Source organism: Empidonax traillii, unplaced genomic scaffold, assembly GCF_003031625.1.
Source record: "Empidonax traillii isolate 1590-97213 ecotype Southwest subspecies unplaced genomic scaffold, ASM303162v1 scaffold44:size1908036, whole genome shotgun sequence".
Classification (NCBI taxonomy): Eukaryota; Metazoa; Chordata; class Aves; order Passeriformes; family Tyrannidae; genus Empidonax; species Empidonax traillii.
The window spans coordinates 678,767-750,855 of record NW_020955237.1 but is presented as its reverse complement, the minus strand read 5'-3'; the positions used below and the strand labels follow the sequence as shown (position 1 = coordinate 750,855).

Genomic DNA, 72,089 nt, shown 5'->3' with positions numbered 1-72,089 from the left:
CACCGAGCATTTGCAAAACTGATCCAGTGACATGAAAATTCTCCAGTCCCACTGTTAAAACTGTCCCTGATTACGTGTGTAATTTCTCTAAGAAAACTGTATTTTCTCTAAGACAAAATCATGTCAGTTAACCTTAAAAATGTACATATGCTTCAAGTATGTAGGAAGACAAACTATACCAGTGATTATTTATAACTCATATGGTACATTTAGCTTTACAACAGTAACACGGCACTCTTAATATTAACACACATAGTTGTTTAAAAAATAGTTGCATCAAAGAATAATGATAGTGATAGATGGGAACCACAACAAATGTAACTGCCAGCAACTACTTCCAGAAAAATCAAGTGATCAATTGTTCATAGGAAACGAGCATTAAAGTCCTGGGAAGGTAGACTGATCTAAGCAAAATCATTACAATCTGGGATATCTGGACTTTTTATCAGTTATTCTTCAAGCCTTACTGCCAGTTCACCAGAGGTAGATCTTTTGATAGTATGATGCATGATTTGTAATGTGTGCCATGACTCATGGGGTAAATATTGATTTATTAATTCTATCTTCAATGTTGTTAGCCTTTCACATAGGAAGATGTCTGACTATCACCAGTGGGACAATGTCTTTCAGTTAGGAATGCCCTGAAAAAAGGATTGTACATCCAGAGCATCAAATGCACTGATCTGTGTTTCTGGTGGCTTTCAATTCCTGCCATATGTGTACTTACTGAGTAGGACCTGTTCAAACACAAACTGATCCCTGTATGTGCCCACACACATTGAACATCCTCTCTCCTAGGTATCAAGTTATACAATCATATAATCCCAGAATGGTTTTGGTTGGAAGGAATCTTAAAGATCATGTAGTTTCAATCCCCCTATCATGGGCAGGGACATTTTCCACTAGACCAGGTTACTCAGCCCTATCCAGACTAGCCTTGAACACTTCCAGTTCACAACTCCCCTGGACAACCTGTTCCAATGCCTCAAAAGAATTTCTTCCTAACATCTAATCTAAATGTGCCCTGTTTCATCTTAAGGCCATTCCACCTTGCCCTATCACTATATTCCCATGTGAAAAGTCCCTCTGCAACTTTCTTGTAGGCTCCCTTCAGATACTGGAAGGTGCTATCAGGTCTCCCCAGAGCCTTCTCATCAACAACCGCAGCTCTCTCAGCCTGTCTTCAAGGAGAGATGCTTCATCCCTCTGATCATCTTCATGGCCTCCTTTTGACTGACTGCAACAGATCCACACCCTTCCTTTGCTGAGGATCTCAGAGCTGGATGCAGTGCTCCAGGTGGGGTCTCACAGGAGCAGAAATGAGGGGCAGAAATGCCTCCCCTGACCTGCTAGCCATGCTGCTCTGGATGCAACCCAGTTGGATTTCTGGGCTGCAAGCACATGTTACCAGCTCATGTCAAGCTTCTTATCACCCAAGTCCTTCTTGACAGACCTGCCCTCAGTCCATTCCCCCTGCAACCTCTATTTGTTCCTGGGATTGTCCTGATGCAGGTGCAGAACCTGGCACTTGGTCTTGTTGAACTTCATGTGGTTTGCACCAGGCCCTGTCTCATGCCTGTCAAGATCTAAGCCTTGAACTGAAGCCAGCTACAAGGCACAAAATAACTAATCAGAAATAAAATTTGTGGTGCTTATATAAAAGCATTAACATCCCTGTCCCAGACCTCACTCAGCCTCTCCATGCTGCACAATCTATCCTTTCCCTGTGATGATCCACAGCCTCCCTGCTGCCTTGTCCATTAGCTAGGCTAATGTGATGTTTCCTGTCACACAGGCACTGGTCACAGGGGTCTTTCTGGAGAAGAAACATTTGCACCTGCTCTACACTTGACCTGGATTTCAGAAATGCTTATGGGACAGTGCTAAATCCTCTTAGTCCTGTGGCCATTGACTCGGCAGCTTGAGGCTCATTTAGAGGTACACCCCGGAAATCCTAATCTGGCACAAGCTGTAAAAGAGGGTCCCAGCCTCCCAACCTCCAGGGAACCGTGGAACTGGACCGGGCCAGCTCATTCACTTCTCCAGAAGGTACACTGGGACTGTGTGTAGATGTTCACAGAATAAATCCACATCTGAACATATTCCCTAAACACAAGGAAAACAAAATTCGTTTCCTTTACTTTTAGGCTGCTGTGGTACCTTGTGCACTCTACCACCAGTGTATACTGAACAGCCCTACCTGCTCTGTTGCTTGGTTTACGTAAAAAAAATTGGGCAAATGCCTGCATCATTACCTCAGACTCCTTCTATAACTTGATTTTAAAGTTTCCTCCCTTTTGCCAGACTTGCTGAAAAATGGAGGTCATGTTCGTGCAAGTTAGATTTTGAAAACCTGCCTCAGACATCTCTTTCATGCAGACAGCTGTACACTCTAATGTAAATGTCAATGGAAAGCTCAACCTTGTGTATAGTTCTCTTGTTTTGTGTACTTTTCACTTGATTTATCTATACAAAGTTCATATTTTCCTTTATATTTTTAAGAAACAGACATATCCTTGTTTCTCTGCCTTTATATAATTTATACATACACTTGTATAAATTATTTCTTTTGTAACAGCAATTCTTTCCCCATCAAATTCAATTATTTCCACTTTAAAAATGAGAAAAAAATTGAAAACAAGCCTTATAATATTTAAAAATAAATGGTCCTTTCATTATGTAACAGCATTACGGTGTCTCCAAGGTACTACAAATAAAATAATTTATAGTAAATGAGATTATTATTTCTGGGAAAAGAACCACTTAATGTCAGTTTTCTCTGGGAAAAACCAAAGTAGACAATTCCAATAGGGGTGCTCAGAAACACACAGCAACTATTTAAAAGCTTCAAAGATCCAAAACAACAAGTGAAAAACACATGCTGAGGAAGCAATTTCGAACAGGATATGTCTGTTCATCCTTATCACAGGGAGGTAGTCTTACTGTCCTGAGAATGAGAATAGGAAGCCTATTTTATCACTATCCTTTATCATTGCCCTTCCAGTTTTACACCAACCCATGTTCTACCAGCATAACTGAGGAGTGATGCAGTGTTGACCCAAGCATGGATATAGGGACCAAAAATAGAAATTGTTCAGCACTGAGAAGATGTGAATTGCTGCCTGAAAACCCCATAAACAGACATGTGTGGCTACCCTGAGCAAAGCAGTCATGTCAGAGTAAATGTGGCTCAACATACCACTATAGCAATCAGCTAGTAATGGCTCACCTTCCAAAGATAGCACTACTACAAAATTAGTAACTCAGCTATACAGCCACACAGTTAAGCTGTTAAATATCCAAAATGAACACTGAAATGACAAATATGTGCATAATATTCACTAGATATAGACATCAAGGAATGCATTAAAGGTTGATCTGTATTCCTTGCCCTTTTTACTTTCCGAGTACAACTGTCTCCTCCTCTCTCAGATGCCCACCATGCCCTGCCAAATGTCTCAGCTGCAATTCTCAAGTCACAAGGGATAATGGCATTCGGAACGGCAAGATCAATAATGCAAAACATTCTGTCACATGGATGCACTCCCTATCTATTGCAAAGTACATTCAATCTGAACTCAGTCTCAGCTCATTCTTGTGCTCTCATGTGCTCTGCTCTGGTGTCCTGAAGTTGTTCATGAGGCACTGTGAGGGCTCAGGCTATTTATCCCAAAAAACTACAGATCTGTCATCAAGTGTCACTCCTCTGTTTCACCTACTCAAACACTTTAAGGAAAATTTTCTGGTTTTGACTTTCCACATGCTTGCTAATGCAGAACAAACTGATTAAAGTACAAATACACGGAGGTGGAGAAATTCTACTGGATCTCTTCTATCAGTTTATATGACATGAAGATCAACTCTAATGTTGTGATTAGCATGTAAAATAACTCCTAGCGTTAACTGTTGGCAGTTTGAAGAAATTTTTGCTCTTTGCATGCAATACCACCATGAGCTCATTAATCCTCATGAAAACACCATCCTAAAGACAACAAAGCTAAGAGACAGAGGGATTAAAGCCAAAACACAGTGCAAACATTTGTCGACCAGCTAAATGGACTCACTGACTTCAGGAATATAGTTGAAAGCTTCTTAGGAGCCTAACAGCTAAATGTCATTTGCACTTGCATCAAGGTTTCTAAAGACATTTAGACAGCTCATTAGATTCTAATTTTGAAGTAGGTAGGAATTAGATGAAACAGACGAAGACCCTGGCTCTAAGAAATTCATTGAAGACCCCACTGTCAGGACTGTGAGTATACCAGTAGGTCTTACCTGCTCCGACAAGCCTCATCTGGGACCTCCAGATGAAGTTTTGCCCAAGGACCAGGAGATCCCTGTAGATTCAGACCTGGCCCTTTCATTCCCTGGCTCAGCTATGTTGTTAGCACACCTGCCATCAGCCCTACCTCCTAACTGGCTCTTGGGCTTATGCCATAGCCTGCTTTAGTCTTTTCACTCATCCCATCTCCTGCTGCTCATGAATAGACTCCCTGGATGGTCCCTGGACCGCTTCACCTCCTCCCCATGTATGGAGCTCTTGATGGAACATTCTGCCCAGCCTGTTGTGGTTGGTTTGGCTTGGTTTGTCTTATGCTGTAGAGTGGCTTTCTCTTGCTACTCCTTGATACACAAGACAGAGACAGGTTTTATGAGTCGTTCCCCTACTAGAATGAGTGCATTTAAGATCAAAGCCAAAACTAGTGGTCTTTTTAATAACTGCTTGCACATTTCTCTTCAATACATTTGGCCAAAATGCATCTCAGCATCTGCATTGTAAAAACACAAAAATATCCTGAAGTTCTCCTGTACACCATGAAACTTATGTGCAGCCAGAACTTGTCCAGAATGACGTATAATCTTATGTAAATGGTTAAATAAACAGGGTATATGTCATTGATAAAAAGTAAGAGGTCTATTTTGAAGGCCTGTGATTTATCTTCCCCACGTGTTTGGTTTTGGTTGATTTTTTTTCAACTAAAAAGATATGATAAAAGCTTTGGCAACATGCAGGACATTAATATATAATGAGAAAATGCTTTGTTGATTACACAGCTGAAAAGAAAATCAAGATAGTAGGCAGAAAGGAGAGAAAAGAAAAGCACTTAGAGAAAAACAAGATGCAAAACAGAAAAAAGTGAAGGCAGTAAGTAAATTAATAGAACCATCTACAAATGAACAAAGTCAAGATCCAATTTGGCAGGTGATGATGTTAGTGGAAGTCAATGCAGTATGTCAACATTTTCTTCCCTCTCCATCACAGCACGCAGAGTAATTCTGTTGAAATTCAGTTAAGGAATAAAACCACATGATTAGGAAACATGGGCATATTGACTTTAAAACACAAAAATTGTGCTGCAATTCTTAATGACATAAAAGGTAAAAAACTTATAGAGAAAAACTCACAGAGGGAAATGAGTTCAAACACCATTAGAAATACATTTTCAGCTGAGGGCATGAGGGAATTCAGCTGCATAACTTTTATTAAGTTTAATTGGTTTCATGGTATAAAGTCCCTGTGCATCAAGTTGCTAATGCACTCTATGAAGAATGGCTTTCTGCTTTTGTAGATGCATTGAGGAAGAAAGTGAAAACGGTGCTATGACCATATTATAGGTTCTGAACTTCTAAAATTTTTTTCTTGGAGCATATATTATTGCTACCAGTCAGCTTTGACCTGCATGTTAGCAAAGGCCACTTGCAGTAGAGAAAAATAATTTGTATGTTGTTAACCATTCTGAACCAGGAAATGAGCCAATTCCTCTCATTTTTTTTACTCAAGGAATTGGTTTTGCCTCTTCTCATCATGCATATGAATTTTATTAGTGTTCTCTCTACTAAGTTCCCCATGTGGAATATGAGCTCAGCTGAATGCTTCAAATTAGGCTGCAGTTTGTCTAACTAAGTTCAGTATGTTGACTTCTCTGCTGTGACAACCTAGGGGGCAAATGATTTACTGGCACCAGAGGATGCCAATGGAAAAAAGGAACCATCCCAAGTTAGCATTCCATTTCATTCTCCACAACAAATTGATTAAGTGTTAGAAAGCACTGACAGGGTTGTGGATTCACAGAAAGAGGCATCTGAAGTGATTTATGGGGTGACTATATTTAGCATCATCGAGATTTCTTATTTTTCTCAGATTACATGTCTATCTTTATCCTAGCTGTCTTCTATCCTTTGTAGGATTGAAATGGCCATTGAGAAGATGAATGAAAAAGTGTGAATCTTTGTTATACATATGCCTGATACCCAATGTTTTCAGCATCTTCTCCTTTTAATTGCTTTTATGTTTCTTTTTTTTTTTTCTTTCTGACTGAATATTTCTTGTTAAAGAGCTGAGAAATAAACTTTTATGATATCTGTTATTGTGCAAAATCTGTGCATTCAGTGACAGACTATGTGGTTATTGGGAGCCCCCGGTGGTCCAGGGGAAAATACACTGCACTGTCACTGCAGAGACCCGGGTTCGATTCCTGGTTGGGGCCCCTCCCCGGGCAGATGGAGCTCGTTAGCGCTGTAAGGCAATCCATCTACGTCCTGAGGACCTCGCTGCCACCGTCCAAGCGTGCTTGGCCCCGGCAGATGAACCTCAGGATTAAAGGGTGGGCTCAGTTCCGCCCACACTGTGTCTCACCTAAAAAAATCCAATGCGCAGGCTAGAAGGTGGAAAGACCTTCCCCGGTTCTTCGTTCGCGAAGAGACTGGCCACACCACACCAATGTGGTTATTGGAATTTATGTCAGCCAAGAGAAAACTTTCCTATTTCCAGAAAAACCATATTCGGATTTCTGAAAACAAGGAACTGAAAGAACCAGCATGTATTTAACCATATGTAGCCAATATGAAGAGTCTGGAAGAGATGGAGTTAAATTCAGGGTGTCAAACTAAGATGTCTGACCATGGTGCTTAGCACAGCTTGGCACAACTTGGTTGAATCAGGATTATGAGGAGAGACAATTTGGAAGACCTGTGTCCTTTTGAAGAGAAATTTATGGTCACTATAACTGTTATTAGAGCTACATCTCTTGTCTATCAGCCTTTGAAGACTGCATTACCACTGTTGTGTGACACAGGCCCTACTCCTGAGAACCATGCTACAAAAGTATGATGATGATTAAGAGGAAGTAGTAGAGATGAAAATTCACTTAGAGAGGAGTGTCTAAAATTTTTCTGTTAGTATTTTCTGTGGAACAAGGTACATGTCTAAGGCATGGGTTCCATCATCCCGTGCTTCATCAGTGTGGCTAGTGTGGGTCTCATGGACACCTCAGGGTGACTCGGTGAAGGCTTCATTAATTTGAGTTTGGCTAAGCTTTAACAATTGTGAGGTGGAAGGAAAAAAACAGAAAACCAGGAGAATAGCCTTGTTTTAAAGCAGAGAAGGTCATATCGAGATAGAATAGATATCAAGAAAGTTTACAAACATACCAATTATCTTGGTGTTGGATACAGGCTTACTCTTACTCCATCAGTGTAAAGGGTTTCTGACATACAACCAGTTCCACACAACTACTCAGGTTCATAAAGAAAGCACTCTCCCTACCACCTCTGAGCTCTGGCTGGGGTGTGCTTGCTGCTTTTCTCATCAGCTTCCCAGCCTCTCTGTGTCCATTCATTCTGTTAAGTGACACAAGGGCAGGAACTGTTCCCATACCCTGGGCCAAATGGCAGTGTCCACACTACACAGAGCTGGCTCTGGGTCTCCTTTGTATTCCATGTGGTGATTATGTGACTCTAAAATCTTTTTGCATGTGTTTTCTTTCAATTTAAGTTATCTAAGAATAGAAAAAAGGGCTGTGTTCAAGGGTAGGGCTTCAACATATGAATGCCTATTGGGAATTGCCTGAGAATAGCCTGGCATGTGCTATTGCCTGCACCACAGTCAGGCAGCATTTTAGACAGTGCTAGCTGACACAGGCCAAAACTGTACCAGAGTGTGCTAGCAGCTAAGCAGCAGCTCAGTGTTTGAGCTCCACTCCTAAATCTGTCTCATTTATAAACAGAAATACAGCCTTAGTGCTTCTCTTCCCCCTGTGGGAAGTGCTGTTTGCCCATCTTTCTGTCCTGCTTCTGGCAAGCACATTCAGGTGCCCTGCTAGGAGAGGCCATCAAAAGCAGACATCCTCTCTGTTACCTGACTTACTTCTCCCAGAGCAATGTACAGAAAGCTACAGCAAACTATACATAACAAACTGCAACCCTTGAAGACTACTACACTACTGAATCTGTCAGTGGCTGTCAGGCACTGTCCAGGTGCAACTATAGATTCAGGAGGGCATTAAGCTGCCACAGACCAATAAGTAGGACAGTGTACCAGGCAGCAGGTCACATTGTTCTAGCACTTGCTAAGCATTTGCTACCGGTCCTGGTCAGAGACAGGATACTGGGAAAAGGTTTTGTCTGCTTAACAGGTTTGTCAGCATGACAGCTTTTATTAAGAAATCAGAGTAGCAATTTGACCTTCAAGGGAGGAGAACGAAGGGGAAAATGTATTCTTTATCTTGTCTACCACGTTGGGTACGGGTAGTAGAATGCCAAAGAGGTGTTCTGGTAATTTCACCTAACCAATACCAAACTGAAGTGTGGTTTTATTGTCAGGTACATTTTCAGGATTTTCATGGGTTTATAAACACTGGCCTCTTAAGAAGAAAAAGGATTTTAAATATATGAAAGCTATAAGCCTAAAGTCTCTGTCATAATATTATTTCTGTTTTGCCTGCAAAGGATGACTCAGATTTAGAAAATCACAACCTTTTTACAGACAGCCCCTGCCCAAAGGCAAAACACATCAAAGAAATTGCCTGTCATATTTTTCACTTGTGTGCAGTCATGCAATGATTCTATAATATTTATTTGGTACTGGGGCACAAAAAGTGTACATAAAACTATCTTACAGCATTCTATAATGCATGCATTTACTTTCATGCAGAGATAATACATCTTTTTTCTACCTGAGATATTTTAAAAAATTGTCCTCTGGAAAAAAAAGATATGAGATCCACCCAAAGTGACGTTATTATCAATTTATTGTAGTTTTGTCAATATAGGCATGGGAAAATCTATATCAGAACAAGCTGGAATTTTTTTTGTTCTTCATAGGTAGTTGTGCTTTTTAGCTACATAACACTAGGCTGCAGGTATCACAAGTAAAACCTGTGGCTGACATGGCCCAGGAGACTCATATTTAATATGGGAGCTTAGCCCAATATGCAGTTTACTTCACAAAGTCAGAGGCTATTCTTATTGTAAATTCTCTGAGAGAAGAAAGGAAGGACTCAATGTTTTAAGAAAAACAGCTGTTCCCCATAAGACATCTGTAGACCTTGCAGATGACTTTCTCTTTGACATGGACAGATGGAGGCATGCTAGGACATGTGATGGCAAGTATTTCCTTGAAAAGGTTTCCATAAGTGGTGCAGTGGAGCAGAGTTTGGCTGCAGCTCTGCAATGTGCCTCTAGAAAGGCTCTTTTATTTCAAGGGCTGCGCTATGAGGTACAGGCAAATTCTCCCTTCTTGCCTGGGCTACAGAATTGTAGAATGATCACTACCATGCCCAGGGCCACATGTGCTGAGAATATTGATTAAGGGAGTAAAAATGAGATCAACCAGCCGCATCTGGTGTGTGGAGAGGCCATTGTGCTAAGCTCAGTTCTGTAAGAATCTATTGTATAAAACACACACGTATTTCTGTAGCTGGGGGACAGACAGCAGAATGTGTCCTTGATGGAATTGGAGAGCAGAGTACAGCAGAGTACATCTTGCAGAGTACACCAAAAATGGAAGAAACTGCTGCTAGCTTTTTAAAAACATTTTGGTGACTCACTCTCATTTCTGTATCCTTTAGAAGGCGGCGATGCACTGAGGGTATTTACCATGCTTTTGTGCATTCTAAGAATATAGCAGCAAACATCAGTGACCCTTTGGATTACTTTTTCTCCTTCTGTCCCCTGAATCACACTGTCATAGAATTTTTTATGTTTTAGAATTACCAGCTGCAAAAAAAGGCAAAGGAATTGCCCTTAACCTTTTACATTAACTTTTCATTTAAAATTCCTGGCAAGGCTACTGATTAGCAAGGAGTAAAAAAATCAAAGGTTATAACCACAAATAATGTAGGCAGGTATTTGCTAGATTTCATGCCTATTTATCTCCAACACCTCCAGTTCCCTTGCTCTTGTCCCCAGATTATCTTAACCAGAATTCTCCAAGTGTGCCAGCTATTTACTTCCCTAAGAAGGTATGCAGGAGAGAGCCAACTGATAACACAGAACATGCCACTTGTCTACCCAGAACTAGAACAACATTTCTAAATACTTTGCATTTCTAATAACAGCCAGGTAACCTGATGTTACTAATAAGAAAGGTCATATCATGTTCAAACCTTACTTTTCATCAGAGCAAGATATAAAATTCAAGTTAAAAGTTATCAGTGTTTCTAAGAACCAGAAGTCAATTGATTTATCATCGTCTTTTTGTTATAAAATAAAGATCTTAAATGATATTGACTATAGGCAAGAGAGCTGGCAATATAAAGTTGTTCTTTCAATTATACTATTACATACCTTCTTCTTCTTTTGCCAAATGTTTACCATTTAAGGAGTGTTGCTACAACATTCTGGTTTGTTCCTAGTTTTGGCAAAACACCACCTTTATTCCTGTGAATCAAATAAGGAGAGAACAGATTATATTAGATTTAAAAAATCATTTCAAAAACTTCGAAATTTAGACTAAATCTTGCAATATGATAATGGGACAATTTGAGAAGATTAGACCTTTTGTTGCTTGTATGTAAATCTGTCCAGATTTGGCCAACTCATAAACTAATAGGAGTGCCATTTATAGGAAAGTGTAGGAACACCTGAGCTAGGTCTGAACACAATTTTAACACTGCTATTTGGGTCCCAATCCAATGTCTCTGAGAGGCACTGCATTGTATTTGCACCCTTTGACTACTGCTGCCTAAATTTTTGCACACTCTCAGTAAAGCAAGCAAGCACCATCTGGTTGTTCACGTTCAAGCATTTCCCCTAATCGGAGCTGGCAGAGAGCCTTATTCTTAAGCAGAAAGTCACACCACTTATTTAAAAAGTTTCATAAACATGAATCATGGGGTCAGGAGGGAAATAGATGGTGCAGAAAAAGACTGCAGTGAACAGCTAAGACACCTACTTTCTACGAAAACATTAACAAATAGTGATAAGTAAGCTGTCAGTTCTGTATTCTTGGTAAGTTATTATCGACAGTGTTAGACAGCTCCTTGCCTCCCTGATCACTCTGCTCTCTGTGAACCTCTACACACTTGGAGTGGCTTGAGTCTAATCTTGACTATAGTAATTGTTTGTTTGTTTATCATATACAGTCCTGAGTATCAGGAAAAAACCTTACAAACTGCAGTCAGTGATATGGGATGATGAACAGTTGCCAGTGTTTTACGAGGTTTCTTCTGACTAATTTCTCTGCTTTGAATCTGTTGGCAATGAATGCTGGCAAAACAAACTCAAGAGACTGAAAACACAAGGAAGGAAACAAAACAATAAGCTGCTTTTATTATATGAGTGCTAAAATTTCAAAGCGCTACCATATTCCCCTCAAATATGGGATGCTGAAAGGGAAAAAAATGCCCTGTTACTTTGTGCAAAATGTTCAGTGCAGATCTCCAAAATCAAGTAGCCTTAAAGATCAGGAGAGGCTCTTCATAAATAGCTACTAAAATACACAGCCTTCTGTGTATTTTCAGTACTCAGAGATACCACAGAAATTACTGAAACTACTGCCAGATAAAGCATGAGGTCATCTCCCCATCTACTGTATCCATGTCACTCAGTGGTACTTGTCTAATTCATTTTTAGTTTAATTGTTGAGGATTCAAAACTATCTTAGGCAACTTAAGCAAGAGACAGAGTACCTAATACTTCTACCACATTATCTCCATTGTTGCAACTCATACCCACTACTTCCTGTCTCCTCTGCAACATTTTATTCCTCTCCTCTTTTCTGCAAATTCGAAGCTGTACTATGCCTTCCCACAACCTTTCTTTCCCCAGACTAAACAACTGCCTTTTTTTCCATCTTTCCAAACAGGTCATGTTTCAGACCTTTTGACCTGTAACTTCATTGCAGTACTAATCACTCAAGGACAATATTCCCTGAAATGATGCAACTCAGATATACCAAGGTTAGGCTGGCTGCCCAGTGGAAGCAACAAATCATTAGGTTAAAACCATGCTCCTCTGTTGCTGATTCCTCATCTCCAGCCTGCCAGTTTGTTGATTTTAATCATCTGTTGCATCTCATCATAAACTTCTTAATCCTCTTCCCAATACATCTGAGCAGCACATAGCACAGCCAAGCCACACATATCTCCTACTGGGAATTCCCATGGTCATCTGTAACGGACATCTAATAGCATTCAGAGTTCCAGCTGAAGCCCTTTGCAGGTTTGACAGGAGCCAAGTACATCCTGACCTACAATAGACCTGCATTTACATGCTGTTTGTGGAAAAGTGTTCACTAGAAGTCAGGTGGAAAGCCTGATCAAAGGACCTGGATTTTTAATAATTTTTCTCTGGCATCTTTCAAGCTCTCCAAGAGAAGACTGAACCTCCTTGGTGTGGTTTGTCAATTTCAACAGATTGTCCTGCAATCCTTGTCCTTTTCCATGTTAGCACACTGACATTTCTCATTATGGATGAAGATCAGAATTATCACTGCTATCAGTGTTAGGTAGTTCTAGCTATGAATGAAATGAGTTCTAAGGGGTTGAAGAGGGGAAAAAGAAACAGAGTTATGAGGATGAAGCACAGGTAGTGCTGCTTGATAATCCGAGTAATGGATTTGGTGGGTATGCTGAAATTTAACCCTTTGGCTGCTCTAAGGAACAAACTGGTAGGAAATATGTGTCCAAAGTAGAACCAGGATGCAGATATGTGGGGACTTTATGTTGTTTCGAACACCACCTTCTAATTCACATGTTTTAGGTAGTCTGTACATCCAGAAAATGCAAAAGCTTCCCCTGACTGCAGTGGTGGATGACTGAGATCACTGGAAGAGCAGGGGGATAGAAGGTACTTTCTTCTCTTGTGTATAGGTGAGATCTTACTTGTACACTTCCATGGCCCAGTACATAACTGCAATACAAAGACAAATAAAACTGCTCCAAGATAGTCAGCTTCTTTTCCTTACCACTCAATTGCACTGTAACATTTTCTAGAGGGAAGCCAGACCAAAGGAAAGAAAACATGTTATTAAACATTAAAACAGTGTTTGCTTTCAGTGGCTGGAACAATTCTTTCCCAGGAGACATTCCCACAAGATCTGTTCTCTCTTAGAACACTCACTTACTCATGACTTTCACTTGCTTTGTCTTGAATTCTCTAAGCAAATTATTACTTTCAGGTTTTCAGAAGAGATTTTTCTTTTCCTAAAGGTGATGTTACTTGAACCCTCTGACTCAGTTCTCTGCTAGTCCAGATGCAGATCAAACTTGCATAAAATTCTAATTATCCTGAATGCAAATGATGATTTTGAAGAACTGCTTCATTCTCTGAAACTACTGAAGTTTTCTGAAGCTATCTGAAGGACAAGACAGGATTTTCTTGAAATTTCTGGTCTTCTAAGCATGCTTTGATTCTATGGTTATGGTCAGAGGTGCTAAATTTAATGTTCAAGTGGGCACAAGGCAGCAAAAGACATTCCATTTGTGAAATAAAGCAGGAGTCAGAAATAAATCAGGAATCAAGTAGAGTTGAGAATTAGTACTGGAAATTGTTGGAATTCAATGCACATATTTACTTCTGAAATAATAACTGATAATGGATCAGTAGTAATAATAGTAATAAACAGAAATATTTCAGAGTTAACTTTTATTTTCACCATGTAGCTTGCTATTCTCTTACTCCTCAGATTCTAAAAGAAAAGGACATGTGAGTGTCTGAGAATCAACTCTTGTCTTTACCTGCTGTGTAGAAAAAAAGGGAAGAAATATGGTTTATGGAGAACATCAGGATAAGGAAGGAAAAGCTGTCTTAGCAGCTGATGGAAGGCTCTGAGGAAGGCAGGCCTTGGAGGAACCATGAAATACAACCTTTCTGCAGGAGTTGTCAGAAATACTCAACTGCTCCCAGGCACTTTTTGGCATGCAGAGAAGCATGTATGGATATTTATGCAGGGATAAAAACTATGCAGGTGCCTACATGCAATGGGAGGACATGGTCCTAATTATGCCTCTTCCCTGAATTTGTATGCAGGCTGGAATCACTCATATTAGCTGCTATGCGCTTTCCCTCCTGTCCTGCACAAGGATGTAAAGTGAAATCCAAGAGAAGACAAAGAAGTCTCTGTTCTGTGTGCTTCCCTGGAGTGAGGCATCATGAGCACCAAACTTTTCTAAAAGGAAAAATGTCCTGTAAATAAAGCCACCTCACATCTGACGACGAGGAGCTTTGATTCCTTGTTGTGACAAATTTCATGGGATGAGCCAGTTACTGTTAGTGCCAGAGCAGTGAGAAAAAAAGGAGGGGGTACCTGCACTTATCATCTGTAGTTCAGTGTGCTGCAACAATACTTGGAGAGCTTCTAGTTATCTACAGCCAAAAAGTGCTCCAATAGATAAGTATCATTATTTGATGTTTCTGCCAACCTCTTCCACTTTTCAACGGCATATGTAGAGGCTTGCATTAGTTGTGCTCTAACATGGGATCAGGGCTGTCATCCTGGAACAGAGCGCTCAGAAGTACTTAAGATTTGTCTAATTATACTTCAGATGTTTGAAAGATGGAAGTGGTATTTATCTCTAAACTTTGCATTATGAAACTACCGTTTGGCAAATTAAAAGCCCTCCTTTTCACATCAAACATTTAGAGAAAAATTCAGGCAGTGTTATTTCACTATGTCAGTGGCAGCATTACCATTAGCCATTACAGTGAAAAATGGACTCTTGAAAAGTCTGAAAAATAGAGACCCAGAATTGGTGTTTAGCCCAGCAACTAAGAAGCCGTAAGCTGAGTTCTTAGGAGTTTTGAAAGGTGAGCTGCATGGCAAGATATTGGTTTAGTCAACACAAATCACAGAATCACAGAATCATAGAATCACAGCATGGCCTCAGTTGGAAGGGACTTCAAAGATGACCTATTCCAAACCCTCTATCCACGGAAATTTTTTCCTAATATCTGAAGTAAACCTACCCTCCTTCAGTTTAAAAACATTTCTCTTTGTTCTGTCACTACATTCCCTTGCAAACCATCCCTCTCCAGCTTTCTTGTGGGTCCCCTTTAGGTACTGGAATGTGCAATAAGGTCTCCCCACAGACTTCTCATTTTCAGGCTGAACAGCCACAACAACAGGTTCTCAACCTGTTATCACTTAAGAAGTGCTCCAGCCCCCTGATCATCTTTGTGGCCTCCTCTGGACTCACTCCAGCAGGTCCATATCCTTCCTTATGCTGGGGACCCCAGAGCTGATGTAGCACTCCTGGTGGTGTCTCACCAGAGAAGAGCAGAGGGGCAGAGTCCCCTCCCTTGGCCTGCTGCCCACACTGCTCTAGATACAGCCCAGAATACACCTGGCTTTCTGAGCTGCAGGTGCATATGCCGAGTCATACTGAGGATTTCATCCACAAACACACCCTAATCTTTCTCCCAGGGCTAGTCTCAATCCATTCTCTGCCCAGCCCGTAATTCTGCTTGGGATTGCCCTGACCCAGGTGCAGGACCTTTCACTTGGCGTTGTTGAACTTCATGAGGTTTGCACAGACTTACCTCTCACATCTGTCCGGGTGTCTGGATGGCATCCTTTCTCCAGTGTGTTGACCACACCACACAGCTCAGTGTCACCAGCAAACCTGCAGAGGGTGCCCTTGATCCCACTGTTTATATTACTAATAAAGATATTAAACAGTGCTGGCCTCAGTACTGACCCTGCAGGGCAACACTTGTTGCTGGTCTCCACTTGGACATAGAGCCATTGACTGAAACTCTTGGAGTGTGGTCATCCTGCCATTTCCTCATCCACTAAGTGGCCCATCCTTCAAATCCAATGTCTCTCCAGTTTAAAGGCAGGGATGCTGTGCAGGACAATGTCAAATGCTTTGCAGAAGTCCAGGTAGATGACATCTGTTGCCCTTCCCTCATCCACCCCTGCTGTTTACCTCATCGTAGAAGGCATCCAAGTTTGTCAGACATAGTTTGCCCTTAGTGAAGTCATGTTAGTTGTCAGCAATCACCTCTTTGTCTTCCATGAGCTTTAGCACAGTTTCCAGGAGAATCTGTTCCATGATCTCAGCAAGCATTGAGGTGAGACTGACTGGCCTGGAGTTCTCTGGGTCTTTCTTATTTTCCTTTTAAAAAATGAGGGTTATGTTTCCATTTTTCCAGTCAGTGAGAACTTGACAGGACTGCCATGACTTCTCAAATGTGATGGTTAATGGCTTAGTCACTTCATCTGCCAGTTCCCTCAGGACCTGTGGATGTATCTCATAGGGTCCCATGGACCTATGCGCCTTCAGGTTCCTTAGATGTTCATGAGCTCGGTCATGTCCTATAGCAGGCAGTTATTAATTCTTATAATCCTTGCCTGGGAATGGCAGTCATTAACTTGAATATGTGGTTTTCTTTCTGGCAGAATATCACAAGTACAGAGTCCATCCCTAGAAACGTTATGCGGAAAGACAGAAAACATTTCTAAGTCACCATCCCAAAAGAAAAGACCAAGTTCAATCCCGAAACAACATTAAATTCAGATATTCAAGGTTTATTTTAGCTTCAGTGATTGATATAGTCAGGTTGGTACAGCACTTTCTGCAGTTCTGTTCAGGCAAAGTCAGATTTCAGAAGTAACTTACATCAATATCTCTTCAATGTGCTTGACAGAACTGTGAAGTTGTTGAAACTCCATAAAAATCCCATGTGTGTATCATGTGGCAGCTGAATCCATAAAATGTCCTACTAAAGCCAAGAGAATAAAATTACATCTGTGGTGCTGTAGCATCCTCACTGATAGCACTAATGGCCCCTATTTATACGGGAGGGCTTCTGAATTTTAGATGTGCATCAGTGGATATGGATAGTATAAACATGGAGGTAAGAGAAGCACAAGTGTCTTCCAAGCTCCTTAAATCTCAAAATGAGACCCAGGGATTTCAAGAAAACATTCGATCCTATGTTAAAAGCCTGAACTCCACCTTCTCTAATCAGCTCGAGAAATAAATTATATTCCTGCACTGAATCACTCCCTTCAAAGGCAGTCAAGATTAGCCCAAAAACAACTAAGGGATTTCAGTGGGTCCCACAGCCATAAACCTCTCTTTACTTACCTCTCTGGTCTTCTTGGGAAAATCTAGTTAAGTTTCCCCACATTTATCAGATTGGGTTTGGGGAGCTTTTTTTTTGCAGGCTACTGTATAATTCTTATCCTCAAATGCTTAATAAATCTTGAAATAGAACAATAGTGTAATTTTACAGTGAAAGCTTAAATTGAAATATTATCCCCTTGTGAAAGCCCAGACTGAAGCATAAACCACTGGTTGACTGTGCCCAAAAGGCTATATCACATCTGCTCTCATTCACAGCCCTGAGGCTGATGACACTGCTTCAGTCCCCAAGAAGGGCAGCCACAGCTTTCAACAAAAGACCAAGAAAAAATAATTTTCTTCAACTCAAAGAAATTTCACGTGATTAAGGAGAATTCTTGTCTTTGCAGACAAGAAATCTTTTGCTTCTGGATGCCAAAGCCAAAAGATGAAGCATCTCACTATCTGCAAAAGTAAAAGGCTACTATCACTTGCAGCCTAGCACTGGTATCAGAACTAAGCTGCTGTATCCTCTAGATCATATTCCCTTGTTCCCTTTTGCATATTGTGTCCCTTTCAACACCCTTCATTCCAAAATATAGCATCTTCAGAGAATATCACTAGGACCGGCTATTTTAAGTAGCATTGCTTCACTGCACACAGGCTGAGCCTCTGAAGATCTGAAGGGTGGCTGGTTTACTGGCATTCAGCTAAGACCCTGTGAAAGTGATGTATGTCCTACTTACTGCCTGAATAATAACTCAGAGCCACCAGATCCCACCACCCTCAGGGATCTCACCAACCTCAAGCACAAAAGCACTTAGAAATCCCCCCTGTTCTACCCCAAGTGTGTATGCGCTGTGCAAGCCCACTGCTCCCACATCCTAGAGAAGCTACACACCCCAAATACAACACTTTCTCAGAGAATACTCTTTTCTCCTTTCTCAGGGAAAACACCAGAAATTTTACCAACTTTCCCCAGGTCATCACTTTCTAACTACCTATAGAAAGATCTGTCCCCAGTATGAGACAGTATTTTTAGCTCTGTCTAAATCCAGCCAGGATTCTGGTCATCCTATCCCATCCTATCCCATCCTGTCCCATCCTGTGCCACCCTGTTTCATGAGTTTTTCACGCCAGCTCCCTTCTTTTCTCTTTTGTGATAGTAAACTGTGCAATGACTGCAGTCCACCAGTATGGGAAAGCTTTTCAAGGCATAAGAAATCACCTATTGCTATGCTCCTAGCTTATTTTACTGCTGAAAATGATGTTTAATTATCAGCAGTGCATAACTAATGCAGCTATAAAAAACAACACTGAACTCTGCTTTTCCTCATATATCATTGATAAAGCTGTCAGCTAAGGCTTTTCTTTTTTACTTTTCCCCCTAGAGATCATGACTGACCTAGAAGGAACTCAGTTCTTTTTAGAAATACTGGTATGTTCGAAGTCATGAAGAAGGGCAGATGGAATTAAAAGAAAATCCCACAGATCTCTTTTTATAAAGAGTCTTCTAATGACAGCTGGGTTTTAGCCAAGCCATTGTCTCTGTTTCTGAATGCTGACAACAGCAACACTTAGCAAGTACCTATAACTGGTCACATGACAATCTGAAGAATAAATGCTAATAAATTCAGTTTCCAAAAAGAAAACAATAAATTCAGCATTCGAAAAGAAAAAAAAATAGAAAAAGGAACAAAAAAAAAAAATGAAAAAAGGAAAGACTGTTAGATAGTTATTCCTCCTTTTCAAAAGTAGTGTTTGTGCTTCGCTGCAGCAGCAAACAAAAAATATATTAGAAAAAATAAAGCTGTATTAGAAAGAAATTATGCACGGAAAAGGGTATGTGCTTAGGAGGTAAACACTAATCTATTCTATAAAGAAAACTTTGTTGTAAAGAAATGCTATAATGAAACATGAGATTATGTTTAAAATATCCTTTTTCAACACTTATTTATAGATATTTGACTACTGGCACACAGGCACCTTTCCTGTTACCTTCAGATGCAAGCAACAGGGATTGGCTTTTGGGTCAGAAAACATCCAGATTTTCATTTTTATTTTTAGAATCACAAGCATTCTTAACCTCTTCAAATTTGAATGGTGTCTTCTTTGGAGTTATTTTTTCTCCTCTTACCTACATGGAAGCCTTTCTGCTTCCATGCATTTTTCATGCCTCCTCTCCTCTCTGTCCTTTCTCATTAGAATGCAATGCATAAGTCTCACTTACTGTCAACTCCAATTTCATTTAAGCCACAATTTGGCTTTATTCTTTGATCAATTTTCTCATATTTCTTTTCCTTCAATCCAGATTTTTCCCAAAGACTGTCATAACAGAAAAAAGCAGAAGATAGGATTAGGAAGTATTAGGATCTATGCTGCTACTCCTGAGTTTGATCCTTTGTCCTCTGCTTGAGCCTGTGTGTTACTCTTGATGAGAGAGTTCGTTCCTCAAAATCAAACCAAACTGAGAGATACAAGAACACTATCAGAGTGAATCTGAAAACCTCTTTTGTCAGGATCTTTTTACAAACTTTATTTTTGTGAAATTATTTAGATGCTCTGAGTGCCACAATGGCTTTTTCAAAAACATTAGAAACTCAAAACCCAATTTATTTGAATCAGGTTTCTCCTGATTGTCTCTTTGGAAGATCAGACTGATTTTGCTGTTCCATAGAAAGTTTATAAGCCATTTAAAGGTGTGCTCACATTTCTTTCGTGTAATTACACTGATGAGCAAGGAAGGCCATCTTCTTCACCTAACCATCTGAGAAAACCAGAACTACACCACCGTCTGAGCAGCTCCAGTTAACAGTGCCCATTACACCAAGAGTGAATTGGTAAGGCTACAGCAAAGTAGCTCTATCAACGAGTTTATCCTTGTGATACAGTTAAGCTGCTGGAATGTGCATTTGTGCTATTTTGTCACCAAAATAAATTAAACTCTGGTATAAAAGTCACTATTGTTTTTTCTGGTACTGCGAAAGACTTAAACACTTCAGAGCATAGTGAGTCCTTTCCAAATAAACCTGTCAGGAGAGAGAGAACTTGACTGTCGGTCAGAGAAAAGGCACAGAAAAAAGTAAAATGTGAAGACTTCACCCCAGATCAACATTCTTTGCAACTTGTACTAAGAAATATGATCTCTTTTTCAGTGAATTTAACTGTAAAAAAAACAGATGGCTAAAGCTTGACACTTAGAACATTTCTAAATCCTTGCTTTTAAAGTTTAGCAAAGGTTGTCAGGTATGAATAGAAAATTAATTTGTAAAATCCTAAAAATAAGAACCTGGAGGCTACTTACCAAAACAAAATAAATATTTCTCATGCTGAAAAGAACATGGCTGAGTCTTCATGTTCATACCACCAGACAACCAGTGAAGGAATGCTGAAAAAAACAGAGCTTACAGAGACATTCGTCAGCTGGAAGCTAAATGTCAAGTCTTGCCATAAAATTCACAATAACTGCTTTTCAGATCTGGCATCAATGTTATTTTCCATGAAACATGTTCCACACACTAAATACTTTATAGAGATTTTGTGGGTAAGGAATATGTTACAAAAAATGTCTTACCTACAAAGATTAAAGTAGAGGGGGAAAGCAACTTGACTGGGATCATGAAAGGAAGACAACTCCTAGCTCCTAGTAAAAGCTGGAGGAGCTCCAAAAATAATTAGTCCTTAGATTTCCAAATTTCTCCTTCTGTCCATAAGAAAACTAAGGTATTGAGAAGGAAATCAAATTACCAGCAAAAAGATAACTGAAGTTAGAACATATCTGCTTATTGAAATATCAGAAAGGTATTGTGTATAGTAGTCAGCATTCCAAATGTGTTAATAGATACATTAAAGACATAATTATTTGATTAATAAAGACCATAATTCCACTGCAGATATATGTATGTTGCATACTAAGTTTAATATATTTTTACTATATTTATATATATTTATTAATATATATATTTTAATATGTTTATTTATTAAGTACTGGACAAATGCAAGGGTTTAGTAATGATGACTACCAAAGAAAGCTTATATCTGTATGGCCAGAAAAAAAACGTGAAAGAAGTGCTTTCATAATGAAGACACAAAAGAAAGGAAAAAAGTGGAAAATAGACAGGAGAGCCATAGGTGTATTTTTATAACAGGATGAGGAAGTTACATGGCTCAACATAATTTGCAGGTGTCACTGCATGGGAATAGTGTCTGCTTAATACTGTAAAACTGGAAATAAATTACAGATCCCTCTCTTACAGGAAACATTTTATAAAACAAATGTGGGCAATACAATTTAAAAATTAGCCTACCTTTTGCTTTCTGCTATAAACAAAAAATTGCCTATATGCTTTTTCAATTTTTTTCATTAAAAAAAAAAAAAGACTCTTGTAGCCAGTATGTTTCCAGTTCACTCATTCAAGTCCCATATACTAGTCTGCCCATGTACGACTAGCTTATGAGTACCAGTGTAAAAATAGGAAATTCACTCCTGCTAGTAGTGTCTAAGGCCCAAAAGACTTTCCTTCTTTCATAAAAATCTCAGACCTACATTTCTAACAGGTTTTAAGGAGTTCATAACATCAAAAATCTCTTCTACTGTATGGCAAGTGGAGTAGAAGGATTTTGTGACTAATTAAGCAAAAGCAGATCATAAGCATGTCAGCTAAAGTTTATATCTTGTGATCTGCTGATTTAAAGGCAGTCTGTGGTCACAAACAGGGACACTTCAAAAGGCAGACTGCATTTCTCAAATAATGGCATTGGCAGATGCTGAAAAGACCCTCCATTCTTAGCTCAGCCTCAGAAGGGATGGCAATGGTGCGATCTCATAGCTGTTTATGGCAAGAAATCCCGCATCTTTTGTGCCTGCACTGCGTGCTTAGAAAGAAAAGCAATCTCGGTAACTATGAAGCTGCCATCAGAACTGGGCTGTGAGAAGAGTTTATCACACTGTAACCTCAGATCTGGCACACAAATTCCAGCCATTACACCCACTCATCCTCCAAGTGCTCCTAAAAGGGGGCTTCAAGTACTACAGTGAAGAGAAACAGCCTTCACAAAAATCATCATTTTCAAACCCATTTTCCAAGCATAAATACGGGACCAATTAAGCCCAATTTAAGGACAAGACTGGGTCTAGGCCACATGCAACTTTGAGAACTTCAGCAGCTTCTCCCTGTTCCATCCTAACCGTTCCCTGAACTGCTGAGATCTGAGTATGTAGAGAGAGGCTGTAACCATTTCTTGTGCTGAAGATAAATGGCAGAAGATACAGCTTTCACTTCTGCATGTTTGAATGACCCTGTGATGGTGTAATAGCTCCCTCAGTATCAGGTATTTCCACCATCAGTCCAAGATTCTTTGAGGTACCTTTCCTTAGCTTGTCTATGGAAAGTCTTCTACCTCTGGCTTTTCTGTCTGCCTGTGACTGAAGCTTCTACTGAAAAACTGTGAAAGCTTCTCCCTACTGCTGCAGAGTTCTGTGCTGCTGTATATATGAAACTGTGATTTCATGTATACCAATGCATTTTCTCATAAAGCTAGAATTCTGAATTTTTGCGGATGCTTAACTAGTAGTCAAAAAACCACTCTGAGTTACTGAGGAAATCTTATTGCAGGGATTTATTCATGTCTGCTCTTGATTCATGTGTGACTGCACTGAGTTGCATTTTTCTTATCTAAAGAGATAAAAAGGCTGCACTGTCCCTAGTGGAATGAGATAAAGACCTGGAAGACCTGGACACAATTGTCAGAAGTGTTCAGAAGCTAAGTCAAACGCACAGGAATCCTGCTGAGACTGAACAACTTGTGATGAGTCTGCAGTGTACCCAAATGTCATGCAAGATCCATGACTTTTGGCAGCACTGATCTCTCTTAATGTTTTCAGTTTTTCAGGTCATATCCTGTAGCATCTTCTGCTCGCACATGCAGTCACTGATAAAGATGAGACATGACATTTGTGCTGGGCAATTTAACTGCAGATGAAAAATTCAATAATTTCTGGCAAGCCTTACCATTTCTAATTTCTCAGAAGACTTGCAGGTGACCCGTTACACTTCCTACAACTCTACTCTAGAAAATAAACTGATCCAACACTTCCCGCCTTAGCCTATGATTCCTAAACGCTTGCAGTGCTGATTTGTGGAGACAGAGCTGTGGTTATATAAGTTCATATTAATATTGTATTTGAGAAGCACAGTCAATATGCCTTCTGTATACAGCTATGTTTCCAACCTTTAAAGAAAGCTCATCAGCTCTATAATTTCACCTTCATTCACTATTACCAAGCTGCCTACGTGTCAAAGAGCAATATGACCATTGGAAAACTCTGCTTGCCTCGTCATTGCAACTCTGTACTAGAGAGAAGAAAACACAGTGTTTCTTTCAGTGCAGCATCTCTGATCTCATTCATTACAATCAGGCTATTGCAGGTAAGGTTCGACTGTGGGCATTTTTTGTTTGTGCTTGAGTTTGTAATTGCAGGCAGAACCTGACTTCCCTGTGCTTTAAAACGGTCCAATTGTCTTCAGTGAAATCCTGACACAGTTGCCTTGTACCAGTGTGCTTCTTGAAAGTCCTTCTGATCCAGACTGGTAGCACCTGATACATTCAGTAAGTATTGATAAGGGCAGAGATATGGAGAATGGGAAAAGGGAACCAAGTGCTGTACAAGCTAAAAATCTGTATTTAATAGAGAAACTGAATCTGTGTGGCTAATAATACAAAGAAAGTTCTTTATTGCTCACATGCTAAAGCAGGAACTCCAGGTCACTGAAATGTAAAAAACCCTATAAATGGTAGGGTCCATGGAAAAGGCCTGTGTGGGAGAGATCAATGGCTCTGGAATTACCAAAACCTCACACGCCAAAGAATACACATATGAATGTCCACTAATATAACCACCTAGAAGGTGGTGAAAGTCCATAAGGAGTGCTCATCTAGAAAATTATACAGAAACACTTTTTAAACATTCTACTTAGTAAGAAACTGTTTTAATGGTTAGGCATACATGCTGTGTTGGAAGATGTATTCTGGATGCCTTCTGCAAATGCAGAGAAAACATTTTGAAAATTTAAAAAAAGCTTGCACCAAACTGCTTTTGTCAGTTTTCCCTGACTGGATGCTATCTCGCATTTTCAGAAACAATTTTAATTTGAAAATAAACATAAAATCATTTTTGTGGGTGACATAAAATTAGGGGTGTGGCAAGTAAAAATAGGTTGGCAGAGAACAAACTCAAAATGCTTGGGTGAGCTGGATTCCTTCATGATAGAAATTTAAGTGAGTTTAGATGAATGAAAGGAGGGTAAGTTTCCTAGATCAACAAGTTTGAAAGGGACATGGGGCCAAGCAGACAAGGAACTCATTAGAAACATCAGTGATACAATGACAGAACAGTAAAGAAGGAGGAAGAATACAAAGAAGGAAAATTATTAGTAGCACTGCTTCTATATGTAAATTGCTGAGATCAATGTCAAAATAATACAGTTCTACAGTCTGCATTTTCGGAATTGACAAGCTACAGAAAGGTACCTCAAAAAAGTCTTTGATTGGTAGTGGAAATACCCAATACTGAAGGAGCCATTACACCATCATAGGGTCATTCAAAGAAGCGCAGAACCAGGATCCACTCCCCTCTTACTCCCAAAAGATTTGAAAGACCCAAGTACTCACAGAAGTAATAACAGCCTAATGGTTTACTCATACTATACTAACCTGAAGGGGATTCAAATGACACCAAAAAAGCAACACGAACAAGATCTTTTGATATCCTTCCATTGTGACTGGTGATGGTGACAGATGAAGAACATTCTAGCCAAAATACAAATCACGCATCTGCAAAACCCAGATCACACAGAGTTATGAAATTAAATTTTTAACACATTAGGTCATACAGATTCTGAGATCTGAATTTAATCAAAAACTTTCCAGATATAACAAATCTCCTTTCAACAGTTAGTTCTAATACCCCAGATCTTGTTCTCACTGTTTGCTGGTCTTATAACATCTTTATTTTCTCCTTTCTCTCGTCCATGATGCCCTCCTTGCCCAGTATTCACACAACTACATTCTGTTTTCACTACAGCAAGGTGAGACATCCACCATTAAGTACATTGTTGGGCAAATTTCAAGGTATCCCTTCAGGCATTTTATTACTGCATGTTACCACAAAGAAAACGTGCAGTTGTGGGCAACCACAACAGAGTTACTGTGATCCTTTGATCCCTCCCCATGAGTCAAAATTAACCAAACCCAGTGCAACCACAGACTCTTCAAAGTACATCTAAACATTCACTAGATGCTCAAAGAATTAACAACACCAACTACGCAAGAAAGAAGTAACTTGTCTCTCACTACTCCTCTTCCCACATAGGATGTTTGGGATTGCTATAAGATGACATTCACTGAGCTCAAAACCAAAAATCTGGTATCATCAAGTTGTCATTCACGCATTCTCATGCAGGATTTATGCTTCCTTCAGAAAACTTTTTGGGTGAACAGAATTAGTGAGAAAGCAGATGAGGTGGCATTACGGTCAGAAAGAGTAGATAACACAGGTTTGCTGAAGGAGTACTTTCCCAATATGATCAAATGAAAAAATGCTTATTTTTTCTTTTTGGATAATTACTCAGAAGCATGAGTAAGCAAAAAAAAAAAAATTTTTTTTAATAAGAAAGCTCACTTTCAATGGTGGAAAAAAGAATTAGAGCAAACTATCATACATGTAAAGTTATAAGATGCAAATTAGAAGGCCATTCAGTGTCTGAGACAGGAAACAGAAGTTAACAGTGAAGTAGTGTATCAGTAATGATACAAAAAGTATGGTCCTAATTGATCAGAAAATCACACAGTGCAGAAAAGAAGAGGAGAAAGCTGTTGAGGGGAAGTAAAAGAAGAAGAGCATGGCACATGATTGTGTCATCAGTGAGTAAGACTTGGTGTTTCAATTATGTAACTGGGTTTAACAGGTAAGTTTTGAGTTATAAACTATAGTAGCAAACCCCCCGTTATCATGAGTTCCCTGGCATAGTCTTGGTGTTACCACGTACCATAGAATAGGAAGAACAATTCGTGGCTAGAGAATGAACCAAAGCCACTTACCCAATCTGTAAAAACAAGCTAACCTGTTCAGCAGAATAAACCCAGACATACTAATAATTTGTCCAGTTATTTTAATTGACATTTAATTCACCCTATTACTCATAATTTTTTTTCCAATCTTAAACCATTTTCTGGTAAATTTGATAGCACTTCAACCTTCTCAGAAATCCACTACACTTCCCACACTCTACTTTTCTGAGATACGTCACTTAGTCTCACAAGTCAATAACCTAAGAATTATCATTGACTACACTCTCCCAAGTATTTACTGGCAGGTTAGGTCTAAAAACTAAGCATCCTTTCCATGTAACATTTCCACAACTTAGGCTCTTCTATCTTTACAGCTAGCTAAAACTCTTCAAAAAGACTGCTGTCTCTCATGTCAGCCCCTAAGAAACTTCCCACCCCAGCCTTGTCCAGCTTGACCTGCTCATATCTATGAAGTATATTATTCCAGCATTTTGTCTTTATCTCTCATTTTGACTGGTAACCTTCCTTTCATTAGCACACCACTGACCTTCACTCCTTATGATATCAAATATCTTTTCATTCAAGGGCTTTCATGGCCTAACTCAAGCACAGACAAGCTTGCTGACCCTTAAGCCAGAGGGCTAGGACTCACCATATCCCTCAGAGACCTGAGCTGAGAAAGGTCATAGTTCTATAGAGCTGACAGTGGCTCCCCAGAAGACCCACAATTCTGTCTGTGGTTTGGGGTTAAGCTGGGTATTAACACATGGTGCCAATTTCGGAAGTCCTTGTTGGCTTTCTCCCACAGAGAGAACCTGAGAATGCTCAACAGTCTGGTCCACCACAGCCCTGGTGACACGACATAGACCTAGAATGGAAGCCATGTTTCAATAGCTTGAGAAATGCATGTAGTCTGTTTGCTTCCCTAGAGTAACTTTATACTCAATATCATAAAGTCATTGAAATTTCAACAAATTGCTAGACTGTCATATAATCCTGCTAATGCTACTTATCACATGACAAGTATTTTTTCTTAGTTTTTCCCTTTCTGCATGTAATCCTCATCTTTTACTTCAAATTTCCACAACTGTTTGGAATTTACATTTACTTTGTCCAGTATATGTGCAGGACCTGGCACAGAAGACATTGAGGTTCCAGGAGAGAGTGTCTCCAATAATTTAAACACTTACCTACTGCTGGCATTTTCATCAGGATGCCTTACCATTTAAACTCCAGAATATTTCCTCAAACAGCTTTCTGCATGGATCTCTTATGATTACACTGTATAAAGCGTGTGTGGACATTTCCTCAATAAAAATGCTTAAGTAGGAGGTATTTGCTGTTCTAAAGCAGCATGAGCTTGGTTCACACTTCTTTATACCCACACAGGTTCTTTCAGTTGCTGTTGCTTTCCTATGGAATACCACTGTTACTTTCCTTTTAGTCTAAACCTGCCCAAAACATCTTTGTAGTGGTTGAAAATGCCATAAGAAGATGGCACAGCCCTTGCTATTTATAGAGTAGGAACCCTAGCAGACTACTGCCACAGGGAGTAGGTGTGGCAGCACCTACAACCTAAAACAGCACCTTCCCAAACGCTATGACAGGACAAGCAGATTATCCTGGAAGGAAGAGGTTACAAATATGAGCTGTGAATGCTGATAGGAGCTGTGTGCTGAATTAGGTTGTTAAGCAATTGCATTTCTACCTCGGGGAAAAGGCTGGCAAAGGCTGTCAGCAGAGAGCTTACACCAGTGCTATCCACACACAAAGGAGTCCATCACACTGAGATGTCTGGAGTTGCCCTATGCTATAGAAATAGATTATAGTGAAGAGCTTAAATCTACTACATAAAGCTTTTCATGGCCTTTAGCTCACTTCAGTTTCCCGCTGTTGTCTTCAGCTTTTATGCTTCCCCTATGTCTCAGAGCAGACAGGAGATATTTTGCTTGCAGGCACTCAGCTCCCAGATTGGTGTTTATAGAGCACTGGCAACTTCCACAAGGCATTTCAGGAGAAGAAATTAAAAAAAAAAAAAAAGGAAATGGATTTTTCCCTACTATCCATTACTGCCTGGATGATAATAGCTTTATTTTGCCAATGGTTGAGAATCTCCTGGAAGGAAATTAGTTCCCTCATTATTTTAATGTAATTTAAGTGCACTCAGTGCCTTGCAAAGGCACTTGACACCTCACAGGAGCAGATGCTAAATGCTCAGTACATTAAACATCTGACTGTTACCCTCAACCCTTTTGAAATTGGGGTTATTTAAAATGCCACATGCTGCTGCTCAAATATCGGTAACTCTTCTCTTGACCTCTTCTGAATAATATAAATAACTCATTAATCATCACTTAGTTATCTTCTGTAAATAACAATGCATGAGACAAATACTTATCTTGAACTTTTTATGTAAACAATATTCTCTCAGGAACTTGCAGCAATTTACTACAATCTAATTTGGCAACAAAAAGATATTCCATTTAAAGCTTAGTAAGTAGCTTCACAAAACTGTCCAGGTAGTTCTGAGTTTTTCCAAGCAAAACAGAAATTTTTCACTGCTAGACTCAGCTTTTTTTTCATTGTAGATGGAAGAAGTATTGAGGACGCACTAATAACGTATTTTCAGAAATCTTTCCTTTTCCATAGAGGAAACAGCTGACACTGAAGGTTTCTTTAATGTTTGGTATGTATTTGGAGACAGTGGTTTATTGGTATACAAAGCATCTATAAACACACTCCTGTGGTATTCAAGAGGGCAGTAGGAACGAAATAAACTCTAATTTTCCCAAATTAGAAGCAGCCAGACTCTGCTCTCAGCTACACTTCTGCTTGGAAGGCAAGGTATAGAACATGAGGAAGTGCTTATGTTGTTTTGTCCAGAAAGTACCTTGGAAGTTTTCCTTTGTGGACTTTTACTTGGATGAGTATGAAAAATCATAAATCACAAAACCCACAAAGAGCAATAGGTTCCCGCACATTAATCAGTGCATCAATATGTCAATAAACATATGAGGCTGTGGAAATTTACAGGAATTTGCAGACCTTAAACCGTCTGAAAAAACTTCAACGCATTAACCTACTGCGCCACCTAGCCTTATTTGGAGGGCATTTTCCCCTGGAGTCTGTTGTCATGCAATAGCATACCAATCAAGAAGTGTATTTAAAACTCAAGTACACAGTGAAGTACTTCTACGGGTAAAACACTCTAATATGAGCGTGATACTTTCTAGCTTGTGTTTCTTGTCTTGAAAGGCTTTATAGGTAAATCACAAAAAGCTACCCTTTCAGAAAAAGACTTGATCTGCAAACCACAGTACACATGTCAGCAGAGAGAAAACCATCACACTGCCAAGTGGCACAAGCGTAACCTGTGCAAACACGCCCTATATCAGCAGAAAAGATACCAGCTTGCATCACTTCTTTTTCTCAGGGAAGCAGTGTGAACAGGAAAGACAAAAGAACTCTTTTGTCCTGGTTTTGTCAGGGATAAGAGTTAGGTTCTTCTCCGTAGCTGATACAGTGATGTGTTTTGGGTTCGGTAGGAGAATAATGTCGTAACACACTGATGTTTTGGTCTCTGCTAAGTCGTGTTTATTCTAACTCAGTGACTTTTTTTTTGTGTGCCTCATGCTCTGCCAGTGAGGAGGTACACAAAAGAGCTGGGAGGGAGCACGCCCGTGACAGGTAACCTGAACTGGCCAAGTGATATTCCACACCTTAGAATGCCATCTCCAGAATATAAAAGAGGGAGTTATCTGGAAGCAGGGCTGATCTGAGTGTGGGGACAGGGACTGGCATCGGTCAGTTTCCTTGAGTTTTATTTTTTTCCTTTTTTATCACTATTATTATTTACTGTAATTATTATTTACTGTAATTATTATATTTTACTTCTGTATCAATTATTAAACTGTTGTTATCTCAGCCTAAAAGTTTTAGTTTTGATTCTCCTTCCCACTCCACTGGGGGAGGGGGATGAGTGAGAGGCTGCGTGGTGCCAAGGTGCCAGCTGGGGTTATACCATCACAAAGTTCCATCTCCAGGAGAGGCTTTGCTGATACAACATTAGGGCTGGAATAGCTGGTGTTGGAATGCCCACAACACCCTGAGGCATGGACAATACTTGTGAGAATGCCCATGAACAGCTCTAATGACATTTTATTTGGGCTGCTCCTTCCAAAGTCTGCCTCCTCCCTACTTAATGGTCATTAACTGGCACTATCAACCACAACCAAACTCCCAGCACTCCATGCAGTGTCTGATTGCTTGGTGCTCTTAGTCCACTACTCCAGGATGTGCTTCTAATGCCTCCTCTTCCACAAGCCAGACTTCATCAGCCTCACCTAGATGCACTGTGCAACATAACACTGTGTTTGGCATAGAATCTTTTATTCTGTGTGCCAGATACTGCACTAAATTCCAGCCATCAAACTGCTGAGTCTAAGCACACAAAGAATCAAAGGTGCAATTTTCTTTAAATAATATAGCCAGCCTTTTATACATTACATCATGCATTCACATTATGTCATCTATTTTTAATTAATTATTAATTTCTAATTGATTAATTATCTTATTTGTTTACTAAATACACACTCAGGTTTCAACTAGTGGCACTATTCACGGTGTATAGATTAAATTTGAGCATCTCAGCTCAGAAATAGTACATGACACTAACATATTTAAAATTTCAAGAACTCTTGCCCACCACTTTGTTCTTTCTTTAAATTTCATACACTTCGTATTTTGGTGGAATAGGAAAAAATAACTCATTATGAGGAGAGGCTGAGGGAGCTGGGGTTGTTTAGTCTGGAGAAGAGGAGGCTCAGGGGTGACCTCATCACTCTCTACAACTCCCTGAGAGGAGGTTGTAGCCAGGTGGGGGTCGGTCTCTTCTCCCAGACAATCAGCAGCAGGATAAGAGAGCATGGACTTAAGCTCTGCCAGGGGAGGTTTAGGTTGGATATTAGAAAGAAGTTCTTTACAGAGAGAGTGATCAGGCATTGGAATGGCCTGCCCAGAGAGGTGGTGGATTCACCATCCCTGGAGGTTTTTAAGATGAGGCTGGATGTGGCACTGAGTGCCATGATCTAGTGATCACAGTGGGGTTGGATCAAGGGTTGGACTTGATGATCTCAGAGGTCTCTTCCAACTCAGTTAATTCTATGATTCTATTGATTCTCACTGGTGGGAGTTTGAATTTCTGCTTCTGGCACATCCACATACCACCCAGCACTTCTCATTTTTCCAAGAAATGCATTAGGTTTGTCATCCAGCATGTTTCAAAACTTTGTAAGGAATCCTGATTGTTGGTGAGGAATCCTGAGTTACACCTGAGAAAGTCTACCTCCTCTTTCAGAGTTTGATTCTGCTTCCCATGGACTTTCTACTGAAGAAAATTTTCAGTAATGAGAATGTTGAATGCAGGAATTCAAAACAAGACATGGCAAAACAAACTTTTTTTTTTTTTTTCATTTGCGTCACCAAGCCCTGTCTGAATTCTTTTTATTGACTACTGTGAACTGACAAATAAGCAGGTATATAATAGTAGAGTTACCATTTGAAGATGTTACTGCTAACTTTTTATTCTGCTGAAAAACTCAGTTGGGTTAAAATTTTCTATGACAGTTGATCACTTTAGGCTTCTGTGTGTTTTCTTAAATTTCAGTCCAAGTGAATTAGCAGTTTCTGGTAATCGTATTTAATGCAAGCCTGTAGACTGTTCAGAGCTGTTCCACCACCCACAATGCTTGATACAGTGGAAATCCCTATACTCATTTTAAATAACTAGCAGAGAAGCTTGAAAACCATTTGGTTGCAGTAGCCCATGGAAGCTTCTAGTTCAGATCAGTCAATTCAGTGTAGACATATCTTGAAAGTCTGTGTAAACCAACTAATTGTCTTATGGGCTAGAACACTATAGTGTTAATTCAGGAAGGTGGAACATCTATGAAAAAACCTATTTTTTGTAGCAAGGCAACACTCACTCTGTCAGAAATAGTCCTTTGCCTCAGTCTCATTTGTTTATCTGGCAGAGAACCATGCCTGACCTTCATCATGTCAGTGCTTTATTGCATTCGAGAACTCAGGAAAGGTTGTGGGTTAGTCCCATGCTACCAGAGGGACTTTTTTCAGACAAGTAACCTATGTGTCATCTCTTGCTAGCTGTTATCTCCAACTGGCATGCTGGATTTTGCAGTCCGTACACTGATGTGATTTCTCCATCAGAAAAGGGGCAGAAAACTTCACATATATTCTTACACATCAGAGTGAAGGTCCATAGCACAGCAAAAATCCATAGGGAATATTCTTATCCTCCTTCTGAATATGCCCAACTCCATTACCCAATCACTCAAAACAGGCTGTTGCACCTGGACGTGAGAAATTAGTACTGTATGCACGTCCTGAATAAGTGATGTCTAATATAACCATAAAGGTCCTCAAGTAGCCCTTCTACCACTACAACTAATGCCCTGATCACATAGGCAGTAATACTGTGTCCCTTTTTCATCCTGGCAAACTTTCTTACTGGAAAAAAAAAAAAAAAAACAAACTGAATACAGCATACTTCAATATACAACAGTGAGCAGCTACTTTGTTCCAGCACACCACGCTGTTTACTCTTCTATCCTGAAATGTTTCATCACCCTCTTCATGTTTTCTTAGTCCAATTCTCCAAATACAGAATGAATTTCAATCCTTGACTCTCACGTAGGCTAATGTTTGCTCTTTATGTCTCTTCCTCTAGTTTTCCACAAGGTGGAAGCAAAGAGTTTCTTTTGAGAAAAATTGATCTGAAAATATGACTGTAATATGTCTCACATTTGGGACACGGAGAGTGCATGGTTTTGAGTTTACCCTGCTTTGGATGAGCCTGGATGCTACACAATTACATATCGAGGCTCTCAGGCTGAAGCTAATTTCCCCTCTGGAATTCCATCTAGCTATCCATTAACCTGAAAGTCTGAATACACTCGGCCTCTGCATTCAAATTCCTTGAAGAACTAGACTTCACATGCAGAGAATCGTTACAGTGTGAGGGGCGTGCAGCTGCAGAATTGCTTTTGGGGTCAATAACTATGTGTGGGGATTCCCAGGAAGTTAATTTCTCAGAGTATGACTACCTCATGTTGCATAGGATTGTCCCTCTCAGAAAGATGTTTAAGACACCTTCTTTTAAAATGTTACGGCTCAGAGCCCTTTTATAATAGTCTACTGACTAGAGCGCTCAACCTGAAAGTAAAGAGAAGGATTCAATTCTCTCTTCAGCTGGAAGTGGTTCAAATGCATGCTTGGAACGACCTCAGATATATAAACAGTACTTAATTTAATTAATTATTAAAAAGAATTTAACAGATTTAACAGTAGTGTAAATGGATACAGTCACTGCCCTCCAGCTAAAAGTTGTCACCATTTGAAAAGACACAGAAGCGTGGGAGTTGGAGAGGCAGACTTCTTGTGCCTTATCCAATCCAGTGGGAAAGAATAGTTCTGGGACATGATCAGGTTGGAATTTATCTACTCAGAGAAGTACCTAGAACTTTTAAAAGTTCTTGGAAGGGGCTGGTCTCTAAACCGCAAACAACCTCAGCGATAACTAAGTGCACTCAGGACGCACCTGCAAAACAAGGGCAGGCAATTGCATCATTCCTCCCTCCTACATTTTGTGAGAGAGTTCACGCTGGTACCAAGGAATTCTAGCTTGACTCCAAGCTCAGGGCCTATTGAGAAGCAAAGAATATTAGCTCATTGCAACACTAATATGGCTTTACAGTTTCAATGAATCCTCTGCAGCTGTGGGATGACCAAAATTACTCCCAGAGAAACTCCATGAATACTGCTGAAAATCTCTTGGCATTCTGCCCTAAAAAGTACATCTGAAATTGTTCAGTCCAGTGCAGTTCAGCTATGGGAAATTTTAAGAAAAAGTTCTGCGACTTGGGATGTGGGTGTGATTCATCCTGCTTTGGGCATAAAGACAGCACTTTCACACTACCTTAAATATTCATTTACAACTGAAAGAACTTCAGATTTTTTTCATAAAAATCACTGGCTTTTAAAAAGAGAATCAACATCTCTAGTAAACTGTCCAGAAACCCATGCATACGATCATTAGCTAACTGGAATCAGAAACTCTTGAAATATGTACTAACATTTCTGCTTTACTTTAAGTAACATAGTAAAGGAAAGTCCTTCCTTGCATTGTTTAATAAGGAATGCTTACCTACCCCATTTTTCTTGTTACAAGTCTTGGATAGTACCCAACAGAGGGAATTAACTTTTGTACATTATGTTTGCAGATTTTTTTTATTTTCCTTTGAAATGGTCCTGTTAGCATAGATAGCATTGTTCCAGTGGCTTCCTTTCTTCCTGAAGGATGGATGAATAAGAAAATTACCTTTTTATTACTCATAAGGGGCAGATTTAATGCACTGTATAATTCAGTATGGGTAAAGATTACTAGTATACAATATCAGTGGTAATTTTGTAAATGATGCAAGTAGATTACAAGAACATTTTTGAACACAGATCTCAATAAAAACAAATCAGTTTTTGATGCCAAGAAGACCAAAAAATGATGTATGAAAGGGGAAATATTCTATTTTAGGTACAGCTGATGCTAAAATATCAAACATAAAGAACTATTGTCAAAAGTATCAGCAAAAGTGGATTTATTGAAACTTGTAAAAGTGCAACTTTTACAAAAAAATTCAACAAGGTTTACTGTATTACTTACTGCACAAAGAATCTAACAATGACTCAAAGCTGCCAATAGAAAAATCAGAGGAGCCAAGACAGAAAGCTTAGTGTGCTATAATACCAGGTAATGCATGGTATCTGTCACTTACCAAAGACCTGCAGTTGGTGGGAAGTCTCTCTGCCTTGAGGAGCAATCATGAGAGGTGTCCCAGCTCAAAGGGAGATTCCATGCAGCCAGTTGCTCAGCAGGGAGAGCTCAAAAGATGCTCAGTTAGGCCGTCATATTCATGGAATAAAGTTGTTGGCTTGTAGCCAAACTGCAAGCAATGGGATGGGTATGCATGAGACTTCTTGCATCCACAACATCCACAACTTTCCTTGTTCCTTGACAAAGGAATTTTAGAAAAGTCACCTGCTATTAATGTGTTATTCACAGATCAGTGATCCAAGTTCATATGCACCAGTGCTCATCCGCGTCACTCCGTTCCTTTGTGGATTTTCAGAGAACAGATTGGAACTACAGAAGTTCCTGGCCTAGTTATGGCTTAGGCTGTTACCCCCTTTTGGAGCCTGTACTAGCTATCCCTAGTCTGGTTGAAGAGTTGAGTGTATCTGTCAAACTCAGCCAGTTTGTCCAGGTGCTTTCAGCCAGGCACAGAGACTCTATAAGAAGAATACACATAATTCAAAATAAATCAGTTAGTTACTGGCTAACAGAGAGAAGAGCTGGGTAGAGTTTAATAAGCTACCAGACAAAGCATTAGTATATTTGCCACTCATGTTAAGCTATCCAAGAAGTCCTTGCTGGGCAGGCAGGCATGAGTCAAAAGGGAAGGAGCCACTATTCATCTATCCATGGCTCTCTGGAAAGGAAACCCAACACTGCCAACCTGCAATCCTCCACCAGCTGCACCAACATTGACAATATAACATAAGGATTGACAACAAGTTCCCAGTTAGACTGGCTAGCTTGACAAGGCTTCTCCAGGTGATTTTTACCTTTGTGATTTTATACCTTTCCATGCTGGTATTTTCCCTCTGAAACCTCTGAACATCAACATCTCACGTCAGCAGCCCAACTTTCAAATTTCTCTACTGATGGCAGACTTTCATACCTGTCTGGATCAAGATTATGCAGCTGTGTCATATCAGAGATGACATGTACACAGACAACTCAGCACCTAGGAGAGGTGGGGTAAAATTCAGAGCTGTGGTTACAAAGAAGGAGTGTGCCAGGTTGGACTAGATGTCTTCTAGGCCCTTCCAAACTACAAAGCTATGATTTGGTATATAGAGAACTTTGGTATCTAATTTTAGATTCTGTAGATTCTGTGGTACTTGACACATTGTGTGTGCTGCCAGGCTCTTTTGTGGATTTACCTTTGTTCTTCTCTTTCTACTTCAGTTTTCTCTTCTCAAACATGAGAAACTTGGTAACCTGCATTTTGAAACACTTTATGACTAGGCATGAAATTCCTTACAGACATTATTCAATAACTTATTAGGGGTTCTGGGTACTAATTAATACCTTGAACATTATTTCTAGATAGCAGTGAATTCATACATTCATAAGTAAGCATTCGAAGAGTATGCTAACGCATTGTTTATTCTGGATCTTATGGATCCTGTGGATCACTGTGAAAGCAGTATCAGAGTCTATCACTGCTACCCAAAAAGAGAGGCAAGAGAGAGCCACAGCAGAGTCAAAATGATTCAGAAAATGTTAAATATATAAATGGATTTTAACAGGTATCTCCACTAGAGGTGTAAAAGAAAAATATTTTCAAACACAGATGAGAGTGCTCAAAGCAGAAAAATGAGATAATACATTACCTTTAAAATAGTATGTGCAAAAATTTTCTAACTCGTTTTATGTATTGCATATCATTCAAATCCCACTTCCAAATATACAGCTGATACATTTTCAGGAAGCTTCGCCAATTATACTACCCATAAATACTAGAGAAAAGAACTTACTAGCATATTGAAGAGAACTGTTAACCAACATAAGAGAAAAAAAAAGGCAAAAATTTTGGCATCCCATTTTAGATATCTGTGATTTGCATTTTCAGTAAAACTAAGCAGTTAGATGACCTTTCAAGTGCATACTGCTCTGAGTCCTGACACAACAGTAAATGTCCTGTCGTGGTGCCTCTAGACCAGCATGCAGGCAATGAAAAATGAGTAACTAGTGACCCTCTGTGAAAAGTTCAGTTTACATGACTCACACAAGATGCACAGGAACTCTTGAAGCAATAGACACAATTCTCCAGAATAAGGCTCTGAAGAACAGAACTATCCTTTGTTTGAGTAGAAATAACTTGTTTGAGTAGAAAGCAAAATCTCATAAGAAAATGGAATACCTGACTAAGAAGCAGGGTGTTACTTGACAGAGTGAAGTATGAGAAATCACTGCAATAAAATGTGGTAGGGAACAATTGGCTAGACAGCAATTCAGAAGAGAAGGGTCAAGGTGCTAAAGTCGTTCACAAGCAATGTGTAAGTGAGCCACACTACACTATTACAAAAAAAAAAAATGGCAAATTACATATTGGGAGCTACAAAAAGTAATATAGCCTATAAGGCTGAACTTTGCACATCACATCTTCCTGACCAAAAGCAACCAAGCTTCAAGAATACGTGATAATCCAAAAGAAAGTAAGGAAAGCAGTATCCTAATAAGTATGCTACATTTAACCTATAAACATAGCTTAGGAAAAAGAAAATAAAACACAGAACACCTCTTTCATGTAGAAGTGCTACAAACTGGAGAAACCTTTACCATGAACACCCTGGCAAGGATAAGCAACAGCTTTACGCAAAACTTTCTTGTGTCACACTGTACCTCCCTGACTAAGACCAGTCAGCTGGGGACCCTCAGATGAAGGGCAGGGCAACAGATACAGTCAATTCCTGGTCTCCCTTGATGCTTTATGTGATATTGGGAGTGAAGAGTTTAACCTTACTCAACGTGGTTTCTGAGAGAGATTCCATGCGATAGCTGCATGCGGGAATGTGGAGCTGCACCAGATTGGTTATGACCCCGAGCCCCTCTGCAAGTACCAGGACACCTCCTCCTCACCCCGTTTGCCTTCGTGGCCAAAGGGACCGCTCCAGCCTCCCGGAGCCAGACCAGGGAGACACAGGTACCTCGGGCCACGACACCAGAGATGAAGGAGCCTTGGAGACATCATTCCTGCCTGCGGTTTCTGTCTGCTGGGAACTTGAAGGGTTGGGGAAGTGTCCATTCTCTGCCCCTCGCGGCTACCCCTGCCTGTCCCCCTGTCCCTGTTCGGCTCCCCCTCCGGCTCCCCGCCCGGACCCTGCAGCCCCTCCAAGCCCCGTGGGCACCACGGGCGCCTGGAGGAGGGGACGGAGGGCAGCCCGTATCCTGCCCTCGGGAAGCCAGCCAAAGGAATAGGCCGCTCTTCCCGGAGAAACGGGGAGGGAAATTCCCGAAGCCCAGCTCACCCGGCTCGGCGAGGTGGGAGGAGGCACCGCCCTACCCGGGGAGGGGCGGCCGAGCCGCTTCCCGGCACTGCCCGAGGGGCCGGCGCGTCCCGGCTCGGGGCGTCCCGTCTATGCCCGGTCCCGAGGTGGCTGCGCTCGGCTGCAGGTGAGTGATGCCGGTGTTCCCTCTCCCTCGTTCCCTCAGCAAAGCCCCACTCCTCTCCCCTGCCCTCCCTCGGAGGTCCCGTCCGCCCCCGGCGAGCTCCGCTCACCCTGCCCCGCCGAGGAACACCCACCTTTCCACCGCGGCGCTTGTTTTGAAACGCGCTGTGGACTATCTGCTTTGAATTTTAGCCCTTCTGGTGCCCGCTAGGCCCTCTCCACCCTTTGCTCTTCCTTCAGCCCGTGTTCTCCAGGCACCCCTCGACACGAGTGGGTGGGCTTGAGTGCGGGGAGCCGAAATTTCATCCTCCCGAGAACCCGCCAGTATCATCACACACCGGTGAATTTAAGGCCGTTTATGACCGCCTAGCCTTTTATACTTTCAAGATGTCACTGCTTAGCTGCAGCTTAAAAGCTCCTGAATTGACCTGAGCAAAAATTACTTAGGTGAGGTATCTCGTGGGACGAGGATGCTAGACCGGCCAGGTGATTAGGTTTGGTTTTAACATCTCCTGTTCCTGCTGATTCAGTAAGACTTCCGGACCTTTAAATCCGGCATCATACAGAGAAAAATTCTTGCTCTTAATTTCTTTTAAGCTGCTGAAATCCATTGTTTAATTTCAAAATCATTGGAGTAAGTGAGAAAACATCATAAATTCTAGTCTGGTTCCTGATTTTTTAGAGTTTGACTTTTTTTTTTTTACACATTTTTTTTTCCTTAAAACTTTTTTGGCATAACCTTTTTATTTCTCTTTCTATCTAAATATTGCATGCCTAGACAAGTCCCTACTCCAGGACAGTAAACTAGATCCTAACAGAGGTAAGAGTAGATGATGCCTGAAAAACACGGTAAAATTATTTTTCCTGTTGTATGAGTCATGCCACCATGTTATGTGATTCTTTCTCTACAATTCTTAACATTCTTTTTCTGATAGAGCAGGAGAAGAGTAGTTTTACACAGTTTGTTAATTGCTTCAGTTTTAGACCCCATTTTTCCCCCATTTTAACTTTTTTGGCTCTTTTGTTCAGATTCTAGTCTTTGTGGGACCACGAAGAACGTGTTTTCTTACTTTGGCAAAGCTTTTTAGAAAATCAACAGAATGCAATTAAGAGCTTTCTGTTTACCAAAACACAGGAAATAAAGCTACCTCTAAGTGGTCAAATTATTACGCACATATCAGACCTTAATTATAGAAGCAACTTTCTTCCATGTGCAGCTTTTTAAACTTCTTGCTCACCCATTAGATTTCAAAGGCTTATCAGGAGCTTTAATTGTGTTATGCATAGATGTATTTTGTGCACTAAGTGTAACTGAAAACATCTTTAAAAGAAGAAGGTAAGTACAAGGACTAATGAAAGGATTAATCCACTTTAGAATGTGGTATCTCAGCTGTTGCCTTTTTTCTTTTTCATAACTGTTGAAAAGCAGATACTCTATAAAAGTGTGATGTTTATTTTGAAGAGGGTTCTATTTAGTTGTAGGATGTTTTAGCAGATGTTACTTTACCAACTCTCCCTAGGTTCCTGATGGTTAGACACTGCTCCCTCTTTCAGTTAAAGCTGCCTGAGCTGGATGTCAGGTCTGCACTGCTGATTTTGCAAAGGATATACTGGGAATGGCAGGAATCAGGAGAGTGGAGGCACACTATTTTGTAGGGTCTTTTACAAATCACTGATTTGGGACGTTCTGGTCCTTCTGAAAGATACCTAGTTATCTGTTTATTTAAGAGGAAAAGAAACACATCAGGAGGGTAAGTTAATCTACTGGACAGGCTTACTTTCTAGGGGTGCCTGTTTGGAACCTATGGAAAGAGCTTATTAGGTTTTGGCACTTAAATGTCACTCAAATGTTATCAATCTTGTGTAGTAGGAACTTGGATTGTGATTCCTATCCTCATGAAATAGAGGAAGTTAAAACACAAGATGAACTGTGGATTTATATAAATCCAAATTAGTGTTATTACTGTAGTTGCCCCACTGACAGTCTTCTTCCTTGTCTGGTTTAGAAAAATTTGTTTGATCCATGGTGGTTATGATTTGATATCCCTATCTAATACTCTAGTACTTTAAATAGATTAAGTTTTTTGAAAGCTAGCCACCGAAAAAATTTCTTTTCCCAGGCTGTGTAGAGGCTGTGGTTCATTTAAGGATATGGCTTGTGTTGTTATGGCCTTGTTACAGCAGCTGTTTTAAATAAGCAAAGCAAGGGGCACTGAGAAAGGAAAGTTGTATGAAATATGATTTGAAATATGTGCCTGTAGGAAGATTGCTACAAAACAGATTAACTCTGCAGTCAGCTATGACTAGATGTTCACAGGAGGGGCTTCCTTTCCATACACATCCAGGTATGCCAGGTACTGCAGCAGTGTGTGCATCATATGGCTCCAACTCCCAGCCAATGACCCCTGGACACTGCAAGCCTGATATTGTAAGAAGTTTCAGTTGAATTTTGGTTCTTCAAATACTTCAAAGAGGGGTTTGATGAAATGTTTATCTTAGGTGTGTCTCACAGATGAATAATGAGAATTTCTTTTTCCTCTCATCTCTGGCATCACAAAAGCATTGGCCTCGACAGGACCACAGGGATCAGCTAAGCCAGACTTTTGCTCTGAATAAGAAATAGATAACATGGAGATATTTATTTAAAATATTCACAGACTTTAGGATATTTCATTTACTCACAGGTAATTTGCTTCTAATTCTTGCTGTCTCTACTTCTTGAGTGATTCTTCTTTAATTGTCAGGTCTCTGAACAATTCCTGTTGCTTCTGAATATTATTGCAATTTCTGTCAGATCTCCAAAATGGTTCTGTTCTGTTGAAGGATCTGTCAGTGCTGATTAATTTCAAGTTAGGCTAGGGAGACCTGAATCCATCTGTATCTAAAGTTTTGCCACACTCCAGGTTACATTTTCCAACAGGAAGAATTACCAATAGACTATACAGTCATGATTTTAAAAAAATCTATCAGTAATTTAGGCTACAGACTGATGAAACCAAATAGGTCTGCTTTATTTCCCCCACAGATTTTTAATTTATGAAAGGGGAAAGAATATAGAGTAAAATGAAAGATTCATTGCTCAGCCAACTTCTGTAGGTCTAACAGATCATTTTGTGCCCAGCTGACTTCAGTTTGCAACTTAGTGCTATCCCCCATTTTATAGATAATTTCTCAATGTGTCTCAATAACCAGGTTCACAGAAAATAGAGCTGTAATTAGTTTGGCTGTTGATGGCAGCGGATTGGAGCTTAGTGATTATTTCCTTCTATTTGGCACATATGAGACAATGTCTAAATTACTGTGTGCAGTTTTGGGCTCACTGTACAAAGAAGGCTGAAAGGACAGAGCTAAGATTTTTGCAGAGGTGTGCAGCAAAAGGGCAAAGGAAATGGGTGCAAATTGCACCAAGGAAAATATAAGGAGAAATATGAATATAAGAAGAATATAAAAAGATATTCTCTTTAAATGAACATAAGGAGAAAATGAATGTTTGAATATGAGGAGAAAAAACCCTCACAGGGAGGGTGGTGAAGCACTAGAGCAAGTCACCCAAGGGAAGCTGTGGAATCTCCATTCCTGGAGTTCTTGAAAATCAATTGGACAAACTGCTCTGCGATTTTGTGATAGGCTGAAAAATGCCTTTCCAAAATTATCTCAATGACAAAAGTAGCTAGAAAGGAAATAAAGTATTCAAATAATGTGTTTTCAGACAATATTCAGAATTGCTGACAAAGAGGTTCTTGCTCTTATCTGCAATTCATGGACCAAAGTACACATATATTTCAGGTTGGAGCATGGTGACAAAACATATCTTCTCTTAGGCTTAAAAGGAAAGAGTCACCAGTAATTAATTCTCAGATTAACAGTGGCAGAATGGTGTGATATTCATATCTTTTCAGACTGGCCCCTTTCAGGGTGATGAATTGCTTAGACACTTAACCTTCCCTGGCTACCTGTCTTCCTTCCCTTTGTTGTTCAATTATTTTCGCTTTTGGCAAGGATGTTGGTAATTTACTATCATCATGTTGTTGTTGCTGTTTTGATGAAATTGATAATGTATTTTATAAAACTGTAACCAAGACACAGATTTTTAAACTATTATTTTATAAAAGTACTTAATTATTCATAAGAGAGAATAAGTGCTTGATATTAGTTGGTGGTAAATGTGATGTGTGATTAATTTGTTAGTTGCAGGCAGATGCTTCTGCATAAAGATGATGTAATGCAAAATATTACTCATATTTCTGTTACCATATTTCTTTTTTCCTAAGTAATGTTTCATTTATTTAAATTAACTTCATATTCTCTTTTGTTAGTGAATTCTAGGACTTCCGTGATGACAACTGGTTTATTGCCTACAATTGCACATATTACCACTATTTATTTATTATGCAGTTTTAAACTAGAATAATAACATACTGAATAGTGAAAACCATTGGTATAATCCAAAATATGTTTATATTTTGGTAATAATTTATTATATTACACTGCCCTTTAGTAGCATAAGACATTTTCACCAGTAAAAGTGATCTAGACAGTGTCATTTGTGAACTGACAGTGGAAATGACTGGAGCAAGATAGTTACACTAGACATTTGTTTCATAACAATAATGGAGAATGCCTCTTAAAAGTGTAAAGGAGTTTAGATTTGTTTTCTAAATAGGATGTAATTTAAACAAATAGTCTAGTATGTCATTACTTCCACCGCACTTTCCCACTGTATTTGCTGTCGAATTTAAATGATGCCTAATAAATATGGCAAATTTTGTGTATCTAATCCCAAAGATGTTTACAAAATTACAAGTCCTGTGGGGCCAGCTTTTCATCATGCTCATATAATAAACTCAGAAGATATATTGCTGAATCTAACTGACCACCCTTGTGTTAAATTGTTTTAGAGCAGAAGTCCCTTGACTTCAAGGCAGTTGTATTTTCACTGTTTTTCCAAAGAAAAGAGGAAGGAAAAAAAATATTCAAGATTTGGGTTTGTGTCTCAATATTAATGTCAAACAATTCAAAAGAATAACAATCTACTAAAGAGCTATCAGAAGTTTTAACATAATCTGCTTTCGAAGGACTTTTTGTGTTACTCGCATTCTCTGCTCTGTGAGAGTCATTCTATCTTGTTTATTCCAGGAAAAAAATAACAAATTATTTTACCTTTAAGATATAAAATTTGATCACAAAAGACAAAAGAGTCTAAATTTAGAAAATCTAGGAAAAAAACATCAGATTTCCCTAAACCAGTTCTTGAAACAGTCTGTTAGTTGCATGTGAATTAGGTCTAACTTCTCAAAAATATTGTGATTCTTCATACATGTTGATTTTAGTGTTATTTAAATACTTTTGAGGATATTGGTGTAATGGCAAGAAAGACTGCAGAAGCTTATACATCGGGCAAGGCAGCAGTCACACGTTAAGTGCAGGGCCCTCAATGTGAAGCATTTGAACTCACAAGGAGAATTTGGGGCATGCTGCAGCAAGGATGCCTGCTGTGTATATTGAACGCTGGGTTACAGTGCTGCATGCAGGACTCTTCTACACAGTGTTCATGGGACCTTTAAAAACACATTAAAAAAAAAAAAAGAAATTGGAATCTGCTGATCCTTTGGAGAAATTCAGAGCTTCTCAAAACTATTGAACGTAATTAAATTTGGTAAAGAGTCTATGGGTCTGAGGTATTAAATTGGAGGTTTTCTGCTAGGAATAAATTATGTGCTGAATTCCTGGCCCTTCTGAAATCAGTAAATGTTCTGTCCTCAGCTTTATTTTATGGGGACAGGTCATTCTGGTTATCTGCTGCTAACCATTTTCAACTTCTGTTATGGAAGCAGTGATAGAAGACTCACTTTATCAGTATTCTACACAGTTCCAGGAATGTAAAACATAGAAGTTTTAAGTTAAAGATAGCTATATCCATTGTCCTCTTCCTGTTGTTTGTACTCTGGTACCCTCTCTGCCTGAGATCTTTAACCATACTGCTGCTGAATTCTTTCCTCTCCTTTCTGCAGAGGGGAATTTGCAGGTGATTCATGTCTTCTGAGATCTGACATACAATCAGTCCTGCAGAACTGGGCTGTGCAAGTCAAACACAATTTCTTTCATTCTGTCAAAATATGAGTGTAAAAGCTGCAAAAGGAATGTTAGATAGAGCTCTGTGTTGCTTGAGATGACAGTCCTGGAATTTGCTAAGACTTTGATATGTGTATTTCAACTCCAGTTTAACTAAAGCCCTCCATATAGTGTCCTCCTTTTTTTCCTTGTTAGGATGGATAACTTGTTACCTGTGCAGGAGGAAAGCCAAAATATATCAGGAGAAATGTTTGTTTCAGTATTTCTTTGAAATAAGTGAATGGAAAACTTAGTTTAGTGATTTATTAGTTTAGATTAAATTGAACTTTTGACTATAGTGTTTCCCACTGTGCTCTAACCAGGTCCTAAAACCAAGAATGTTTTTTTTATTCCCTATCCTTCTTTGTCCATTCTTCCTGAATTTATCTTAAACTGCCTGGAGTTCATGTGATTAGGTTTTTATTTGTTCATTCTTAAATACAGTAATATTATCTAGTCTATTGTTTGGCATGCATTTCTTCTTAGAAAGAAAACAACAAACAAATAAATAAAAATGTCTTCTTTGCTGATAAGTCTTGTGCAGGAAAAAGTGGACAAAGGATGAATCACTTCACGGTTCTGGCACTGCTGCTCCCCCTACAGACTTGCTACGCTGCATACTCACAGCAAGGTAAATGTCTGAATGTTTGATTTTTTTTGTTTTTTATTTGAAACCAATCAACAGCAGTTTGAGGCTTTGGACTTGCTTACTTTTAAGTCTATGATTAAGCAACACTTAATAAATGATTCTCTTTTGTTAGATGGTGGAGCAACTTGTATTATTACCTTTTGTGACCCCATTATGCAAAATTGCCTGTTGAATCAATGACTTGCAAAGATACGAAGCCAAAGTGTATTTATTTATTTGCTTCCCCTCTCTCTTTTTTTGACTTTTTTTAATGATTCCATTAGAAGGGACAAAAAAAAAAAAAAAAAAAAAAAAAAAAAAAAAAAAAAAAAAAAGAAAGAAAGAAATTGACTTTTCTGTGACCGTGGTTAAGAAGGCAGACCTTACCTGGTTCTAGTCTACATTATGGAAGTTTTATTGCCTTAGTTAAGTTGGCGAAGAAGGAAGTGAGATGGTTTGTTTTTTGTTTTGTATAAATATATTTTTTATCATTCTGAAAGGGGTAATGTATCTGTTTCAGACATTTTACCTCTCTTCAGCCTTGAAATTTGTGTTTTCACACACCACTCACCCAAGGTGCCAGCTCTCCAGTTTTGAGACTTTATTACCTGTGCTCGTAGAGTGGCAAAACTTTGTAATGCAGGCAAGTCCAAACAGTTACTGCATTACAGTAACTTGGTCACTTGTTTTCACATGCAATTGTTCAGGAATAAAATTCGTCTCTGCTGTTAATCATTAAGCTATTCACGTAGTCTTGAGTTAGCTTTCAAGTTAAAACAAGTCTTAAAGAGGCCTTGATCATTTCAGTTGGCTAAGAGGGGAATATTATAACTGAATGCTACAAATGTTTCTACGTGTTAAAATTATGCTTTGAAATTCTTTCATACCCACGTTGTAACTCAATGGCCATCAGGATGTTGGATATAACTGTAACTATATTGTTTCTTCAGTCTGTTGGTACTGTGTGTAAGCTCTGACTGGTGATCTAGACTGTGTTATGCCAGCCTATGTGGAAAACAAAATTGTGTGGTGTCTGAGGTGGTATGTCGCATAGCTGAAAAGAGATAATGTTTTGTACAGATGGAAATAAAAAACAGAAACTACTGAGACCTTTCTAGTTTTTATCAAGTTAACTATATGTGGCAGGGGAAAATATTCTCCATTGTGGAAAAAAAGGAATAATATTTTAGTTTGGACAAAAAGAAGCAGATGTAGAGAAGACAGGAAGGTTCATCATCAATGCAATAGGCATAGTAGTAACACTTGCAATTAGAATTGGCTGAAGAAAGAGCAGAAAAAAAGTAGGGAAATTCAGAAGATATGCTGGGGTTTGTTTTAATGCTGCACCCTCCCAACTAGCTGGCTTTTCTTTCAGGTGTATTTGTTTCTTTTTACTGTGCAATTTACCTTTTTCCTTTAAATCTCATTGAGAGACCAACTGGATCACTTCTTTTTGCAGTTTCTCTCTCCTGCAGTTGCTTCAGCACTGCAGACAGAAAACATGATAATGTCAGTGCCCAGAGCTCTAGATCAGCCACCTACTTGTGTATGTGAAATGAGATCTCCTAAGAGGCTTGGTACATGGGGCTTCAGGTCAATGCATGATGAACATGCAAGTAAGGTTGATCAGAAAATGAGCAGCAGAATTACATACTGGAGAGGACCAATGTGACAGTCAATTCCTTAGCAAAAGTGGGATTTTAACTGCCTTTATCTTGTTGATGGTGAAAGTCCATAGAATGTGGGGTAATGAAATGTGTCTTGTCCTACCTTCCCAAAATAAAGTAAGATACTCCATTTCCACAGTTAATTTTGTGGCTCATTGTGCTGTTTTGGTTGCTTTGGCTTCTTGCCTAGTCTGTTGTTGGCAGTGAAGTTAATAGTATTTCTTTTTTCCAGTAAAACATAAAATTGATGCTCTGCCATCATTCAGTGAAATTTATCCCCAGGCCTTCCACCTTGTTTATTCAGCTTCAGACACTAGTTGTCATAGGTAGTTGGTTTCCTTATGGCAGGATAATACTGATGCCTCTCACTGTTCAAAAGCAGCCATGAAGCAGCAGATATGTTTATTAAGGACGGTGTCATAACCATAGCCAAAAAGGAAATTATTACATCTGCAATTGAAACAATTTGCATTTACCTCACAGAAGGCACTAATGCTATCAAATTCTGCTTTCACTTAATTTACATAGGTAAATAATTTCCCAGTAATTATTTAATAAGACTGCAAGGAAAAAAGGTAGAAGGTGTGTTTGCACATATGTGTGCCTATACTTCTTCCTCCAAAACATTTTTTGGATACCACAATCCTGGTTCTGAGACCAAGTGTTGATCAGTGAAAACTTCGTTTCTCCTTCCCAGTTTATCTGAAGAAGTGTATACCAGTAGCTTCCTCTAGATTGAGAACATAAGGTTTTCATTTCGCTTTGAATTCTAGTACCCTTCAAAATGGAATAGGTTAAAAATATACCAACAGAGTTTGTGGATGATTTGCTAAAAGAGAATCCTCTCTTCCAGCAGGTACTAATAGCATAATATCTTCTTTCCTCCATGTATTCTTCAGTTATAGGCTGGACTTGTGTAAACAACTAAGCTGTGTCAGTGTCTATATTCTCATAATTATCAAATAAGTTTTTAAAGTTTTGTTTGCTTCCTTTGAGTGATCAGAGATTGTTAAAACTGCAGCTTCTCTTGAGCCTTTCATTCCCTAAGCTAATGTAAAAATATATATGTAGGGAAAATGTTGCACAGAAGTTAGTGCAGAGTAGACACCACAGGATAACCTGTGAAGGTCTCAGCTAATTTAGTGGCTGAAGCCCATCTGGGTAACAAGTGGAGGTGGCAGCTTTGTGGGAAGGATCTGCTGAGGTCTCTCAATCCGTTGTGTCCATGGGGACTGTGGTGTCACAGAAATGAGTAGAATGAGTTCTGTTTTATTAAAAGATGCAGCTAATTCTGTGACTTCTTTTCTCTGTCGTAGTCTGTATAAACATTCTGCCCCTGTCATTTGTAACAAGCAGAAGCACCTTGGAAAGCAACTGTGGCAAAAGAAAAAGCCTAGGTTCTCGGCCATTCCAGCTCCCTGGCTTTATTAACAACCAGATCAAGTTTAGGGAGTTTCTGTTTGTTTATTTTTCGGGAAGGAAAGAAGTTACAAATCAGTGAGTGTTGTATTTCATCTCTTCTAAGACTCAAGATTTTTTTGGGAGTGGTGACAAAGCAAACATATGAAAAGAGGAACCGCTTATGAGGTTATCTGAAATTTTCAGCAGAATAATGTTCTTACAGGGCCTTTCCTTTCCTAACAACAAAAGAGACTTTAGTCTGACTTTTAAACTTTATTTTTTATGGGAATTAACTCCAGACCCACAGAAGGATGGAGGTGCCGTTAGGTGTCTAATTCCAGTAGAAGAATCCACAGCTCCAACTAAGGTACCTAAGCTCTGTGTAGAGCAACCAGGAATGTACCTAATACTAGAATGTCATCTGAGCTAGCTGCTGAAGGGAATCTCTTGATCTGTCCTCTTCAAATACTTGTTTTGCATTAATTTAATATGAATTATGTCAGAGATCAAAACTGAGCCCAGAGTTTCTGTCCTAATGATAAGAAGGATTGCTGGGATTGGGATTTCTTGGGATTTAATCTCTATTAATTCTTTGTGTTGTTCCTCTTCAAAAAAAATATTAAATGATGGATCTGTATTCCCGTAAAATAGCTAGTAAATTGAGAGCATAAAGAAATTAAATAGCATACCAAATGTCATGGTAGGGAGGGCTACTGAGATTCAGGAACCTCTTTTTAACCTGCTGGTTCTTTAAGATGAAAGATTATCTTTGATTTTTTTTTTTTTTTTATCAGCAGCATTTTCTTGATCAATTTTGTTTTTTTCCTTCAGAACCATCTAGTGGGGAACCTATCTTACCTCTAACCACTGTTGTTTCAGATCTGCTTTGTAATTTAGCTAAACAGCAATGTTTTTGTGTCCTTTTTGTACTCCTAGGATCCGATGTGTTTCCAGTAACATACCTTAATGTTTCCAAGGATTTGGCTCTCCAGAAGCTGCTGGTGGAGTGGGATGTTGACAAGTCAGCACATGATGCTAAGCTGTCAATGTCTTTTGAAATACAAGTCAGTCGAACAAATGAAACTACTGTGTGGACAGTAAGTGTACTTTGAAAAGAAGTATACCAGTCCTTTACAATATAAAGGAAGCTAAAGGAAAAGGAAGAAGTAATGATATTTCTTTGCAAAGTCCCTATGCTGGTAGTTTTCCTTAACACTTAAACCAGCCAGATTTTCTGAAGGGGAGTAGATCACCCAATTCATAGGCTTAGGCCTGTTCCAGATGTTTTCCCCTCTTTGTGACTTCAGTGTGAGAACAGTCTCCAAAGAAAATTTCGTTTCCTTTGAGTGTGACAAAACCTTTTGGAAATGAAATGCCTGTTTTAGTAATATTTTAACCTATTATGAGTCACCTGTTCAGTGGACTATGGAAGAATATGAAATGCTCATATTAAAACTTACTAAAACTGGAAAACTGCACTGGCTCGTTTAAAGTTGCTGTTTGTGAGAAAGCACATAAAATAGAGAAGGGCTTATCTTGTCAGAAATCAGTGATCAATAAATAAAATAAGAGAGGCACTGTTAAGAATCACAATTTACTCTGATCAGCCAAACTGGTAATATTTGGTCTAAAAGTCTGAAGAACCACATTTTCACTGCAGATGAGGTCTATGCGGATGCAAAGATTTTTACCCCTTTGATGTGCTGGATAGGATTTTTAACACCCTGTGAGTAGATCTAACCCTGAAGTCAATAAGTGGGGCCTTATAGCTACAAACAGTTAAGTTTGGGGTTTTTTGGAGTATCCTTCCATAAACTCTTATTAACTTGCTGGAAGGGAGTAAGAGCTTTTCAAATCTAAGGATGTAAGGTGTTCTGTTACTTGTAAAACATGACAAGGAAAACAAACAGGTTGCTTTGGACGTCACTACCACACAAGAACGTATTTGCTTCTGTGTTTTTCTGAAGAATGTGTACCAGTAAAAAAACTCTGTGAGTTTGCTCCTGCCAAAGCACAAACAACCCATATAACTTCCAAAGCAGTGACGGCATTTCTCAGGGCTATAACTGAGAAAGTAAATTTTGAACTAATTGCAGAGTTTTTCTCAGAGAAGTAATAGTATGCAAGTGCAGGTGTTGCTGATGGGAAGCAGCACGAGAGCAGTTCTCTAGTGGTCAGTGTGAGCCAGGGCTTCGGTACAACCCATACAAGTAGCACGGATCTTTATAATGAAAATCTGTTATGGTTGCTTTTAAAAGTACAAAAATATGTAGAATCATAAAATCTTACAGGTTGTAAAAAATCTTTAAGATTGTTGAGTCAGACCATTAATCTGGCACTACCAAGTCCACCACTAAACCAGGTCCCTTAGTGCTGCATCTACATGTCTTTTAAATCACTCCAGGGATGGTGATATGTAACCCAGGGTGCATTTGTAGAAAACATCTGTGCATGCTACTACTCATGTAATACCAGGCAGAAATAACCTACTGAAGGTCTCTGAGAGCAAATCCATGTCATGAGAAGTAAGGCCTGACTCACAAATATGTCAGCATATCAGTCACCCGAGTGGTGCTGGTACAGATCTGTAACTACTTAATTAGCTAATAGTTACTTAGTATGAGATCATAGGTAGTGAGTGAGATTTCAGAGTTTCATTTTTCAAAAGCATTTTCCTCCTTTGAGCTTCCTCTCTCTCACTGCCTTTGACTGTATTTCCTAATGCAATGTCTGCACAGTGTCTATACACTGTTGTGTTTTCAGTACTTTGTCTTCCTGGTCTTTGTTTGTAGGGGTTTCATAATGTCACACTTGATAAATTAGGAAGGCCTCTTCACTGGACATGGCATTCAGACATACCTTTGGAGTGTATATCTCATGCAGTGAGAATCAGGAGCAAAGCAGAAACATCAAAAACCTGGAGTCAGTGGAGTCTATGGGAAACTGTCTTGGGTAAGCAAAACAAGATTTTGCAATATTCACTTTGTATTTTTCTAGTAAAAAGCTAGTTTTTAATTCACCAGTGCCTGTAATTGTGAAGGACGGTTCAGGAGAGGTGGCGTCAAATCAAGAATCCATTTTGAACTCACAAATCTCTAAGCACTAACCTTTTTGCTGGCAATAATAGCAGTGCTTCAGCCATTGTTAGAATTTGCAGACTGTCTTCCTAAACTAGTACACCAAAAAGTTTCAGAGTTTTTTTTGCCCACGCATTAAAACGATACAGTACATGGAGTGGCATGGGATCTTGGATAGGCTGTAATATAATCTATCACCAGGTCAAACACATCCTTTCCCCACACCTGGGGAGAGGAGACGAAGTGCATTGCTATGGCTGCATGACCTGATGCATGTGTTGCTTTTGCCTGGTTTCATAGGTTTGATTAGTATTACAGAAGCAGAGAGAAAGGAGCAAGTCAGCTTCTTATGTCACCTGGAATGAATGAGCAAGTCAGGTCCTTATATCACTTAGAATGAACTTACGAATTCTATGAGAGTAAGCAGGGAGAGAACAAATAATGTAATTAATAATAATCAGAAAACACTTTTTTTCTTTGATTACTGTGTCTTACTAGAACAGTTTGATTTCCGGAGAATTTTTTAAAACAAAATATGTAACTGTTTTAGAAAAAATTACTATAGTGATTTTATAATGAAACACTATTCTCATTTGGAGCAGCAAAGGCTTTTAGTTGAGATGAGATATGTCATGGTAGGAAGAGCATCACACGTCTTTATACTTAGATTGTGACACTTAAATTGTCCATCTCGTTCTCCTTGTAAAATAGGAAATAGGATGCAAGACTCCCTTTTTATCTCACTAACCTGAATCTTGAAGATCTTATTTTTTCAATTGAAATTTGATAGGGTTCAAAAATACTATTTCTTGGTCACAAACTGATCCCGCATTACAGACCTGATTTAGAGCTCTCTGAGACACAGTAACTCTAGATGTCATCAGATTTTTGGGTCAGATTCTTGAAAGTAGATTTTATCTATGCAACATGTGTAGAAGACTGTGAGTCACTTAAATTCCATTAATTTTTGCACCCAGCAAGCATCCAACATTGAAAGCCATAGGAATCTCATTCCAAGCTGTATCTCCTTACTGATCTGATTTGGTCAACATTGACTCCTTTTAGCCGAGTTCTGCATGAGCTTCAGAACATGAGGTTTTTCTAGCTCCCCATTCCTAGTCTTCCAGAGCAGGCATTTTGGCTGTAAAACATCAGCCTGGGCATAGGTACAGGAGGGGATAGTCCTCTGTAAAGGCAGGTGTGATGGTTCAGACTTGGCTCCCTGCCAAATGCCCAACCCCCCAGTAGCAGCCTCTCTCTTCCCCCTTCCTACTTCCCCCAGGGCAAAGGAAAAAAAACTATGCAAATGGAAGAACTCGAAAATCAAGCTAGTTATATAAAAAAAAATATATTTTATGTATATTACAGTTAAGATGCTATGTACACAGCGAACGGGAATCCAAACACCCCCCGAAGGGATAGGGAAAGGGGTAAAGGAACAAAAGGGAACAAGAAAAAGGACACTGAGCAGATATATGCAATCAAACCCGAGAATTAGTAAAATAACTAGTAAAACAAATCTCACCACGTCCCTTAGAAAAAAACAGGATTGACATACACACGGCCAGCACTCCCCAAGCCTCCACGTGGCAGGTCAGTGGATGCTGCAGGCCTCAGCCTTAGATAAGCGAGACCAATGCAGGGAGCCACTGTTCCCAAACCTCGCCAGAAGAGAAGAGAGCGAAGGCCTCTCCTCCCTTCTTATTTATACCTTGATTTACGTAAAAAATCGTATGGAATACTGGGAACACGGTCCCTTCCTCGGTTACAAACTGGTAACCAGGGAAGGCCTAGATTAAAACCACCACAGCAGGTCTTAACCTCACACTCTTTTTTTGCCTCCAAGTGAAAGACAGCGAGATAGATTTAGTCTCCATCTTCCTGGACTACATTATATGAGTTTAAAACAAATATAGGTATTATTGCTTATGAAGTTCATCTCTCTATGGGGAAGAATACTAAATAAAAGTCTGTGAATGGATAATAAAACATTAACAATTTCTTGAATAAATGCTGGTTGAAGGCTTTTGCCCTGAGCAGATCTTGAGCTGTTTTTTTATGTATTTATTTTCAGGCCTTGACACTTCGAATAGCAGTGAACCACAAATCTTTCCAAGGAAAACAATTTTAGAGGAAGGCTCTGATATCACTTTTTGTTGCATTGGAAGGAAAGGTCAAACCATTGGGAATTTCTCTGTACTCTCAGCTGTTCGTGTTTTCAGTCACACAAACACTCAACTCGGACTTCTCACTGTGAAAAATGTGAGCCATCAAGAGGCTCACATCCATGTCTTCTGTAATTACAGTGAAATTCACGGCTTAGCTCGTACAGCTTTCCTCGTGGGTAGTAAGTGAACACATCATTAAAGTTCTATTTCCCCATTGTTACTAAGTCAAGAATGACTATGGGGAGTGGGGGGAGGAAAAAACAAAGCCTTCTGTAACCTTGTCTTGTCTGGCTGATCTCTGTTAAAGTCTAACTTGAGAACTGTAAACTTATGTATAGAAAGCATTAAAGAATAGCATCAAACATGTTCAGATTAATCTCATTAATTGATGCTAGGACAGGTGATTGATTCTTAAATATACCTACCCATTTAGAGGTTCAGCTTCACTGTCTGTGTGCCTGTGGTAAAACTCAGCACAGTCCCCATTTTGAAGGCTAATAGCAATTTTTACAGATAAAAATCAAAACAGATTAATGAGTATATGAATATAACAAAAGTTACTAACAAAAGTAGTTGGATTGCTATTAATTTATGGTATTATCCTGACTATCTTGCAAACTGGTCATTGAATAAATATAATTTCAATAACATTTGTAATAAACCAGACCTTGCACTTATCCATTATTTCTTGCATGTTACTATATTAAACATAGATGATTTTTGCCTTGAATGCTATGCTGTTGATGTGTTTTTGGTTATTACCTCTGATAAGGAGCACCTGATGCACCTAAAGATCTTTCCTGCCAAACTCAAGACATGAGAATAGTAACATGTACTTGGAGCCAAGGAAGAAGCACCTATCTCTACGGGAAGAATTTACCAAAATACACCTTGTCTGCAAAGTAAGTCTCATTGTTATATTAACTCTGGTCTGTGCTGTACAGAACTTCTCTTCTTTAGAATCTGTGGAATTTTTTTGTGTGTGTGTGTGGTTTGGTTTTTTGGTTTGTTTGTTTGTTTTGTTTTGTTTTGTGGTGGTTTTGTTTGTTTGTTTGTTTGTTTTTTTGTAATTAGCTGCCTGCCTCTTTCCGCCTCACTGATCACTTATTTAACAAGGCTTGAGTGATGCAGAACTGCTCTGATTTAGACTACCTAAAAAAAGTAGCCTGTCCTTTAAAGCAATTTCTTCCTGGTAAAGCTTGTTCTAATGATTCTTTTAGATTAATTTGTTTAGATATATTCCAGTAGATATGAAGACACCCTGAAATCAGGATATAGATAACTTAAAAGTGTAACATACTTACTGAGTACAGACAAAACAGATAACTAGATCTAATCAGTGGTAGGCTGAGTATCAGTGTGCTAACAATCCATTGACACTAATGCTGACTCAAACTAATGATTCTCAGCTCACTCACAGTTAGCCTAATTAGCCTCCCTTTTTCTTTAGGATTTCAGGACTTTACATGCTGGTGTTCTCCTTCTTGAGTCCTTGAGCTACTGACAATCCAATCTTAAAAATCCTACTTGTGTCTATAATTTCTGTAATTTCAGCTGGCTTCTTTACTCTGTTTGGTTTTGGTTTTTGTTTTTTAAAGATTTCTCTGTGGACTTTCTCACAGCTCTTTCTTAGCACTCTGAGTCAAGGTATGGCAAATCAGGCATGGGTCTCAGATGAGGAGAAGGGCTTTACCCCAGAGCCTGCAGGGAAACTCATAAAGCGGGACAGATACCTCATCATCACAGCAAACTTTAATCAGAAGATCTCAGGAGAAGACAGGTTATCATTGCACGTACCTTCATGGTCTCTGCATAATTCACGTCTATTAAGATATTATGATAGTGATTTAGAAATGGAAGGTTAGAAGGTGCACATGAAATTACAGCTTTATTTTAAAGCATAATGGTAGATGTGTAAATGGTCTTGACAAGTAAGTCCCTGGTTTACAATTTCCGCGAGGAAATCACTAAAATCAATTTAGCTGTATCTTAAGAAGAAAAACTTAGACTTTTAAGAAAACTTTCATCTAAGAATACCTATATTCATTGTACTTCAGGCTAAAGGGAAGAATTGGTTGGCTTCTTACATTCCCCCTCAGCCTTATTTTTTTAATGATGTTGCATTCTAGTTGGACATCAAAAATTTCAACATCTATGTTGATTGTACATTATGGAAAAATGTCTCTCTCTCTCTTCGCCTCTGTCCCACCCGCCTCTTTCTTTGATAGATCTTCCCAGAAAACGGTTCAGTGCACACCAAGTGGTTCCAAGCCAAGCGCATGTTCTTGGGATATAGGCCAGCAGAGTATCTGGAATGTCACAGTGACTGTGGAAAACCCACTGGGAAAGAAAACTGCCACGGATGTTTTTAATGTAAATCACAGAAGTAAGGTCTTTTCTATATCTTTGTTGAGGGCTTTTTGTTGCTCCTTCTGAGCTTGATACCTTGAGTGCCCTGTTTGAAGTATGGAAGGTGTTGATTTTTAACTTTCCAGTTTTGCTACCTGTCCCTGTGCTATAGTTGCTCTCTCTCTTCAGTTTCAGCTTTGGGAAGTCATATTAATGGTAGAAAACAGTGGCAGGTTTCATCTGACCTCCAAAGGTCAGTTTTGGTTATTGAAATGACCCCTTAATGCTTCAAAATCTTCTGCTTTCTAAAGCTGGTTCATAGTGTAGAAAACAACAGGATGCAAGGATATAAAATGAGGAGTTTAGGAAAATAACTGTATAGGTTACTTGGGAATTGGTATGATATGAGATGTGATACAGGTGTAAGCAGCTATTGCCAGGAAAGAAGTGATGGTGCTAATCTGTCTTGGGCCTTGTGGGACAGCAATGTCCATTGTGCTGCTGTAAGGGAGGAAGAGTAGTTCATCAGTAAAAAAAAATAGGTTGTTCTGTGAGCAATAACTAATGGGTGTGGTTCCTTCTCCCCTACTGGCTGTGTCCTTTATCATAGTGTGCCCCAGGTCCCATAAGTTCCTTCTTATTCCTGCCTCAAAACAACTGGGTATTTCCTTATGTTGTGTATTTTTCTCTGTTACGTTTGTCTCAGTGAGGCTTGAGAGTTCTAAAAGTTTATTATTTGATTGTTTCAGAGTGGAAGAAACAGGTCAGGAAGAAAGTAGAGAAGTAAACTGACAGGTTGTAGAGAGACAACACAATGTCATAAGCTAAGTTTTCATGGGAAGTCAGGCTAAAATAGATTACATTCAATGTGCTAAGTATGGTTTGGTTTTTTTTTTTGCTTTTACTGCTCAGCTAAAATACCTTAAAATACTTTTGAATATATTTTACATTTTACAAGAGCTAACTCAGATTTTCCGTTTGCAGTTTATCCTACTGCACCTTTCCAGGTGTGGGAAAAATACACAGATACAGAAATCACATTATACTGGAATCATCAAAGCAATGGAATTGAACTCTTTTGTCAGACTGAAGTGCTCCACCCCGATGGGAAAGTTGAACTGGTATGACACCTGAGTTTCAAACACAAAAACATAGTGAGGATCTTTCTGATGTGGGATTAAAAAATAATCCCCCAGCAATACAAATATACAGTAAATCTTGTAATCATGTTGATGTGTCCGTTTTCTGGATTTATTTGCTCCCAGGCTCCACACTGGTTATGTGGTCCATGCAGGCAGCCATTGCAGGCACTAATTCACAGTCCCCAAACTGCATGTACTCTGGATGAAGTGCACGGTGTGACTGGTTTGCAAGTGTGGCTCTCTGATCTGCTGGATGGGTTCTGAGATTTGTTGGAAGTAGATGAAAACACTTGTGGATCTTACAATGGTAGTGTTGTGTAATATATATTGTATATATAATGTATAAAAGCAGTTGCTGTTAGCTACTGCTGATACTGATTTTTTATGTTTTTATTGTTCATGTCATCTTATGCACAAGTGGTGGAGAGCTGTGTTGAAGATTTATTTTTTTTTAATATTAGTCCAGGAGCTTTTTGTCTACTCTACTTGATGGTAGTGTGTCTGGTTGGTAGTGTGGGAAACTCAGAACAGTTTTTTCTTCCCATCTTCTTCCGTCTCCTTGAAGATTATTTGGGTAGATTCTTTGTCTTGTTCTGCCTCTTTTGCAGACAGTGAGGCTTCTATGTAGTCCTTTCCTTAGAAAGGCATCTTGCCTCTAGCACATTAAAAAGGCATAGTGAAGATCACAGTCAAGCTGCCTTCTGTGCCAATATTGCTTAAGAAGTCTAGATCAAATGTGGCCATTGCAGGAGACAGTTTTGAGGAGAGGCTTAAAAGCATGCTCACTTTTTCGAGTTGCCAGAACAAACTGTGTCTCTTTGGAGGGAGCAGGGGAGAAGGTTGGGGAAAAAAAGGAAAGAAAAGGTAGCTGTAGATTGCTCTGTCTAGATCTTGAACAGCATCCTGCTTACATAAAGTAATAGCCCCAGGCTCTGTGAGGGCAAGATCTCAGTAAATTCCCTCCTTAATGGAAGGACTACTCATTTGGATGTTGTGAGTGACTCCTGCTCAGACAGTTACATAGCGCTGATTTCCAGACCTCTTTTGGGACCTCCCAGTCTCTTCATCTTATGTATTTTTTTTAATTATTATTTTTTGATTGTTGTTTCATGATTACCTTTCCCAAGTCAAGCTTACCTTGCCACTGTGGGATCTAGAGGAAGAAGTATTTTTTTTAAGACAAGAACATCTTGCTGATGAGGCCAAACTGAGCTCTGGCTGTTCTGTTTTTCTGTGTTGCAGCACAACAGTTCAGACAGGCATTCACCTCACAGGAGCATCTCCATGGGTGGGCTGCAGCCCTACACGGAATACACAGTGAGGGTTCGCTGTGGGGCAGCGAAGCATTTCTGGAGGTGGAGTGAGTGGAGTGAAGCCCGGACTATCAGAACAGAGGAAGCAAGTATGTCCTGCCCCCTGAGAAGGGAAGTTTGAGAGATATTCTTTGCTTGCCATCCGTCTTTGCTATTTGTTGTTATTCTTCTGCTGTGTAGCTGAAGCAGAGCCCTGTTGCATGCATAAAAGGAGAAGCACGCTAGGCAGACTTCAGGAAGGTGACTTCTTAAATAGCTCTGATTCTACCTGCTGGTCTCTGATATTTCATCCAGTGCAGGCAGTGGGAAATCCAGATGACTGGGAGGACGGGCATACTGAGTTACAGTGCTCTGTGAGGCCTGGAGAAATGGTACAGAGGTGGGAACAAGCATCTGGGAACTGCAAGCAAAGATTTTCTATGGAAGTTAACCAGACCTCAGTTCAGAAAAAAGAATGAAGGGAAAAGATGTTAAAGGATAATGTTTGGGCAAGACCTGGCAGTGATGGGGAAAAAGAGGCGTTGGGATTTCTTCGAATGGAATGAAGCAGTTAAACTGTCTATTCTTTCTGCACCTAAAGCATCTTTTTATTTTTGCTGTGTTTATTGCAGCTCCATCAGGGAAACTGGACATGTGGAGAGAAATTATACCAGTTCTGGGGGGAAGGAACGTGACCTTGTTCTGGAAGGTGAGACATCACTACAGAAATAGAAACAAAACCCTTCATAAAGGGTTGGAAGTTTTTCCCGTGAACTTTAACAACTTTTTGTGTACTTAATCGCAATTCAGTATAAAATGTCTTTTACAAATATAAGACAGATATTATATATAATGCATCTCAGAACACATGTAGTTGTGATGATGTGCTGTCCTGGCATTTCAGACATAATTCTGTTCTTGTAAGTATTATAATATGACAAATATCATTACTGAGATTTCTTCCATTTCAACCAGTATGTGTATGCATGTATGGAAGAAACCTTCTATATTCTTACAGAAATAATACACCTGATTAGTTATTTAAAGTTCTAAATGTTCCTCTCATAGTTTTTCAGCGAAATTTACTAAGTTACTGTTCTTTTCCTTTGTAACTTTTTTTTCCCAGCAAACACCAGGTTTTCGAGCAAATGGAAGAAGTATTTCGTATGAAGTAACCTGGGAAAAAATAGAAGATGGCTCTAGGCCTGAAAGCATCTCCTTGTCATCAGTCTACAATAGCACAAGGATTTTCATTGATAAGCATTCCTACAAAATCAGTATCATGGCAAAGAATGGTGTTAATTTTTCACTTCCTTCAGTATTGGTCATCTCTAGAGCTACAGATAACAGTATGAGTATTTTCAGCTAGATTTCCATTATGATAGTTTGGTTTCTACCTATTTTAAGTGAAGTCATAATTTATCATCTTAGGCAACTAGTTAACCTGGCCTTTAACTCACATGACTGCTGTCTGGAAATTATTACTGTACTTTCACCTACAGGGTGGTAATTGTACATGTGTGAAGTTCAAGTGTACAGAGAGTGTCCACAGAACAAAACACATTTAGCCTGAAACTAGAGCCTTAGACCTGTGGCAGGTGCCTTGAAGGTGCAGCCAGTGCCTCTCTGTGTGATCCTCTTCTTGTGACTCTCTGACTCTACATTTCTTCAGCTGAGGGTCTTTTTTATGAATATGTAGTAACTTACTGGATGGTTTCTGAGCTATGTATGCCTTCAGCACACAAAGAGATCAGCTTTCAACACGTGAAAGATCCCATATGTCATTTGGTGAAGGAATGCAACTCTTTTATTATTGTTTTTCACAATTTAGCATAGAAACTATATCAATGTTCATTTATGAATATGAAGTTTCATTCATGAAAGTAATAGGTATTCTGTTTTGTTCGTTCTAGGTACTGAAGAGCTTAAGGAAGAACAGGTTAATGGTACAGATGATGGCATTTTTATTTCCTGGAAGCCCAGATATATATATGACAGTTACATTATTGATTGGTGTAACTTTCCGAAGTTGCAGCCTTGTGATTTGCAGTGGAAGAGATTTGGGCCCAACACTTCCAGTGCTGTGATCAACTCAGGTGAAAGCCAAACAACGTTTCTTTCTGATGTCAGTGTAGCAGTCCTTCATGCTGTGGGCGTTAGTTGAATTTAGGAAGCAAATCATGTGGAATATTAAAGTTTGTGCAGTGCAGGTGTTATTCTTTGGAGGCATCATTTTTTGCCTACCAAATAAATTAGACACCACAAATGTGCCAGCACCATTAAGCCTTGGAAGTTAGCATAATATATTAGGAAAGTCAGCATAACATTTTAGGAAAAAAACCTTTTCTGAGTGGCTTGTAGTAGTATCTTGAAGGAGGACGGTGAGGTTAATGAAGGAGTTAAAAACCTTTTAGCAGAAGAGATGCAAAATGGAGCTCTGCCCTAACTGTAACAAGGATCAGAAGTTTAGACTCAGGCAACTTAACAACCACAGTGATTTAGTGCAGTCAGTGGGCCACAAATGTGTCTCATCACCAGTCCTTGCTTAGGACCAGTTGCATGTTTTTTTATCTCAGTGGCGGCCAATAGACCTAAATCCTTTCTGGCTGTGTGAAAGTTGCTCTGATATACTTCCACAGCTGCAAGAATTTAGCCTTTCTGCAGTCTCTCCAACTGAGAGTTCATTTTGGAATGAAAGATGTTTGAACAAAACTTGACTGAATGCACGTCAATGTGTAATAAAGGAACTGCACCGCAATTCATACAAACACGTGGGAACATACAGTCCTGGTGAAGGAGAATGTGGGAACACATGGGAAAAGGACTGTCCAACTCTTCAGTCATTTGCACTTGGTTGATGTGGCTGGGAGTGGATGTCGCTGAGAATCACGTGGAATCCTGGTACATGGAGATGTGCGTCTGCATTAAACAGTTAAAACATGGCCTTTTCCTGTGCCAGAAATGTAAATGAAATTATCTTGCTCTTTCAGAGTCTATTGTGTAGTCACCTTGAATACTGTATGGCCACAAAAAAATATATAAACCCCTCCCCTAGTTCTCTCTTTCAGACAGGATAAATGTGTTCAATTCACAGTATGCACACCATGAATTGGTTTACCCTGAGTCTCCTTCAGCTGCTTTAAAAGCACAGTGGCACATGGAGAAGACGTCTAATAGACCATTGACCTCTGTAGAAAGCAGTTCAGTAAAAGCAACACCGAAATACAAACCATAACCTATTTTTGTAATCAGTTTGACTGTTTTATAGCTGCTTTTGTTCCGGGGGTGAGATACAACTTCCACATCTATGGATGTATTGCTAATAGAGCCTCCTTACTGGAAAAGAAGACTGGTTATCTCAGGGAGCTACGTAAGTTAGCAACATATTTCAGGTTTGTGTATTTGCTAAATTGACCTGTCACAAATAGAAGAATTCCTTCTTTCCACATCTAGGTAAAATTATATTTTCTATGTTCTTTTTATATCATCAGTGAAGCATTTAAAAGTTGCATATCAACATACAGGCCCTACATGGAGGGTATTTGGCTAGCGCAGTGACCAGGTAGAGTCCATGTGTATTAGAAGACCTAAACAAAGCTGTGATTGTCAGTCATTACTTTGTGTATAATGTGGATGCATGAAGGCTCTGTGAAGTTGACAGTGTTTGTAGAGCACTTTGGCTTTGTTCAGCTTTTAAATACAAGTAAGATTTGAACATAAATGCCACATGGGAGTGTAGATTTTACAAGTGCAAATATGAACATTCTTGAAGAATAATTGCAAGTTTAACTTGAGTTTTCTTTCTTCCAGCTCCTCTTCTTGACCCTATTGTGGACAAAGTTGAACTGACTTCCAATGCAGTAACACTGTCTTGGGATTCTTACCTCACAAATGAGTCACAGTCTGGTTTTGTGAGAGGCTACCATATCTATGTGTCACCTGTAGAAGGGAACTGCAGTTTAAAAGGATCAAAAAAGCACATTCTTTCAGGTAACTGAGCTCTGCAGTGTAGGAAGCTATGTCATTGACACAGTTGCTCATACTGCAGCACCTTAGAAGATTCACATTAGGCAGTCAGGTTGGCTAATATGGCTATCTAAAGATTTCAACATGTGCTGCTTTTGATTCCCCTCTGTGCTTGAGGTGCTGACAGACAGAAGTGGGCCCTGGCTTTATACAGATTTACAGTCCCCGTCCTGTCTACTTTTTAGCTCCAGAAAACATTCCTTTCATACTGTAGGAGGATGTAAGTTTCTGCCTCTTGTTATGTGAGTTCTGGATGAATTTCAAAAAATATTTGTGGTCTACTTGGATAAGAGTCATAGGAAGCATGTTAGTCTTACTAGGATTTGGGATATTTTAGAAACAGATGGGATGCAATTTATTTCCTTCAGAATTGGAACACTTTGTAAATTCCCCATTTAAATTTTTTTCTAGTGAGAGTATTTGTGTCTGTGTTCTACAGTGGAGTTCCTTCAGCTGAAGTGAACTGCGAAGTGGCACAAAGCCACATTTAAACTTTTATATCTGACCTTCCTGTTGCACATGCAAAACTGCTCCAGATGACTTTGACCTATTATGATTTTCAGATGTTTCCATCATGTTAAAGGATATTTTTTTTTCCTTGCCTCTTCTTCCATTTGGGTCATGTCCTGTGATCCTTCTGATTAGACTATCATCTAACTGAAAAGCATATTTTGCGCTGAGGGAAGCTTATGTAGGAGTTTCTATCAGAACTGAACTAACTACAGAAGTACCATAATTCTGTAAGTAATCGCAGTTAGACTTCAAAAAGTTTAAATCAAAGATTTTTCTGCTTTCCTGTTTGTCAGAGCTAGCAGACAAGGGGTGTGACTGGGAACGGGAGAAACAAGCTAACCCATTTCTCCCTGGGGTCTGGGAGTTGCACAAGAGAGGTTAAAGAAGGTTTTGTTTTTTTTTCAGGCGGAAGTTTCTTGCTTTTGATTATCTTTAAAGAACTTGACCTAAGCTTAAGGGCTACAGAATTCTGGGGGAAAAAAAAAAAAAAAAAAAAAAAAAAAAAAAAAAAAAAAAAAAAAAAAAAAAAAAAAAAAAAAAAAAAAAAAAAAAAAAAAAAAAAAAAAAAAAAAAAAAAAAAAAAAAAAAAAAAAAAAAAAAAGCAAATGGCAAAACTCAAGTAATTCTGTTAAAAGCTCTACTGAAAGGAAATTAAAATAAACAGTTACTGCCTTTGACAACAAGTTGCTAAGTGTCTGCCAGAGGATGGGCAGTGCTGTGGACAGTCCAGCTAGAAGGGATGTGAGTTCAGCCCTGTGTCAGTGAGTCAGGATGCATCATCCTTCTCGTAAGAAAGTATGCAACTTACAAAGAAGGCGGATTGCAAATGTTTTGTTATTTCAGTGGCCATGCATAAGTGGGTTTGTAAAGTTTTGAAGACAACTTACTGCAACCTTTCAAAATCTAAAAGGGGACTTATAAAGATGGAGAAAGACTTTTTACCAGTGCCTGTAGTGACAGGACAAGGGGTAATGGTTTTAAACTAAAAAAAGAATGGGTTTAGAATAGATATTAGGAGGAAATTTACCATGAGGGTAATGAAGCACTGGAACAGGTTACCCAGAAAAGTTGTAGACGCCCCATCCCTGGAAGCATTCAGGGCCATGCTGGATGGGGTTTTCGGCAGCATGGTCTAATGGGAGGTGTCCCTGTCCTTGGCGGAGGGGGATGGAAGATGATCTTTAGGGTCCCTTCCAACCCAAACCATTGATTTTGTAATTTCTTGATTCTGTCTTATGATTCATTTCAGATAATTCCGAGCTGTGTAAATACACAATTGAAAATCCAGAAGAAAAGAGATACACTGTGGAACACCTGATGTCAAACACAAAATACAAACTAGTGGTTAAAGCATACACAGGTGGAGGAGAGACTCCCATTGATGACTTCATATACATAGACACACCATATAACTGTGAGTACTGGCTGTTGAAAATGCCTTCTAGCAGAAGGATGGGATGATTTAAAATTTTCATGCTATTATTGACAATAATCTTCATTTCTCAAGGAAAAACATTTAATTCAATGAAACATGCACTTAAGAAAGAATCCAACTGAGAAATTACATGTGCATACCAATATGGTATTTTGATACTTTGAAGTAGATAGTTTTTTTTTTTTTTTTTTTTAAACAGAATTAAACTAATATATATCCTTATTTAATTCTTATATTTTTCTGGGAGATAGCTTAATATATGCACACTTGCACACCTACTAAGTCCTGTTTGTTAGAACTCATAGAAGAATTATATTTGGATTTAATTGGTTTTCTAATACAGGAAAAACCTACAGACTTGTGTGCAATAAGGTAATTTCTGTATGGACCCTTGGAAATTCTTATTCTCATCAGTCCTTAAATCTCTTGCCAAGTTAACTACTTCATAAACCAACATGGAAGGTTTGTTGGCCTGAGCACTGTATTTTGCTAAGTGGGCAGATTTGATCACCAAAGCAGAAGAGGAAATCACTTGCCTGTAATTCTTTTCGCTTGAAAATACCAGTCAGCAGTCATGATTGTGAAATTTATGATCCAAATTGGAGATGCCTGGCTTTGAGAAACTTCTTGGTGTTGGAGGTGAAGGGGGAGGGATAGGAAAAGGGGAGGTATTGTCTTATGCGAGGAGACTTCATGCTTTAGGCTAACTAGCAGAACAGTGACTAAACCGCATGGTACCTCACAGGCACAGTTCTGCCTCTACGTTCCTCTGTGTCCCATATTCCAGCTCCCATTAACCAGCAAGACATTTGTACAGCCATACAGAGAACAAAAATGAGGACTTAACTAACAACCCCCTCCGCAAAAAAAAAAAAAAAAAAAAAAAGCAAAACGTGTCCATTCCCTGCTGTGGTGTGTGGTGGAGACACATAAACTCCGGCATGAGGCAGGAGGGTGCTAGCCAGGGCAGAGGGAGAGCAGACACTAATGAGTAAGTTCCCCCTCAGCCCACTCAGGGCCTCAAGTGTTTGTGAACAGTGTAGCCTGAGGCTGTGTCTTCCAGCTAGAAGGAAATACTGAGATCCTTGTGTCCACATAAATCCTAGGAGACTTGAACACTAGTGTAATGTCTCTATCGCTACAGTCAATCCATAATAAAAGTACAGATGTTCTGTTTACTTCTTACAGTAAAATCTGTCTTCGTTGGAGATCTGAGAGAGAACCTAAAACAATATATAAGTGAGGTTATCTTTGCCTTAGCTTTTGGAAATTTCCTCTCATAGTAAAGATGCCAATATGAGAGCAATAAAAAGCAGTTTAGTAATAATTCAACCATGGACCACACAGTTTTACTGCTGAGTTAGTGGCAGGTATCCCACATGGGCTTAATGTTATTTTTGCCTGAGAAACTCAGGGTGATTTTAACATGTGAGGAATTAAAAGCAAAATTTTAAAGTATTTTTCTTTCACAGCAAACATGCTGTGCTTCCTATTCCTGCTAGTGATAGTTCCAACCCTAGTAGCAGCTGTATGCCACTGGAAGAAGAAATGGTAAGTTATGATGCATTTTTCTGTTGTAGACAGAGAATGTAACTAACCTAATTCACAAACCACTGCTGCAGCTTGTTGCTTCCAGCCTGCTGTGAGGCTTCATTCATTTCTTCCTTTGGCTGTCAAACTGTGTGGATGTTGCCTTTGGCTTGTGGCATTTCTGAGACACTCGTCCTCTGCTGCTGTGACTGTACACATCTGTGTGTGGCTTCTGCTGGTAGAGTGTGCTTTTATAAGAGAACAAAAATGTCTTTTGTTTTGCTTTCCTATTTCCAGGGTGAAGGAGTGCTGCTGTCCTGCAATACCTAGTCCTAGCAAGAGCAAAGTGCTGTCATTCAAAGAGTTTAAGGTAAGATCACTGAAAATCTAGCGTGTTTAATTTGCCCATTCTTTGATTAGTACAGTTGAAAAAAATAAAAATCTTTTTGAGTTGACTACATTTAAAAATTAACTTTTTTTTTTTAACTTTTGTGTTGACTTCATTTAATAATTTTAAAAACATTAACATAGTTTAATAATACCCTTTAGTGGAGAATTTTCTTTCTGGCATTCATGTGACTCTGCAGGGACCAGTTTATATGCTGCAGTCTGTTACTGCAAAAAGCCAGTGCAAAATTGGAGAATAAACGAAATCTTTCGGTACAGTCGGTGATTCCTCCATTACTGCTGTTCAAGCCCTCACACTGAACGCAGCAGACCAGATGATACTGCACTTCACTGCAGCCTGTGAGCTGTGCCTGCCCACTCCTCCTGCCCCACATCTGTGTGCAGTAGGGCACTCTGGGCTTTTTTAATTGACTAATTGTTTTGTTTAATGGTTCTCTTGTAGATTGGTTCTGAGAAAGTGATGAAAATAAGTGACTGCACTCCTGACATACTGGCTGTGGACAGTAAGGCTGAAGCCCAGAAATTACATCCATGGAGCGAGTTGTCTTCAATACCAACAGAAGATAAGACTGATGGTCACAATTCATCCTGGATTTACCCTAAGGAAAACGTAGAGAGAGACCTTCCACCCACACCTACATCTCAAACTCGTAATTGGTTTGAGAATTTTGCTTATTTTTCTCATCTTGATGTTGAATCTGATCCCTATCAAATACCAGGGACACTGGAAGCGAACAAGCCAGAGCTGGCAGTAATGCTATACCAGCCACACTGCTATACTGATATTTTAAATGAAGACACAGCCTCAGCAACCAGAGAAGCAGCTGGCAGAAAGAATGGTCTGAGGTATATCTCACAGACAAATGTGCACTGCCTGGGGAGAAGGCTTTGATGTACTCTCCTCCACTGAGTCTACCCAGTGTTTGATTACACCATATAGATGAGAACTTCTTTTGATTAGGGCTCTCACAAGCCCAACTGCCCTACTTTGTCTAGTTTTAAGTACTGGCTTGCACACAGGAACAATGTGTGTTATGGTTTCATTCCAAGTTTATGGGGATTATATAATATTTATAGACCATTTTGTGGCCTGTATTGTGTAAAAAGCTAGATCACAGCAGTCTTGTCGTAGCCTGATGCAGAGAACTGCTGTGTTTTACAGAGATGAATTTATTCATAAAGTAGAGGAGCAAGTTAAACAAGGGGATAGGTGGTTGTGCTTAAGGAATTTATTTCACTTGCAGTACACTACCACATGCTCTGGCCACCCCAGCCGGGGGTGATGTGCTTCAGGGCATGGAGCATTACCCAGCCCAGTGATACTGAGGGGTGGGTTTTATTTTCTGTCTCTTAAGTGATATGAGGAATCATTATAGAAAGGTTATCTGCATACAGTGTGGCACATTATTAGAGATTTGAAGGAACTTTGACTTCTCTAGGAGTGTTGCCAGAGCACCAGAATCCAGTAATTGCCATGCTTTCACTGCACCTCTGTCCTAATGACACTTGTTGGGTGAAAGAGCACAAACCCCATATTTTTATAGTACAAGCCCCTGCTCCCATTTCTTGTCACTGGGGCTCATCACACTTCTGCCTTCTCTGCCTGGAAGACTGACCCTGTAAAGTTGTCTTAACTATACACTAAAGAAATCTGGGGAGCTAGGTGGGAAGTTGTTTTTGCAGCAGGAAAGCTGTTTGTAGAGGTGGTACCATGCACTCTCTCTCTGCTTTTGCACATTGTCGTGGTTTTGCTTTGGGTCAATTTTGCCTTCCACCCCCCACATAATTACCACTAGTTGAGAGTAAGTTTTTGCAGACAAAAGAGAGACAGGACTTGGGGAAAACAGTATAAACATTTATTACTAGTAAAATAAAAACTACTAATAAATTAAAAACTAAAGAACTATATCTATAACAATTTCTACTCAAGTTGAAGTGCTATATATATATATAGAAATACTTCTTCCCTTTTTATACCAGTCCAAGGAGAAGAAGTAGTCTCATTCTCTATTTTCAGAGTTCCAGCTCTCTTTCTCTCTAGTAACAAATCCTCAGCAGCAGCAGCACTTTCATTGTAGTTAGAACTTCTTCTCTCTTCTTCTCGCTCTGTGTTGGCTTCCAGGGCTAGGCTTAACCCCCTCCTGGGCTAAGACTGAAGGCTGGGGGTTACCCAGGTCCCGAAGGGTCTTCCTTCCATAGGCTTGCAAGGGGACACTTGCTTTACTATGGATCTTCTTCCACAGGGTTACAGGGGATAATGGTTTAAGAGTTCACCCCTGTTTCCCTATGGAGGTCCCTCCCCATGGGAGAACAGTCCTTGATAGACTTCTCGGCACGGGTCTAGCACGAATCCACACACGCACGGATTCCAGCATTTTACATGGGCTGTTTCGCTCTAGCATGAGATTTCTCAGGGTCACAAAATCTTCAACAGCAGTATAGATCCACACACGCACGGATTTCAGTATCTCACCTGAGTTATCACTGCTCCAGCACAGGTTTCCCTCAGGGTTACAAATTTCCACCAGGACTCTGCCTCACTTCAGTCCTTTCATGAAGCCTCGGTTCTCTTTAGTACATCCACAGACTCTTCTATTAGCTGCCTGCAACACACTTTTACAAGTAGCAGGGATTACTTTTCAGTCTTTTCCCTGCTAAGGAGAGAGAGAGCAAAAAGGCAGGGGGGAAACAAGCCTCCCCCCTTTCGCATTTTACTTTTCTTGCTGCAGTTTCGGCTGCCAGCTTCGACCTTGGAAGCTCCGTTATCTTTTGGCTGGAATTCTTCCACAGCGGTTTCTGTCCAAGCAGTCTGTCTTTTAAACTTTTTTTTCTCTTCACTCTCTTACAAGAGAGAAGGGAGGACTTCAGTGCTGCACCTGCTCCCCCCCCGGCCCAAGCCGGGGGAGGAGGGAGTCTGGCCCTGCTTCGGGCCTGCTACTCCTCTCCCCTACATGGCTGCTACTCTAATTCCAACTGCGCCAACAACCTTCTCTTCCGTTTTCTTGAAGATGTAATTAGCAAAGGCGTTACTGGACTTTTGATTGGCCTTTTTGTCCGGAAATTACCTGGACAAAACCATCCTCAGCCCCAGGGATGGGCTGAGGGGCAAAACCACGACACACATGAACTGAACTTTTTTTGGCATTAACTCCTGTACTTCCAGAGCAAACCCCAAACCACCAACCGTGTAAAAGGGTAGTCAGAGGCATAGGTGTATGTGTCCCATTTGTGAAGAATGTCATATTCAGGCTGTGTATCAGCTAGATCTCCCAACACTGCTTTTGCATGTGTTAAAAAAAACAACAACAAAAACACACACCAAAAAAAACCCCAAACCAGACCAAAACAAACAAAAACCAACCAACCAACCAACCAACCAAATTATTGTAACAATCAGAATCCCTACAGTAGGCAGCAGTGAATTTGGCTTTTCATTTAGATTTCAAAAAATCATATATTTGTAATGATGCAGTGTATTTGGAATCATAGTTGAAAGTCTCATTAACCTCCTCAGTGCACAAGGAACCCTTTAGTTTTTCATCCTTATGATGCTGTTTGGAATCTGTCACAAACAGATGTTTTCAACTTAAGAGCATGGAAGAAGTGCTTCTCAAAGGTGAAAAAAATGGAAGGTCTCCGCCAATTTGATCTTCAGTTAGGGAAGACAAGTAACTACATTTTAGAAAACTGTGTTTAACTAGCCAGCTAATCACACTTCCTAGGAACTAAGCAGCTGCAGGCAGAAGTGAGTTCTGATAATGAACCACATCCAGTTTTTACACTGTTGATTACAGATATTGTTGTAATGTCCACAAGCTATGTTGCAACAGGAAAAGCAGTAAGACCTCACACAGCCTATGGCTGAAACAAAGCATTCACTGCAGAGAGAGAAGTTTTCAGGGCAGGAAAAGGTGAGGTACAAACAAAGGTACAGGGATGGCCAACTGTGGTGAGAGGTGTCCAGTCCATGTACACTGTGCTATGTGTGTGTACAGATGGCACAGACTCATTTGACAAGAAAAATTACAGCATAGTCCTTCCAGTGAACCTTCCAAGGGAAACGTGGCTGGATACATTTTGCAGAAGGGCAGTTTCACAAAAGAAGAGGGAGCTAAGGGAGAAAGCTGATGCTGTTCAATGGAAACACCCCAAAGAAACTTTTCTTCCCTCTACCTCTGAGTTACAGTGAATTTGAAAGCTTGATACCACAGTATTGTTACAGCTTGGAACATTTCCTTCTCCAAAGTGTTTCATCACATCGTATGTACTTTTGTGGTTTAAAAGTTCTACAGCTGGAAAGGCAGCCAGTAAAAAGAAGGGAGCTGTTTTGTGATTATCGATATAAAACTTTTTAGCTGTGCATTTCAGAAAAAGGTCTGTTTATTCAAAAAGGTTTGAAAGGTATCCTAAATCAAGAGTTATATAGCTAAGGAATTCTGATACACAAGTCAGTCAACATCCCACTAAACATTTTAAAATTTGGCATTGCTGCAATTCCTTGTGTCAGAGGGGACAGCTGCTGCAACAAAGCACAAATCCCTGCTTTGAAGAAACTGCTGTCCCTGGGGCCTGGCTGCAGCAATTCCACCCAGGAAGTGAATGGGAGGGGGTGGAGTGTGTGTGGGTTCAGCCAGTTGTGCCTTCCTGAAGGTGGGACGAGACACATTAACCTGCTAAACTCTCAGCTCCCATGGTCTTTCCTGGGGAGATACTGCACTGATGAAACTTCATTATCTGGACACGGTGAAACACTTGACCAGGTACCTGACTGCTGGGTGACCTAAGGAGAAGCCAACTGCTCTTTCCCTATAAACCCTTTTGTTTCCCAGCCCTGATGGGTGGTGCTTTGTGAAACCACCTGTGCATAAAAGCACAGAGACAGAGGATTCCAGGGAGGATAATGCCTCTGTGCAAATCAGAGGGTGCAGTCTGGGTGCCAGAATTGAAGATTAGGAAAGTATCTTTGCATGCATGGGGAAGCATGTAAAATTTTTATACACTAAGACATCTGTCTTGCATTAATGGTTGAATGAGTTCAAAAGTGTAATCCTCTTTTTTTTTATTGTTTATAATTCAACTTTCACAGCTGTTGTTGAAATGCTAATACTTAAACCATCACATAATGGAAAAGTATTCTCAGTATCAGTATGATAAAGTCTTAAAATAAAAATGGTGTGCAAACTATTAAAGAGTCTCTATTTTTATATCTTACAAATACTTACACTAATATAAAATATATTTTTGTCAAAAATGTTTATTTAGAAAGCTTCTGGTCATTCTAGTTGATTAGTAACTTACAAATGTGAATAAAATTCCAACCCATTTCTAGTGCTGAGAGGGTACATAAGAGACCAGAACAACTATTAGAAGTTTAAGTACATTTTATTAACAACGCATCCCTTTGATAAGACTACGCTTCAGGAGGCCTTTAATGCTCATTGACATGAACTGTACACAGTATACAAAAAAAAAAAAAAAAAAAAAAAAAAAAAAAAAAAAAAAAAAAAAAAAAAAAAAAAAAAAAAAAAAAAAAAAAAAAAAAAAAAAAAAAAAAAAAAAAAGAGAAAAAGAAAAAAGAAAAAAAAAACACGAAAAAAATCAAGATGGGCAATACCATTTTGGGACAAGCCTCTGTTTAAATTATACACAGCTCAATGCAATATTCTTACGTAAAAT

At 39.5% G+C, this 72,089-nt stretch overlaps 1 protein-coding gene across 2 annotated transcripts; it reads left to right on the top strand.

Annotated features, from left to right (window-relative positions):
- The first annotated feature begins 38,647 nt into the window (after positions 1–38,647).
- Positions 38,648–68,145, top strand: OSMR (oncostatin M receptor). Of its 2 annotated transcripts, none has more exons than XM_027878692.1 (19): positions 38,648–38,670; positions 41,012–41,094; positions 45,312–45,408; positions 49,410–49,570; positions 51,266–51,425; positions 53,625–53,897; positions 54,491–54,620; positions 55,947–56,104; positions 57,052–57,188; positions 58,452–58,611; positions 59,134–59,210; positions 59,628–59,850; positions 60,415–60,597; positions 61,770–61,871; positions 62,312–62,491; positions 64,290–64,454; positions 65,948–66,026; positions 66,303–66,375; positions 66,856–68,145. In XM_027878692.1, the coding sequence occupies exons 2-19, from the start codon at positions 41,014–41,016 to the stop codon at positions 67,303–67,305; spliced, it is 2,889 nt and encodes a 962-aa protein (XP_027734493.1). In that variant the 5' UTR covers positions 38,648–38,670; positions 41,012–41,013; the 3' UTR covers positions 67,306–68,145. The 2 variants fall into 2 exon arrangements, with proteins under 2 accessions (XP_027734493.1, XP_027734494.1); XM_027878693.1 differs by lacking the exons at positions 38,648–38,670; positions 41,012–41,094 and adding exons at positions 41,336–41,350; positions 44,692–44,750.
- Positions 68,146–72,089: the final 3,944 nt, after the last annotated feature.

What these genes read in the sequence shown, in the direction of transcription:
- OSMR (XM_027878692.1), top strand. Translation starts at nt 41,014, where the DNA reads ATGCCAGGTACTGCAGCAGTGTGTGCATCATATGGCTCCAACTCCCAG. An exon ending in CAGTGCTGTGATCAACTCAG is followed by an intron (nt 60,598 to 61,769) that starts GTGAAAGCCAAA and finishes ACTGTTTTATAG; the next exon opens with CTGCTTTTGTTCCGGGGGTG. An exon ending in TGCCACTGGAAGAAGAAATG is followed by an intron (nt 66,027 to 66,302) that starts GTAAGTTATGAT and finishes TCCTATTTCCAG; the next exon opens with GGTGAAGGAGTGCTGCTGTC.